This window comes from Arachis stenosperma, chromosome 10 (assembly GCF_014773155.1).
Source record: "Arachis stenosperma cultivar V10309 chromosome 10, arast.V10309.gnm1.PFL2, whole genome shotgun sequence".
Lineage (NCBI taxonomy): Eukaryota > Viridiplantae > Streptophyta > Magnoliopsida > Fabales > Fabaceae > Arachis > Arachis stenosperma.
The window spans coordinates 40,524,221-40,596,309 of NC_080386.1; the positions used below are offsets into that span (position 1 = coordinate 40,524,221).

Below are 72,089 nucleotides of genomic sequence, written 5' to 3' on the forward strand. Positions count from 1 at the left end.
CAGTAGGGAATCAGTCACATACAAGTGCTGACCTTTCTAAAAAGGCTTCCCAACCCACTTCTGTAGGTAATAAACCTGCAGCAACTAAGGTTGAGGAATACAAAGCCAAAATGCCTTATCCTCAGAAACTCCGCCAAGCGGAACAGGATAAGCAATTTGCTCGCTTTGCAGACTATCTCAGGACTCTTGAAATAAAGATTCCGTTTGCAGAAGCACTTGAGCAAATACCCTCTTATGCTAAGTTCATGAAAGAAATCTTAAGTCATAAGAAGGATTGGAGGGAAACTGAAAAAGTCTACCTCACTGAAGAATGCAGTGCAGTCATTCTGAAAAGCTTACCTGAGAAGCTTAAAGATCCTGGGAGCTTTATGATACCATGCACATTAGAGGGTAATTGTACCAAGCAAGCTTTATGTGATCTTGGGGCAAGTATCAACTTAATACCTGCATCTACTATCAGAAAGCTTGGTTTAACTGAAGAAATTAAACCAACCAGGATATGTCTTCAACTTGCTGATGGCTCCATTAAGTACCCATCAGGCGTGATTGAAGACATGATTGTCAAGGTTGGGCCATTTGCCTTTCCTACTGACTTTGTGGTGCTGGAAATGGAGGAGCACAAGAGTGCAACTCTCATTCTAGGAAGACCTTTCCTAGCAACTGGCCGAACCCTCATTGATGTCCAAAAAGGGGAAGTAACCTTGAGAGTCAATGAGAAGGAGTTCAAGTTAAATGTTGTCAAAGCAATGCAACATCCAAACACCCCAAATGACTGCATGAGTGTTGATATTATTGATTCTCTGGTAAGAGAGGTCAATATGGCTGAGAGTTTGGAATCAGAGCTAGAGAACATCTTTAAAGATGTTCAGCCTGATTTGGAGGAGTCAGAGAAGATAATAGAACCTCTGAAAATCCCTCAAGAAGAGGAGAAACCTCCAAAACCCGAACTCAAACCATTACCACCTTCCCTGAAATATGCATTTCTGGGAGAAGGTGATACCTTTCCTGTAATTATAAGCTCTACCTTAGAGCCACAGGAAGAGGAAGCACTAATTCAAGTGCTCAGGACGCACAAGTCAGCTCTTGGGTGGTCCATTAGTGATCTTAAGGGCATTAGCCCAGCCAGATGCATGCACAAAATCTTGCTGGAAGATGACGCCAAGCCAGTGGTTCAACCACAAAGGCGGCTGAATCCAGCTATGAAAGAAGTGGTGCAGAAAGAGGTCACTAAATTACTAGAGGCTGGGATTATTTATCCTATTTCTGACAGCCCCTGGGTGAGTCCTGTCCAAGTTGTCCCTAAGAAAGGCGGCATGACAGTGATTCATAATGAAAAAAATGAACTGGTTCCTACAAGAACAGTTACAGGGTGGCGTATGTGTATTGATTATAGAAGGCTCAATACAGCCACCAGAAAGGATCATTTTCCTTTACCATTCATAGACCAGATGCTAGAAAGACTAGCAGGTCATGAATACTACTGCTTCCTGGATGGATATTCAGGTTATAATCAAATTGCAGTAGATCCCCAGGATCAAGAGAAAACGGCATTCACATGCCCATCTGGAGTATTTGCATACAGAAGGATGCCATTTGGCCTGTGCAATGCACCTGCAACCTTTCAGAGGTGCATGCTCTCCATTTTCTCTGATATGGTGGAAAAATTTCTGGAAGTCTTCATGGATGACTTTTCAGTATTTGGAGACTCATTCAGCTCCTGCCTTAACCATTTAGCACTTGTTCTGAAAAGATGCCAAGAGACTAACCTGGTTTTAAACTGGGAAAAATGTCACTTTATGGTGACTGAAGGAATTGTCCTTGGGCACAAAATTTCGAACAAGGGAATAGAGGTGGACCAAGCTAAAGTTGAAGTAATTGAAAAATTACCACCACCCACCAATGTTAAGGCAATCAGAAGCTTTCTGGGGCATGCAGGATTTTATAGGAGGTTTATAAAGGATTTTTCAAAAATCACCAAACCTCTAAGCAACCTGCTAGCTGCTGACACGCCATTCATCTTTGATCAAGAGTGTCTGCAGGCATTTGAGACCCTGAAAGCTAAATTGGTCTCAGCACCAATCATCTCTGCACCAAACTGGGCATTACCGTTTGAACTAATGTGTGATGCCAGTGACCATGCCATTGGTGCAGTGTTGGGACAAAGGCATGACAAGCTTCTGCACGTCATTTACTATGCCAGCCGTGTCCTAAATGATGCACAGAAGAATTACACAACCACAGAAAAAGAGCTACTTGCAGTGGTTTACGCCATTGACAAATTCAGATCCTATTTAGTAGGATCAAAAGTGATTGTGTACACTGATCATGCTGCTCTTAAATATCTACTCACAAAGCAGGATTCAAAACCCAGACTCATCAGATGGGTGTTGCTTCTGCAAGAGTTTGATATAGAAATAAGAGACAGAAAAGGGACAGAAAATCAAGTAGCAGATCACCTGTCCCGAATAGAACCAGTAGAAGGGGCGTCCCTCCCTCTCACTGAGATCTCTGAAACCTTTCCGGATGAGCAACTATTTGCCATCCAGGAAGTGCCATGGTTTGCAGACATTGCAAACTACAAGGCAGTGAGATTCATACCCAAAGAGTACAGTAGGGTGCAATCAAAGAAATTAATCACAGATGCAAAGTACTATCTCTGGGATGAACCATATCTCTTCAAGAGATGTGCAGACGGAGTAATCCGTAGATGTGTGCCTAAAGAGGAAGCACAGAAGATCCTTTGGCATTGCCATGGATCACAGTATGGAGGACATTTTGGAAGTGAGCGAACAGCCACAAGAGTCCTCCAAAGTGGCTTCTACTGGCCTACTCTCTATAAAGATTCCCGAGCATTTGTGCTTAATTGTGACAGTTGCCAAAGATCAGGCAACCTACCTCACAGTTACGCCATGCCTCAACAAGGAATCTTGGAGATTGAGTTGTTTGATGTATGGGGAATTGACTTCATGGGACCTTTCCCACCATCATACTCAAACACTTATATTCTGGTGGCAGTGGATTATGTATCCAAATGGGTGGAGGCTATTGCAACACCCACTAATGACACTAAAACAGTGTTGAAATTCCTCCAGAAACATATATTCAGCAGATTTGGTATCCCTAGAGTGTTAATCAGTGATGGGGGCACTCATTTCTGTAATAAACAGCTTTACTCTGCTCTGGTACGTTATGGAGTCAACCACAGGGTGGCTACTCCATATCATCCACAAACTAATGGGCAAGCTGAAGTCTCAAATAGAGAACTCAAAAGAATCCTGGAACGGACTGTAATTAACCGTAGAAAGGATTGGGCAAGAAGCTTGGATGATGCTCTGTGGGCATACAGAACAGCATTTAAGACCCCTATAGGGACCTCTCCATACCAGCTTGTGTATGGAAAGGCGTGTCACTTGCCAGTAGAACTGGAACACAAGGCCTACTGGGCAACCAGATTCCTGAACCTTGATGCCAAGTTAGCTGGAGAAAGACGATTACTCCAGTTAAATGAGCTAGAGGAATTTAGACTCAATGCTTTCGAAAATGCAAAAATTTACAAAGAGAAAGCAAAAAGATGGCATGATAAGAAATTGTCATCCAGAGTCTTTGAGCCAGGACAGAAAGTTCTGTTATTTAATTCAAGGCTCAAATTATTCCCTGGGAAATTAAAATCCCGGTGGAGAGGTCCATATGTAATTACAAGTGTATCACCATATGGATACATAGAGCTTCAGGATAATGACTCTAACAAAAAGTTCATTGTTAATGGACAAAGAGTCAAACATTATCTTGAAGGCAATTTTGAGCAAGAATGCTCAAAACTGAGACTTGATTAAAACTCAGTAATAGTCCAGCTAATGACATTAAAGAAGCGCTTGCTGGGAGGCAACCCAGCCATTTACAAAGTTTATTTACTAATTAAATAAATTTTCTTTTTTACAGGTATAGGTCCAAATCTCTTCAAGGTAAAATAGCAATTGGTTGGATTCACAGAGTTATACAGGAAATTGGAAGCTTACTGGCGTGAAAAAGTCAGTAAGAAACACTTTTGGCGTCAAACGCCCAAAAGAAGCACCCACTGGGCGTTTAACGCCAGTAAGGGTAGCCATCTGGGCGTTAAACGCCAGAAAGGAGCATCTTCTGGGCGTTAAACGCCAGAAAGATGCACCTTCTGGGCGTTTAACGCCAGTCTGCTAGCATCCTGGGCGTTCAGAAAAAAATGCCCAGTGACAAAGGACTTTCTGGCGTTCAACGCCAGAAAGAAGCACCAGATGGGCGTTGAACGCCCAGGAGAAGCAACATTTGGGCGTTGAACGCCCAAAACATGCACCATGTGGGCGTTCAACGCCAGGATGATGGGAGGAGGTACAATTCGTTTTTCTTCATAATTTTTCTAAATTTTTATGTTTCAATTCATGATTTCTTGCATAAACATGTTTCAAAATGTCATCTTTCAATTCTAAAATTTTTAATCCTAATTTCTAGAAACACTAATTTCTAAAATCCCTTTTTCAAAAATATCAAATATATCTTAATTCATAAGCCCAAATCTTTGTCCAATCCAATTCTTTTTCAAATATTTTTAATTTCTTCTCATATCTTTTTCAACTCATCTTATCTTTATTTGAAAATGCCTTTCATCTACTCCTCTCCTTTCCTTTCTTTTGCTTGAGGACAAGCAAACCTCTAAGTTTGGTGTGATTTGCCATGATCACTGAGCTAAAACTCATTAAGATCATGGCACCTAAGAGAACAGGAAGAGCAAGGATGTGAACTTAAGGGAGCTGAAGCGTCAGAAATTAATTCTTGAAGGCACCCCACAGACTAGAGGAACATCCACTTCCCAAAATACAGGTTGTTAAGTTCTAATTCCAGCTTTAACTCTGTGATAGTATTATTTTAGAAATTTACCTTAGGAGATATATAGTAGTAGTAGTAATTAGTATGTCTATTTTGATTTTATTTCCAATTAAGCTGTAATTTATTTTTCTCATCATCATCAGGCATGAATAAAGTAGTAGAATTTTTTTTAGAATAAAGAAGTAATCTATTTATGAGTTCTTAGTAATAAAGACTATAATTAATTATATGTGGTGGCAATACTTTTTGTTCTCTGAATGAATGCTTGAACAGTGCATAAATTGTACTTTGAATTTGATGAATATTGGCTCCTGAAAGGATGAGGAACACGAAAAATATTATTGATGATCTGAAAAATCATGAAATTGATTCTTGAAGCAAGAAAAAGCAGTTCAAAAAAAAAAAAAAGAAAGAAAAACAAGCCATGAGCACTAGCCAAGAGTAAAAAAGGGATCCAAGGCTTTGAGCATCAATGGATAGGAGGGCCCAAGGAAATAAAATCCAGGCCTAAGTGGTTAAACCAAGCTGTCCCTAACCATATGCTTGTGGCATGCAGGTCCAAGTTACAAGCTTGAGACTGAGTGGTTAAAGTCGTGATCCAAAGCAAAAGAGTGTGCTTAAGAGCTCTGGACACCACTAACTGGAGACTTTAGCAAAGCGAAGTCACAATCTGAAAGGGTTCACCCAGTTATGTGTCTGTGGCATTTATGTATCTGGTGGTAATACTGGAAAACAAAGTGCTTAGGGCCACAGCCAAGACTCATAAAATAACTGTGTTCAAGAATCAACATACTACACTAGGAGAGTCAATAATACTATCTGAATTCTGAGTTCCTAAGGATGCCAATTATTCTGAAAATTTAAAGATACAGGGGGATGCCAAAACTGTTCAGAAACAAAAAGCTACAAGCCCCGCTCATCTAATAAGAATATGAGCTTCATGTTAAAACTCTAAAATATTATTACTTCTTAATTTCTGTTAAAACCTATTTTATTTATCTAGTTGCTTGAGGACAAGCAACAGTTTAAGTTTGGTGTTGTGATGAGCGGATATTTTATACGCTTTTTGGGGGTAATTTCATGTAGATTTTAGCATGTTTTAATTAGTTTTTAGTTAAATATTATTAGTTTTTAAGCAAAAATCATATTTCTGGACTTTACTATGAGTGTGTGTATTTTTCTGTGATTTCAGGTATTTTCTGGCTGAAATTGAGGGAGCTGAGCAAAAATCTGACTTAGGCTGAAAAAGGACTGCTGATGCTGTTGGATCCTGACCTCCCTGCACTCGAAATGGATTTTTTGGAGCTACAGGAGTCCAATTGGCGCGCTCTCAACGGCGTTGGAAAGAAGACATCCAGGGCTTTCCAGCAATATATAATAGTCCATACTTTGCGCGAGGATAGACGACGTAACTTGGCGTTAAACGCCAAGTTCATGCTGCTGTCTGAAGTTAAACACCAGAAAAACGTCATGATCCGGAGTTGAACGCCCAAAACACGTCATAATCTGAAGTTTGACGCCAAGAAAGGCCTTTACACGTGGAAAGCTTTAGTCTCAGCCCCAGCACACACCAAGTGGGCCCCAGAAGTGGATTTCTGCACCAATTATCTTAGTTTATTCATTTTTCTGTAAACCTAGGTTACTAGTTTACTATTTAAACAACTTTTACAGACATTCCTTGTACCTCATGACATTTTCAGATCTGAATTACATACTTTTGACGGCATGAGTCTCTAAACTCCATTGTTGGGGGTGAGGAGCTCTGCAGCGTCTCGATGATTTAATACAATTCCTTTGTTTTCCATTCAAACACGCTTGTTCTTGTCTAAGATGTTGATTCGCGCTTAATTGTGAAGAAGGTGATGATCCGTGACACTCATCACCTTCCTCAATCTATGAACGTGTGCCTGACAACCACCTCCGTTCTACATCAGACTGAATGAATATCTCTTAGATTCCCCAACAGAATCTTCGTGGTATAGGCCGGATTGATGGCGGCATTCATGAGAATCCGGAAAGTCTAAACCTTGTCTGTGGTATTCCGAGTAGGATTCTGGGATTGAATAACTGTGACGTGCTTCAAACTCCTGAGGGCTGGGCGTTAGTGACAGACGCAAAAGAATCAATGGATTCTATTCCAACCTGATTGAGAACCGACAGATGATTAGCCGTGCTGTGACAGAGCATAGGAACGTTTTCACTGAGAGGATGGGAAGTAGCCACTGACAACGATGACACCCTACATAGAGCTTGCCATGGAAGGAATCTGCGTGTGAGAAGAGGATTTCAAGGAAGAGTTGAAGTCAAAGGACAAAGCATCTCCAAAACTCCAACATATTCTCCATTACTGCACAACAAGTAACGCTAGTATTCTTTATTATTCCAACTTACAATTTTAAGTAGTTTGGCTTTTTACAAGTAAAATCCAATTAACCTCATTGGCATCCTGACTAAGACAAATAAAATAAGTATTGATTGCTTCAAGCCAATAATCTCCGTGGGATCGACCCTTACTCACGTAAGGTATTACTTGGACGACCCAGTGCACTTGCTGGTTAGTTGAACGAAGTTGTGAAGTTGATTTTGGACCAGGCTCTATTATCATATTCTATAAAGAGATACAATTTCGTCCACCAACGTCACTACCACCTTTACTCTCGCTGCCATCTGTATCATTTCTGATTTGAGCGTTGGAGTGTCATTACAGGTGCTCCTTCCCCCTCCTCCCCACCCTCACTCATCAGCAGCTCGGGAGGTCGTTTGTCCTCACATCTCGTTCACCAGACATAGATCCAGACCGATTCCCACCATATTACTCGGAGGACATCTCCGACCCGTCCGGCACACGAAATCCCGAACAAATCCAAACACGAAAAGCAAGAAAAATATGACGCTATGCTCGCTTAGCCATAACGTGTCCTTCAAGACTTCAACCATCACACAACACATAATTTTTGTATATGTTTAAGCACTTTCCTCTGTACAATAGAAGGATTCATCAAATTTTTATATAAAAAATTTTTATATAATAAAAATATTTTTTTATGTTTATATAATTTAATTAATAAATTAAATTAAATTATATATATATCATAATTAATTATAAAATTAATTTTTGATATATAAATAACATTTTTAATATTTTATATATTTTGTGTTTCAAAAACCAAATTGAAACACAACCTTGATTACCAAATCGAAATTCAATACCACTGGAGTTTTTGGTTGGCTGCAAGAATGGAAGAGGAGGACCAAGCATTATTCATCCAAGAACCACAACACAGGCCAAGTCTCTCCACCATGGAAGCACAAGGAATTCCAGTCATAGACCTCTCCCCTGTAACATCAAGCAACCCTTCTCTTTCTTCCATTGACGCGCTGGTGAAGGAGATCGGAAGCGCGTGCAAGGAATGGGGATTCTTCCAAGTAACAAACCATGGTGTGCCTCTCTCTCTGAGGCGGAACCTTCTGGAAGCATCCAAGAACTTCTTTTCTCAGAGCTTGCAAGAAAAGAAGAAGGTTAGCAGAGATGAAAGTTCTCCGAGCGGTTACTCTGACACTGAGCTCACAAGGAACGTTAGAGATTGGAAAGAAGTGTTTGATTTTCTTGCAAAAGAACCAACTTTCTTCCCTCTTACTACAGATGAACTTGATGATCGAGTCACGCAGTTGAGTAATAAATCTCCTCAACATCCTTCTCACTTCAGGTATTCATTCATTCATTCTTTTCCGTTTTTGGATAAGCTTTGCGATTTTTGTTCCCCTCTTTTGAGTCCATTGACTATTTGACTTGATGATTCAGTTTGACCTCCGTTTCTTTAATTCTGTTTTTCGTTTTTCTCTGATGTTTCTGGAACGTTTTCATTCTTAATTCGAGTAAATTACTATGAAATTTTAAAATTTTAATAAATTTAACAAATGATTTTTTTATTCAGGAAAGATCATTTTTGCGTCACAAAAGTAACAGAATGTTAATTTTGTTCTTGTAAAAATTCGTTAATATTTTAATTTTTTTATGATAGAAATAATAATTTTTTATTTTGAATGAGTATGAAGTTAATTTCATTTATTTTAAGTAAATTTCTCAATATTATGAACTTTAAGTAAATTAAATCCAAATTCAAGAAAGGAATTGAGTTTTGTTAAAAATGAATGTTAATCAGAGATATAATCCAAGAGTATATTGAAGAGATGGAGAAGCTAGCCTTCAAATTGATGGAACTTATAGCTATGAGTTTAGGCCTTCAACCAAAGAGGCTTGAGGAATTCTTTATGAGAGGTCAAACCAGTCTTATTCGTCTCAACTATTATCCTCCATGCCCCTTCCCTCACATAGCTCTTGGAGTTGGTCCACACAAGGATGAAAGTGCCTTAACCATTCTTGCTCAAGATGAGGTTGAAGGACTTGAAGTGAAACATAAGACACATCAAGAGTGGGTTAGAGTGAAACCAACCCCAAATGATTATATCATCAACGTTGGTGATATTATTCAGGTACAACTTCCGCAGAATTTTAACTTTGCAATGTGATGTCCTATATATGTAGCTACATTATTTCTACTAGGAAATTATTTAAGAGTCAACATTTTTGTCTAGAATTATACGAGAATCTCACTGTTCCGAGGTTTATTTGAAACAGATAAATTTGGTTCTGAACGTAAGGTTTAGATTTTGTTTGTAATAGCGTCCGATGTCTTTTTATGTCGAGGTGTTGTCGTCCGAATTCCTCGTGAGAAGGTGGGAGTAGTATTTATAAGGGACTCTAATATTTAAATTAGTATGAATTTTTAGCAAATTTTTAGTAGATTGGAATTCGAATTATATCTGAGGATGTCAGGATATTTATAAGTATAAATATAGTGTTAATAACCACATTTAAAGAAGTTTTACTTTTGATGGTGGTTTGATTACTCTCTTTTTATAGAGAATTTGCTAAGATCTCCTTTCTAGATGAATTGAAAAGATACTTAGAGTTAGTTATTTATTTAAATTAGAAGTGTATATTGTATTGATCTACATTTTTTAAAATCTAAATATAAATAAGTTATAATTTATTTTATTAATAGAAATTTTTTATTTTTAAAAATTATTTTATTAAAAATAATTAAATTAATTTTATAATTTGAATCGTTGATTCAGCAGCCTTAAAGCCGCGACACCCAACCTCCTTCATTTAGTATTCTTGACACCTCATTAGTATATCATTGATTACCATTCTCTTATCCTCATCGTCACTTGGCCGAAGCCTCTAAGGGAGCAAAAGAAAGAAAATTGGAAACATGGCTTAATATACAAAAAGGAGAAAGAAAGACCGAGAGAGAGAATGTGAGCTTCCAATGAACCATGACTTCCGACCTCAATCTTTTGAGAATCGTAGCTTCAATAAAAAATCTAATCCGATTAAAGTTTTCGTATCGTTCTCTTCACATTAACATCATTTTTATTCGGAAAAAATTGATGGTGGAGTTGTTGTCCCTCCATACAAAATTTGGCTGAGAGAGCTCCAGGAGTGGAGTAGTTGATTCTAACGTTTTCTTTTTTAGATGCTTGATTAAAAAACTTCTCCAGAGTTTCTATTGTTTTGATTTCTTACGAAGGTAGGGTTTGGTAATTTTATAATAATTAAATGTGAATTTGATAAGTGAATGTTGGTTTAATAGATTATTGTTTGAGTTTGATTATATGCTGAATTTTTGTTGTTTACTTGAGATTTTGGTTCGGTTATGTATGAACAGCCAATTGAGGTGTTTTGATTATTTTGAAGCTATTGTGATGTGGTATTTTGAGATAAATTTGACGAAGTTTGATGACCGTGAGATTAAATTAAAAGTTGTGAAAAATCGGTTATTGAAACCGTTGAAAAACTAGTTAAAAAAATCAAATAATTTTGATGAATTTTTTAGTTTGATTTGGTTCTTTGAAATATACAAAACCTTCATGTTTTGACTATTTTGTGGCCAATATAATTAAGAAAGAGTTTTAGGATTGGATGTTAAATAAAAGAAAGTTTGTGAGTTAAAATAGAATTTTTAGAAGTTTGGTGATTAAAGTATAATTTTTAAAAAATTTGGGAGTCAAAATGAATTTTTAGAAGTTTTAAGGATTATATTAGTTGATTTTGAATTATTAAAGAAATGATTATGTTTTGAGTTTTATCGAGAAAAGTATTATGTTTGAATTTGATTTATCAAGAAAAGAGTTTGAAAAACGATTTGGATGGGACTCGAAAAGGGTGGTAAAGTCCGACTTTTAGGGGAGGTGGTGTCAAAATTTTTAGAAGAATTCTAAGACGTTTTATTTTGGTTAATTTGGATTGAAAGAATTATTTGATTTGATTTGATTTATTTAAGAAAAGAATTAATTATATTTGAGTTTAAATGATTTGGCTTTGAAATGAGGTTGGTTGTCGCTCCACTAAAGTCTAGAGACCTTGTCAAGGGGTTTAACTAATAAATAGTTTTCCTCTGACTTAAGAAAAAAAGTTTAAATTCGAAAACGATTTTGAAGTTAGCTCGAGGAATATGAGAGTGAATGAGACATGAATATGGCAATGAGGATTTGTAAATGAACGAGATATGTGACCTCGGGTAAGAGGCAGTGGCGTTGTCCACTTGCTTCAGAAAAGAGATGAAGAAAAAGAATGATGAAAACTGAGTTTGAATTATGAAATTGAATGATGAGTATGTCTGTTTTTTCTCTAGGTGTAAGGCTGGCAGGGTACATATTCTCTCTAATGGTGACAGCGCACGTATTCTCTCTAATGATATGACAGTATCTGGATTAGCTATCGGACCTAAGTTTGGCTATATAACCGACAAATGAGCTCATTAGCCGTAGGACTAGACACGCGTCATACTTGTTTGTGCATACTTCTCTATGATATGTGTTTTTGTGATTTTGTGTGTATGCTTCTTAACTTGTGATTTTCTCTGTATCTCTGATTTGTTAAAGTTGTTTGTATTATAAGATTTGTTGCTTTTGGCCATCTGTTGAAGATTGTAAGTATTCTGTTATAGAATTTATATGTGACTTAGTGTCATTTCTTCTTTCATTATTTTCATTGGAATTCTTTGTTTTAATTCCCTCCTTAAAATGTGATTTAATTATTTCTTTCAACTATACTTTACCGTTCATGCATATCTTTGCCTGATTGTGATTCTATCTGTTCATTTGAATCTTTTTGAGTATTCATTTTTGACGTTGTTTGTATTTTTCTCATGAATCTAGTTTTTTTTGTAGAATTTAAATTTATTTTATTATATTAATTTTCGAGGACAAAAATTTTTGTAAAATAAATAAAATATAATAACCCACATTTTTGACCATCTAATTATAATTTATTTTATTAATTAAAATTTTTTATTTTTAAAAATTATTTTATTAAAAGTAATTAAATTATTTTTATAACTTAAATTGCTAATTCAGCCGTCTTAAGGCCGCGACACCCAACCTCTTTCATTTATTATTTTTGACACCTCATTAGTATATCATTAATTATTATTTTCTTATCATCATCACTTGGCTGAAGCCTCTAAGGGAGTAAGAGAAAGAAAAGTGGAAACGTGGCTTAATATATATATATAATATATATATATATATATATATATATATATATACTTTCTTTCATTAATTAGCCATGACACCTAATAAGGCTTTTACACCACAAATCCTCATTAATCATAATATTCACTTATCCCTTTTTATTCATTCATTCTTGTCACGGACAAGGAGAAAGAAAGACTAAGAGAGAGAAAGAGAGTATGTGAACTTTCATGTAACCATGACTTCCAACTTCAATTTCTTAAGAATCGTAACTCTAATAAAAAAATCTAATCCAATTAAAATGTTTGTATTTTTTTCTTTTTAATGTTAATGTCATTTTTGTTTGGGAAAAATTGATGGTGGAATTGTTGTCTCTCCATACAAAATTCGGTCGAAGGAGTTCCGGAGGTGTAATAATCGATTTTGACGTTTTTTTTTTCAGCAGCTCGATCAAAAAACTTTTCTAAAATTTTCATCGTTTTAATTTCATAGAGGTAGGATTTGGTAATTTTATAATAATTAAATATGAATTTGATAAGTAAATATTGGTTTGATTGATTATTATCTGAGATTGATTAAATTTATATTTAATTTTTGTTAAATTATCGTTGTTTGCTTGAAATTTTGGTTTGGCTATGTATGAACATCCAGCTCGGGTGTTTTGACTATTTTGGAGCTGTTATGATATGGTATTTTGAGAAAAATTTGACGAGATTTGATAGTCTCGAGATTATATTAAAAGCTGTCAAAAAATCGGTTACCGAAATAGCTGAAAAACTAGTTAAAAAAATCAAGTAATTTTGATGAACTTTTGATGAGTTTGACTTGGTTCTTTGAAAAACACAAACCCTCATGTTTTGACTATTTTGTGGCCAAAATATAATTAAGAAAGAGTTTTGGAGCTAGATGTTAAATAAAAGAAAGTTTGTGAGTTAAAATAAAATTTTTCGAAGTTTAGTGATTAAAGTGTAATTTCTAAAAAATTTGGACATTAAAATGAATTTTCAAAAGTTTTAAGGATTATATTAGCTGATTTTGAATTATTAATGAAATGATTATGTTTTTTTATCGAGAAAAGTATTATGTTTGAATTTGATTGATCAAGAAAAGAGTTTAAAAAACGATTTGAAAAGTATTATGCCTAGAGGCCTTATCGAGGGGTTTAACTAATAAATAGTTTTCTTTCTCTTTTAAAAAAAAATTAAATTCAAAAACGGTTTGTTAAAGTTTTTGTATTATAAGGTTTGTTGCTAATAGCCATTTGTTGAATATTGTAAGTATTCTGTTATGGAATTCTTGTGTACCAAAGAATAAAATGAACGTAACTATCCATGCCGACCCTACTAAGAACTCCCCAATTTTTACCCCTCTATTTCCACCCGTTTTAGTTATAGGTGCGAAGGTTTTATGCGTAGCTACAGGAGTATAGAAGATTATATTTACGAGTTGAGTTTATTCATAGAGGTAGGTTTTGTACTTACTTTTGTATGTAATACTATAATGTATTATTAATATTAAGTATGTGAGTATGTGTTGTTTGTTCTTGTTTGAAAAGTTTTAAGTTTTTAGTAAAATCATCGATAGATTTATGCGTAAAGGCTCATACCTTATTATTTAATATATGAGATTCGTCGTAATACCCCGGCTATCAGAGTGGCGCAGCCAGAAGCGTGACATTCTAATAATAAGGGTTTTACATACACGGTCCAGTTTGGCCCGAAGACCCAGCCCGTGCTCGAAGCGTTTTGGAAGATGATGGCCCGGACCCGAAGTGCCCCGGCGCTGACTCGGGGAGAAAAAATGAAACCTAGAAAAAGAGTGAAACTAGGACCGGGTCATAGCTCGTGTAAGACCCCAAATTTTTTGAAATTAGATAATAAAGTTATTTATAATTTATTTTATTTATTCAAGAATATATTTTCTGAGATATTTATACCAATTAGGTATTTTCTTATTTATGATTTAAAGTTTTAGTAATTTAAAAATAATGAGTATTTTATATGCTTTAATTTGAATAATTAGATTTTTAGTTCTATTTTATAATTTAAAGGAAATTAATTTGATTATTTCTAATTATTGAATTAGAGTAGAGTTGAAAATAAATTGAAAATTGATAATTAAATGATAATTTTATAGATGTTATTGGGTTCAAAATTAGTTTTCAATTACTCTATTATCCCTAAATTTTATTAAAATTACCAAACCATCCTTATACCCAAATTTTTTTTACCAAAACCCTAACCCCCCCAAATACACAACTTTAACCCTAGTTTTCCAAAATGTGCCGCCACTGACATCCCCCTTTCGCTTCTCAATGTCACAACACACACACACACGAGGGAAAGAGAGAGGGAATAAGAGAGAGGAAAAAAGGGAGAAAAGAGAAACAACGGAGAAGGGGGAAAGGAAGGAGAAAGCATTGCCGGCAGAAGGGGGGAGCTCGCCACCGTCGCATCGCCATCGTCCAGCCGCTAAGCCGGTGCTGCCATTCTGTCGAGCTACCACCGTCGCGTTGCTCAGGACCGCCGCCTCGCCACAGCCACCGTCCATCGTGCCACACCACGCCACGTCCCCGTTGGGAATAGAGTTGCAAGGAGAGAGAGCTCGCGAGTGAGGGAGAAGGTTGCGGGCTTGGAGACCGCCACTCCCAGTCGAATCCGTGAAGCCCGTCGCTGCCGCTGCTGTACCCGCACCGCCGTTGTCTTCATCGTGGAGTCAGAGTCACCGCCACCATGGAAGAGATCCTAGGAAACGAGTGGGAGAGCGTGCACAAGGGAGGGAAACCGCCGCGCCTTCATCGCCGTTCCTTGCTGCCTTTGCTGCCAAAAATCGCCACTGAAGTCCCATTTCCCTTGGTAAGCGTTATCGTCTCTGAAACTTTTGAAATCAATTTTCCGTCAAAGCCTGTTAGAGTAACTGAGATGATGGTAATGTAGGGCCGAGTTGTGGTTCTTACATGCTGAGTTTAGTAGTCTTGCATGCGACATCGAGCTGTCGTGTTGTCAATGGAGTCACCGCAATTCCGTTTTCTCGGCTATTCTTAAGTTCAATAAGCTGTTTCCTATTCCGAATTCTTTTAGTCACTGTTCTGTCATGTGTTTCTAAGGTCCTTGCAACATTAATGCTTTAAGTTTGAGTTTCGGTTCTTAAGTGTCGTGATTAGAGTTGCTGTAGTTGCGGCTGCCGTGGATTGTGCACTAAAAAAAGGTTTCCGTGATGCGTTTGGGTTACGAGTTCGTTTATCAAGGTAGAAGCTTTTTCAGAAAATTAAACTTTATAATTTGGAATTGTCATAAATGGATATTGATGTGAGAAATGTACCTTTAGTGATTGTATAAGTCTTATGTATTGTTTGGTTATCTTGGATGGATATGAATGTTTGTTTGAATGGATTATTATTTGGTTTTGCTACACGAATGATTCTTGAAGTGTTTCTTTAAAGTTTTGAAAATGAATTTAAAATTCATTGAAAATTGATTTGAGTTTGAATCGGTTTCCTTGAGTTATGAAAATGATGAATTGATGGAATCAGCTTGATTTTGAACTGATTTTGTTTTGAACCCATTGGTAAAGGTTGCAGAATAGTTTGGTTGGGACCCAAAAACGGTGGCAAAGTCCAAGTTTTAGAGGAAGTGCTGCCGAAATTTCTATAAAATCTAAGACTTTGTTTGTTTGAACTGTTATTTACAAAATTATGAATTTAAGAATTATATTATTTCACTTGAATTATTTAAGAAAATAATGAATTATTTTTTAAATTGAATTATTGAAAGGAGAATTACAATTGAGATTTATTTCCTAAGAAATGTATTATATGTTGAGTGCAAGTCATTTAGAAAAGATTTATGTTTTGAGGTTGATGTAAATACGAAAAGGGGTTTATATTTTGAATTTGAATATAGAATCACATTCGGAGGAATTTTAGTGGATTAAAAGGAAATTGGACTTTGATTGAGTAACTCTATTTGTGGCGTTTTGGAAGAAGTCGAGAATTGGTTTTAAAAGTAAACTTGAAGGTGGTTTTGATTTGAATGGATTGGTTTTGTTCTAAGTGATTCGGATTTGAAAATTGTTTAGGACTTCTGATTCTTATTAACTAATTTTGATTCAAATTAGGAAAACAATGATTTTTAAAGATCTTTAATGAATTTTAGAAATTAAAAGTTAGTAGATTCTTCCTCAAAATCTTAAGACTTTGTTGTGGTAATTAATTAATTACTCCTAATTTAAAGAGGATAAGCGGGTGGTTTAAGAATGAAATGATTTTTGAGCTTGGTTTGAAAAAATTAGATTGTGTGCAAAAGAATGTTATAAAGAGAAAGGATTTTGATTTCAAAATAAAGTGATTTGAAGAAAAAGTGATATACGGCATGAATGATGATTTACTTGATGTGGCTTATTCAGGAGGATGTGCGAAAATGATTATGAATGAATTGGAAGGATAATAAAAATGAGCTTGAATTTGATTGTAATATGCCTCCGGGTAAGATACAGTGGTGTTATCCAGTTGCTCTTGGTAAGAGGCGAGAATACCGGGTACGATGTAATAGTGTTATTCACTTGTTCCGGTTGAGAGTTTGAAACTCCGAATAAGATGCAAGGGTGGAATTCTATCGCCGCTTGCTCCGGATTGATAACTGTAACACCACTTGGGTAAGAGGCAGGGTGAAGTTGTCCCCTGCTCCAGGCATGCAGGTAAGATGCAAGGGTTGTGGCATTGTCCCACTTGCTCCGTGTTTGGTGTTCTGTCCAGGGTTAGCTACCGGACATGTCGGGTTTGACTTTATAACCGACAGATGAGACTCATCAGATATAGGACAGGCATTCATCATATGCATCTATGTGACATTGTTTTGGAGGTGCATATTGTAATTGGTTTGCCAATTATGTTTAACTGCTAATTGCTCTACTTGATATAACTGCTTTGATTGTGTTTGAACTTTCTTACTTGTGTTTGTGACTCAAATTGAGTGGAATGTGGTGAATTAGATGTTGATTGAGTTGTTTGGGCCTATGGCCGTGATTAGTTTGTATTTTTGGTTTAGTAAAATATGAAAAATTAAATTGGTTCAGCATAGACTTAATGAACCTATGCTTGGAACAGCTTAGTCATTCATATTGTTTAGGAAAACTTTTAATATTTGATACAAAAGAAAAAAATGTTTTGGATTTTTGAAGAATTAACGGATTTATCTTTTAAAAAGAATTTCGGATTTTTGAATGTAATTCCTTGGTTTTTGAATAGATGCATAAGGCGAGAAACGATCACTGTATAATTAAAATAGTTTCATTTTACATATCTTATTATAGCAATTCTCTAACCCTATAGTGAGAACCAGCAAGGACGATGTTCTCACTCCCCTACAGGTTTTTTTTAATTTTCAGGATATCGACGACGAAGTTCGGAAGAATATTACTTTTCCGTTTATTCTATGTATTGTGTTGTATTAGTTATGTTTTCTCTCGCCTTTAACTTTTCACATTTTGTGAGAGGGATATGATTTGTATTATGTAATGCTTGTAAGTTAATATTATGTATATGTATGTATATGGTTGTAAGTATGGATTTATGTTTTGTTATATATGGTCTTTGAAAAATACGGTTTTAAGTTTTAAACAGACTCCTATTTTAATATTAAATATGTTAAGAGTCGTCGTAATACCCGAGCTATCAGAGTGGCACAGCCTGAAACGTGACATTCAGGTAATTAGGGTGTTACAGGTTGGGTCACCCGGACCCGGCCTAGTCATCATACAAAATTAGGGCAAATAGTGCCTACTGCCCAGGCCATTCAACGCACTCAATTCAGCCTCAGCCCTCAAGCTCCCTCAGCCATTCAGCCTCCCTCCCGCAGTCCGTAATGCCCAGTGCCTAGTCCCCACGCTAACCCTGACCTCGTCTTCTCTCCCACTCCTAGTCTCCCAGCACGCATGACGCACTCCCAGCATGCACCACGCAGTTGGACCCTCCTCCCCTCACACATGCCGCCACCCTTTCTTTTTTAGCCTTCCCTGTCTCTAACCAGCCACCGGCGAAGCTCCTCGTTTGACTGACGACGGTGACGACCGATGATTGATGTCCGACGACTGATGGCCGATGGTGCTGCCCTGCTTCTTGGTGACGACTGACGCTTCTCTGCTCGGCCTGGTCATCTTCTTTTTCTCTGTTATTACCCTGCCACTGCTCTACTCTGCGAGTCCTGCCCCCTCTGCTCTACTCTTTTCTCCGGTCTTTTTCTTCTTCTCTTCTCTGTTAAATAATTAATTTTATTATTTAATTAATATTCTAATTAGGAACTAGGTATTTTGATTATCAGAATTTGTGAATTTAGGGGGGTGGGTGTTGATTTTGATTATTAGAATTCTGATTAGGTGCGGGTGTTATTTTTTATTATTAGAACTTCTGAATATTAGGGGTGTTGATTATTGTTCTATTTAGTTGATGTGTTTATTGTTTAGTTGATTATTATCTGTTTTTCATGTTTTAGTTGATGTGTTCTTCATGTTTTATTACAAGGAACAAGTTGACAACATTAATGGCTATTAATCGATGATGGCTATTCTTTTGTCGAATTTAAGTATTATGAACATTAATATTTTATGTTATTAGTCATCATAAGACTATAAGTTAATTTTTTATGTATAGGATGTATAAGACTTTAGACTAATGCATAATATTTTGTGTTATTTGTATTGACTTAAATATTTGGTGTTATTAGACAATATTAGTATTGATTGTGGTTATGCTTTAATTTTGGTGAATGGTTGGTTTTTGTTATATTTTTCTAAGTGAATTTTATCATGTCAAATAAAGGTTGAAGTCTTGAAAATTTGGAGATTTTCACATGTTAGCTTACAAGAAGATATCAAGGTAATATGTTGTCTTGAACGGGCCGATTTGCACCCGGTATAATTGTGGCCCGAAGGTGTGTAGGTTTTTTTGGGTATAGGCCCGGTATTTATTTTGGGTCGAGTTTGGGTCAAATCAAACTCATATTCATCCAGCGCATGTACACCCTTAATTTGAATAAAGAGGGCTGAGCCCATGTCGCCGTGTTTGACCTCTTATAAGGTCGGGTTGGTGTTGGTCTGATTTATATCTGTAGATTAGACTTTATTCATTTTGGGTCTGGCTAGGTAATGGGTTAGGGTATGAACAATGTCCCTTCTTGAGGCTGAGCTTTAATGGTTCGGACTCAAGTATTTTCAAGTTGGTCTTGATCTTTTGTGGCTTTTAGTTCATCATGTTGGGTATATTGCCTTTCTCGGAGTTAGGTTGAGTACTAGATGTGTTTTTTGAATCTGAAAACATTACGTCTTTTTGTAACCGTTCGCACGTCTTTTCTGTTACCTTGCTAACCGTGTGTGTCATTAAATGAAGGGTAAATTTATTGTTTTACCCCTAATGACTATATGACCATAATCATTTTTCTCTTTCCTCTTTTTCGCTTTCACTCCTACAACTTTGCCTCTTCTTTTATCGAGACTTTCGTTCTTCCTCACCGTGACTCCATTTTTGTTGATCTTTTTCCAAGATTTCTCTATCTTGGGATTTTGCTTCGAAGTTTCATTGTATGCTAGTTGAAGTCGGAAAAAAGAGTACAACAGGGAGCAAGGTTCGATTTCTAGCTATAGTATCTTTTCATGTTGCATGTGTGCCACGACCTAGAAAGCTCGTTTCCTTGTAGGTTGGACACTATATAGTAACCTTTTTTCCATGACTTCAAGGATATTGTATGGTCCTTTTCAGTTTACAGCCATCTTTCTTTCGCCTGATTTTTGTACTCTGATGTCATTCCTGATTAGTATGAGATCGTTTATGGTGAAATTTTGTCTAATGAATTTCTTGTTGTATCTCATGGACATCCTTTGTTTCAATGCTTCCTCCTTTAGCCGAACTTGCTCTTGGATTTTTGAGAGGAGGTCGAACTCTTCCTTTTAAATCATAGCAATCATTTTTATTGATTTGATGGTATCTTTAATTTAGGAACGGAATATTTGTTAATCTAAACATTTTTGTCACGGCAGGAATTTAATTAAAAATTTTAAAATAATTCAGGGACTTAATTAAAAAAAATATAAGGACTTAATTGAAAATTTGACGAAACTATAAAGACTAACAGATAATTAAAGCTTTAATTAACAAGTAAATTTTGAGAGGATATTTTAATCATTTACTCTTTGAAAAGGAGAAAATTTGTTAAATAAGCTTAAATTTTTTAGGTACTATAAGAAGTAACTTTACTATTTTATTTTATCCAAAAAAAGTGTTTATTTATGGTAATATATTCTAATAGAGTAGTATTATTAGTCTTGTTAATATTGTGTTTGTTATTACTTGGTATGTGATTGGAGTATTTTATGCATGTAGGTTTGGAGCAACGATGCCTATGAGAGTGTGGAACACAGAGCAATAGTTAATTCAGAGAAGGAAAGGTTTTCCATTCCATACTTCTTCTTCCCTGCACATGACACTGAAGTGAAGCCATTGGAGGAGCTAATAAATGAGAAAAGTCCTTCAAAATATAGGCCATATAAATCCGGAAAGTTTCTTCTAAGCAGAATGAACAGCAATTTCAAGAAGCAAACAGAGGAGAATCTACAGATTCATTATTATAAGCTAGTTTAAAGATTTTAATAAGATTTCATCACTTGGACATAACTCTAGTATTAATGCTTGTTATGAAAATTAGACTGATCAGTAAACTAGTCACCAGTAATGCCAAGTAGATAAAAAAATTTTAAATTTATATTATTTAATATTTATTAATAAAATAAATTTTGACTGTTTTGACTAATTTTTTTTTTATTTTTCAAACATTATTGATTATTCACAAGACTGGTTCAAAAGTTTAATTATCTAATAGTGGTTCAATCATAGTTAAATCGAATATAATTAAATATATAATGAAATACTAAAATTGTGTAAAATATTTCTATATATATAAAATTATAAAATTATAAAATTTTAATTTAAAAAAATCATAAATTTTTAGGGAGTTAAAATTATAAACAAGCAAATATCATAAACATCAACCATTAAACAGAATTAAAAATGATAGGTTTGTACAAAGCAAAAATTTTATAAACAACAACAATTAAATAGGCAAATAAGAGCACCAATAATAATAATAAAAAAAATCAGATTTCAACCAATATTGAGAGAGTCAAATTCTTGATTAAGATGTGCTAAAACTGGAGCTCCATACTGTTTTCTTGATTAAGACTGTACGTGATTGCGTTCGGAGAAAGCATTTAGATTCATAATTGTTGAGCCCGATTCAGTTTAGACTTCTTAGTAGGTGGTGGCTATTTTTTTAAGAACTCACATGAGCTAAATGAAATTGTCTATGATATAATTTATTAGTTTGGCTAATAATTAGTCAATAATATTTAAAAATATTGACTAAAAAAATTAATTTTTGGCTAGTTGACTAAAAATATTGTATTAAAAGTACTAATTTGTGCTAGGATGATTGTACTGATTTTTTGTTAGTAAATTAAAGATATTAGACTGCTAGCTAAAAATATTGTTCAATATAAATTAAAATTGTTGGTTTTTAAAATTTTTTTATTGTAATTTTTGTTGTCTAAAAAAAATTAGTTTTTCTATAAAATGTCAAAAGATGGTGCCAACCTATTACTTCAATGAAGATATTTTATTACTGTCATCATGTGAAGATATTTTATTTTGACATTTGGATGATAAATTATAGAACTTAATTTTCAAATATTATAAAAATGTTACTTTTATTTAAAGTGTGACCAAACAAATAAATTATACTTTTTAAACAAAAATCATCATAAAAAAATATTTTTAACATCTTCATTAAAGTAGTTGCCTAATTAAATAGCCATCAATAATTCAATATATTGACATGAGATAAAACACCGCCACAAGACAAAGACTTCCTCCCAAGTAAGTCCTGAGACACAAGGAATTTTTTCTCCTTTGGGGTTGGGCCTTTTTCGTTTGTCTTTAAAATAGATATTTTATAGGACAATTCACTCAACTAAGTCAATGAGGGAATAAAATTACACCAATCAGCCAAATGTAAAATCGGTTCATGAATCAACTAGAGTGGTATTTCTATGTAGTTTGAATTAGGATAATTTGAACTTCATACTCTATGTAATTTGAATCAGTCTGAATCGAATGACACACACGCACACACCCACTAATTCGAATCAACCTGATTCGAATTACACACACTAATTCGAATCAGGGTGATTCGAATTACACACGCGCAATTCAAAGTAATTCGAATTGAGGTGATTAAAATTACACACACACACACACTTTATCCACGATACCAACCTCTCCGCCTCCACTACAGTTGAGATCAACAGCGAACGATGACGAGGTGATAGATTTGTCCGGAAGTTTATTCACTGGGACGGATGAAGATGCACCAATAGGTCTGGAGCTAGAACCGGCTACCGTGCCTAAAGTGTGGGTATTCCGGTTCGAACCCCTCGAGCTAGATACCACATCAACCAACTTCGCCATCAACTTAGGTGTCTTAACTTCGGAAAACTGCCGACGACAATGAAATAGGACTTGCAAGTCCTCATCACTCCCTATCGTGAAACAATCATACTTCACGCCTTGCACTCCAAGTTTCTGTAGTATAGAATTCACAAAGTCATCATAGCTCGTCGTAGGCTTCATAAAAATACTAAGAGGATCCGTATCAGTAAACTTCACACCAGATCGTGTTTTCCTCTTAATCGATCCTCTGTGATGAATAAACACTACAAAACTCTCTTTACTAGCCATTTTCTGACTCTAATGAAATCAATTCATGTTCACACCATATTTATACATGTCTAACCCTGTATAATTCGAATCACCCCAATTCGAATTACATTGGATTGCGTGTGTGTAATTCGAATCAGATTGATTCAAATTAGTGGATGTGTGCGTGTATGTCTGATTCGAATTATATTGAGGAAGGAATTCGAATTACCCTAATTCGAACTACATAGAATTATGCCTCTAATTGATTTATGAATCAGTTTTGCTTTTGGCTAATTAGTGTAATTTTTTACACTTGTTGACTTATCAAGATAAATTGTCCTATTTTATATTTGACAATGTTAGAATATATTATAATCAATTAATTTTTATTAAAATTATTTAACATATCTAAATATTTATAGATATTTATTATAAGATATTATATTTTTATTATTTTAATTTTTTTTAATACTTATAAATATCATCTTATGTTATATTATTCTATTCAATTTAAATATACACAAATTTTTTTTTTCTAATGCTCTTTATCTTATCCTTTCCACAGACACTATTAATGCATTCAAATTAGCTTATAAATATATCACAACAATAATTCATTCTGTTTCATCAAATTGTGTCCAGATACGTTATGTCTGAATGTATCTACAAAGAGTATAAAATTGATCAGTTATTGTGATAAAGCATTCAAATAAATGAATGAATGAATCATCATCATCGTCATCACAAGCCATGGGGACAATTGACGTTGACCAAGCATTCATCCAAGAACCAGAACACAGGCCAAGTCTCTCCACCATTGAAGGACAAGGGATTCCAGTCATAGACCTCTCCCCTGTAACATCAAACAACCCTTCTCTTTCTTCCATCGACGCGCTGGTGAAGGAGATCGGAAGCGCGTGCAAGGAATGGGGATTCTTCCAAGTAACAAACCATGGTGTGCCCCTCTCTCTGAGGCGGAACCTTCTGGAAGCTTCCAAGAGCTTCTTTGCTCAGAGCTTGCAAGATAAGAAGAAAGTTAGCAGAGATGAAACGTCTGCCAGCGGTTACTATGACACTGAGCACACAAAGAACGTTAGGGATTGGAAGGAAGTCTTTGATTTTCTAGCCAAAGAACCGACTCTTTTTCCCCTCACTTCTGATGAACACGATGATCGAATCCTTCATTGGACTAATAAAAATCCTCAATACCCTCCACACTTCAGGTATATTCATTCATTCTCCTCGTATAAATTAGTGATTTACTTTTCTTTTTAACTTCTCTTGTTCGTTGTATAATGCATGCATATCCATAGACGGAAAAATTGTCACTAAATTAATGGATTAATGTTACAAAAATGTTACTGCGTCAACGACTTTTAGTTACAGTTGACCAACACTAAACTCTGCACATATGGCCATATGCACATGAAAGAGTTTAGACCACACAAAAGATTCATAAACCCTAAACCCTTACTATTAAACTACACTCGGAAGAATATTTTTTATGGATAAAAATATCAGAAATTATTTTTAATATAGAGATGAAGATAGTATTTTAGTTAAATATTGATATTTAAAATGTATTATAGTATTATAGATGTATACAAAAGATGTTCAATATGCATCTCGTGTGTTGTCAGGATGTTGCCACATGTTTAACACACACCTTATATATTACTAGGATAATGACACGTGTCTAACATATATTCTGCTTGTTGCCAATATGACAAATCTGTTTATTGACTTTTCCCTTGCAAAATTTGCTTACTTATAATTACACCAAATAATTTCATTTTTAACAAAATTACCAATATATTTTTCATATAAAAAATATTAACCTAAAAATGTCATAGTGTTAATAAAGTTGGTAAGAATTAAAGGTATATTTTAATATTTATAAATTTTGATGTATATTTTTGTTTATCTCAAATTTTTTTACGTATATTTTTGTCTATTTATTTTGTATAAATTAATATAATTTTATATTAATATTGCATAAAATTTGTATATATAAATTATAATTATGCTATGTATACACAAAAAATAAGTTATCAAATATATAGTGATTTTGGGGGTGTAAATAATATTTTAATAAGGAATATGGGTACACAAATTATTATATTTTGCATCATATTTACAAGTCTTAGCCACTTATAGATAAAGAAAAATCTAACTATAAAATTGAATTGAGATTTTTTTTTGTTATTTCAAAATGATATTTAGAGATATACTAAAGGAGTATATCAAGGAGATGGAAAAGCTGAGCTACAAATTGTTGGAGCTGATTGCTCTGAGCTTGGGACTTGAATCTAAGAGGTTCGAAGAATTCTTCGGAGACCAAACAAGTTTTGTTCGATTGAACTATTATCCTCCATGCCCTTACTCTCACCTAGCTCTTGGGGTGGGTCCACACAAGGACTCTGGTGCCTTAACCATTCTTGCCCAAGACGATGTTGGAGGTCTTCAAGTCAAACGCAAGACGCACGACCAAGAATGGATCAACGTTGAACCAATCCCACATGCTTATATCATCAATCTCGCTGATATTATTCAGGTGCCAATCTCACCATACTCTATACATATTTAGATTCCATATTTGATATGCTGATTCAAGATGACAGAGGGAGCATTTTGTTTTGTTTTCTATAGACTCTAACGTTGAAAATTTGTTTGTGGTTTAGGTTTGATTTGGTAAAATTTTTTAAAAAGGTGCTTGCAAGTAGGGACGGATTCAAAAATATTGTTATGGGGCTAATAACATATATAATATTAAAAATTTATGAAAAAAATTATATAATGTAAAATGTATTACAAAAATATATCTAGGGATTCAGAAATATTGTTATGGGGCCAATAACATATATAATATTAAAAATTTATGCAAAAAGTTATATAATGTAAAATGTATTACAAAAATATATCGATAGAGAATATATTTTAAAATACAAAAAATATGTATGTATTTTTTATTAACGAAGTGGCCGATTTTTCATATCATAAAATTCATCGATAATAGAATCTGTGTCAAATTTTTTAACAATTTTTTTAATATAATTAAAAGACAATTAGCAAGAAATTCATCTTTCATTTTGTTTCTGAGTTATTCTTCATAACATTCATAGCTGAAAAAGATCTCCCAGTTGTAGTAGTTGAAACATAGAAAATTAATACCAAATAAATCAAGAAGGACGCTCACAAGAAGAAAAAAATATATACTTTATGAGATTTGAAAAATTTTATTTAATTTAAAAATATTAGTAATAATATATTTTCAAATTTTTTAAATATTGTTACTTACTTTTTAGATATTAGAAATAATTGATATTTAAGTTAGATTGGACTTTTATTTATATTAAACTAAATACTAAATAAATTTTTAAAAAATTAAATCATATTTAATAACTTATTGCTATTAATCTTTTTTTTTTAAAGTTGGGGGGCCAAGACCTCCACTCGCCCCCCGTATGTCCGTCCCTGCTTGCAAGCACTTAATTTTGTATTTGGTAAATTAAAAAAAATTTGTGTACTTATTATTCGTGCAACTTTTAATAGATAAGAGTGTTTTTCAAAGCACTTAAGAAGAAACTTTTCAAAGTTGGTTTGTATTTATTAAAATTAAAAAGTTTAATATAACTTTGTATATTAATTAATGAGTAAATGGTTAAATTAGTCCTAAAAGATTATTCATTCTCTAACTTAACTCTCAAAAGATTTTTTTAATCAAATTTGTCATTCAAAGATTTCAAATTAGTCATGTTAGTTTTTCTGTGTTAAAATTTGCTAATGTAACACGTTAAGAAACATCCCAACATACACCTAGGAGTCTTAATTGACTATTAATATAATAAGTTTATGAAATTAGATTAAATCAAAACCTAATTGAAGAGAAAATTTGAAGTATTAAAATTCTTCAATTTAGGATTGATTTGATATAATTTTATAAACTTATTATGTTAATAATCAATTTAGACTCTTAGGTGTGTGTTGAGATGTCACTTAATGTGACATATTAATAAATTTTGACACCATCAATAAAGAAAGTAATGAAATGACTAACATGACTAGTTTAAAATCTTTAAATGATGAACTTGATTAAAAAAAAACTTTTAGGGGACTAATATTGTAAAACCCGGCCTAACCGAAATTGATTAAATAATAAGTTAAGTAGGAGCGAATATGGTTGGAAGATTTTGCAATTGGAATTTGATGATTTAAATATGATATTTGGATTCAGTGAATTTTTCCGAGTCGGAAAACATAGTTTTCTGCGTAAAAGCGCGCAGTGGAATTTTGACCGGAAGTACCGGCTGAGATTTGTCTGGTACTACAGCTGAGAAAATTGATTATGGGTAAATAAGATTAAAAAATGAGAAATTATAATTAGGAGAGGTAGAAATATTTGAAGTGCGATTTAGAGCGCTAATCTTAAGGGTTTTGGTCCAAAATTGGGCCAACGGACAAAAATAAGTGAACTGGGCCTAAGTGGGCCCAAGACCCAACATATATAAACATTAGTTATGAGCATTTCAGCTCATTTTACCCTAAAGAGAAGGGTTGGGGCGCTGAAATAGTGAAGAGAGGAGAGAAGAGAGAAAACCTAACTCTCTTTGATCTTCAAATCACCATAACTTGAGCTACGGAGCTCCGATTGACGAGCCGTTTGCGGCCACGCGTCGCTCTTCTCATCCTCTACAATTCTATCTAAGTTTTGTGGTGAGTATTCCATTCATCTCTGCCCAGTTTTCGAATTTCCCCACTGTTACACGTTTTTGGGAAGTTAGTGTTGAAATCTTGTGATTTTGGGTGTTTAGGGATACTCCAACATGGATTCTAAGTGGGTTCTATCCCTACTTCATATGGGCTGAGGTAAGAAGTGCTCAAACTCTTGTGATTTATCATCCTTATGAGCCCTAGGTTGATGTATGTATGTGATATTGGTTATGTTAGTGTATTTGGTGATTTTGATGCACAATTGGGAGGTTGGTATTGCTTGTGGAGCTTTGATGAGGCTTGGAGCTAAGGTTGGTGGAGACTTCCAAAGAAGAGGCTCAATTGATTTGGCTACAAGAGGTACGGTTTAAGTTCCATTTAAGTACCGTGTGGTGTGATGAGAATTCCTAGGCTAGATGCCCCTAGGATTAAGTTTGGATTGTGTAAATGGTTGATGCTAATATGCATAGTTGGTATGTAATGTGAATTGATGATTTGGGTTGAGAATTGTGTGGCCTTGTATGCTTGGTGTATTGAAAATTTGATGTTTTGGGTAATGAGTATTGATTTGTGATTTATGCATTTAAATTGTGAAATTGGGCCGGAGGCCGTAAATTTTGGGCCGGAGGCCGGAAAGAGGTAAGGAAGGTAAGTTGATGTGTGCATTGTATGATGACACAAGTGATTGGATGAATTTCATATAATGAATGTATGAATGATTGGGTTGGTTATTGGGTAATGAGGTTTGAGGAGTTGAAGTGTGGAAATTGGTAATTTTGGGTGAAATTGTATAGATGAGGTATGTTTGATTTTGGTTGAGATTTATTATGTGGTCATATATGTGAGTATGATTATTGACGCCTTGATGGTATGATAATGCATGAGAGGTATATATTGTGATATATGTTTGAGGAATGATTAAGGTTGATTTGTGGGTGGAACCACGTGATAGTGATTATGATATTGATTATGTATAATGATGGTTGATTGGAAATAGTATTGTTGGAAATTGAGATGAGGAAGGATGTAGGACATGTTGATATGCTTGGAATTTAGCCATTTGCTTGAAATGGGTAAAGATGGTTATATGATGGTCTTGTGATTTGTGGTAAAGTGTCAATGTGTGAGTTGAGGAGGCTTGATGTTGAAATTGATGTATTTTGATTGATTTCAAAGAAAAGGGATGAAAATGGCATGTTTTGATTGATTTTGAAAAGAGTTGAAAATGGCTTGTTTTGAAAATGGCACTTTGTGGTTTTATATGAAAAACATGGTTTTTGGGCATATCTTGACGGGACATAACTTGGACTACGGATCTTTGTTTTGTGCCAAATCTGTTTAGAAATGAAATTGGATCCGGGATGTCCATGCCGTTCGAAGAACGGGTGAAAAACGATTTAAAATGAGGAAGTTATGTCCGTCGGAAGATTGGGGGTTGAAGCTGTGAATTCTGCAGTTTTTAACTTAGTAAATTTTTAGCAGAATAACCCCTTGCGCGTGGGCGCACTTGGCGCGTATGCGCCGATCTTTCAGAAAACGCCATCCACGCGTGCGCGTGATGTGCGCGGGCGCGCCGATAGTGCTGCACCCAATGCCCAGCCATTTTTCAGAGAGTTGTGCCAGAACTGTGCCAGCTTTGTGCCTGGGGCACGAGAGTATCCACGCGTACGCGTGGTTGACGCGTGCGCGTCGATTTGGCAAATTTTTAATCCACGCGTTAGCGTGCACGACGCTTGCGCGTCGATGAGTTTTTAAGGACATCCACGCGTGCGCGTGGAGTACGCGTACGCGTGGCATTGTTTTCATGCCAAAGTTGATATTTGAGTTTTAAAAGCCAAATCTCATACTTCTAAGCCTCCGATCTCACCACTTATATCTTAAATCTTTATGATATGCCTAGCTATTAGAAAAGGGCTAGTGAATGAGGTAACTTGCGAGTGAAGCAAGGGGAACAATGAATAATCAATGAGGATCATTGAGGATTATGTGAGATGTGGAGGATGATGGTGGAAGTGCTTGTTATGCCATTGGCCGAAGGGCCGTAATTGTTTATGAATATTGGCTGGTTCTGGATTGAACCGTGAGCCGGAATAGCTGTGTATGCTATGAATATTGGCTGGTTTTGGATTGAACCGTGAGCCGGAATAGCTGTGTATGCTATGAATATTGGCTGGTTATGGATTTAACCGTGAGCCGGATGGCTGATATGGATGTTGATCCATGGATGAGAATTCATGCATGTTTATGCTGAATTATTGATAATTGTGAATTGCACTTCCACTATCTGAGATACGAGTTTACCTGGGTAGTAGCAAGGGTTGTGGTTCGTCCCGCTTGCTCCGGGTCAATACTTGTGTTTTCTCTCTGGTTGTAAGGGTGACAGGGCACCGATACCCTCTAATGGCGACAGGGCGCAGATACCCTCTAATGGCGACAGGGCGCAGATACCCTCTAATGGTGACAGGGCACATATTCCCTCTAATGATATTAATACGCAATAGAGAGACTGTGCCCGGGTTAGCTACCGGACACGTCGGGTTGGCTTGATAACCGACAGATGATATCATCAGCCATAGGGCAGGCATACATCATTTGCATATGTTTGAATTGTTTGGGTTTGCCTATTTGTTTTGAATTTCTATATCATATATGCTATGTTACCTAATTACCTGCTACTTGTTCTACTTGTACCTTATTTGTGTATTACTTGACTGTATTGCTTGTGTTTGTACAACTGAGAGATCCCTCATGATGGTGTTGGTGGATGTTGGGGGCTGTTCTTGATGAGATGAATTGATAATGCGATTGCATAATGATGATGATTTTTGAATGAGATCATTTGAGCCCCCTGGGTGGACGTAGTGATGTGATTTCACTGGCTCCAGGCGAGGGTATGATGTATTGATATAGAGCTGCTGAGGCAGAGCAACTGGTAATGGCTTTGCTTGTGGTTCTGAGTCCGATTCGTGAAAGAATCAGTGGATTGGGAAAACATGTGTAATATGAACTAGATTTAGCATCCCCTTACGTCAGATGCCTATTTATGGATTAGTAAGAATCTAGGCTGGATATTTGGTGAAAAGGAGTTTAGGATGCTTAGTGAGTTTTTATTGCAGTGCATTGGATTTATTTGGCACTTTTACCGTACTGGGAACCCATGGGCCCGGGGTTCTCATTCCGTATATATCTCTTGTTTTTCAGATACAGGTCCAGGTGCTCAGAAGCGAGCTGTGGTTCGTCTGAGAGACGGCGAAGATATTTATTTCCTCTACTTTGTGTTTTGCTTAGAATCTCTCCACTTTTGTTTTGAAAAGATTATATTATGTATTGAACTCTTTTGGAACTTGCCTATAGAGGCTCTTATGTTTCTTTTGGGAGAGATTAGGATGTACTGTTGTCAACTGCTTTCATACTGTACCCTAGCCGGCCTAAACTTCGCGGGTCGCGACTAGTGGCTATTTCCTTATGATTATATATATCTATCTGTTATCTATCTCTTGATCTCCTTTATGCCTTGTCCGTATATCGCTTTCGGCTTCACGTTTTATCTTTTCGTTGTCGAAACGTGAGTGATACGTCTTCGTGATTTTATTTCTACTCTTTTCAGGCTTCTTGATTAATACTCCTTTCGAAATTACATATATTTATATATTAAAAATCCACCTGAGAGTCGTACCACCGTAATTTCATTGACTTATGACTCGAGCATAAGGATTTGAATATTAGGGTGTTACATTATGGTATCAGAGCAGTTCGTCCTCGTGAGCCTGAGGGATGGAACTGCTTATGCTTCAATGCATACTCTGAGTCTGTGCCTGTGCTAGTTAGGGTATCTAACCGATACATCTAGCATGAAGTTCATGAGTGTACCTTTGGTACTTTGAAGCACTATACTTCCGATATTGAGACTGATCAACTTGATATCGATTGTTTGGTGTGTATAGGAACCAGATGGCGCCTCGTGGACCCGGTCGGGGACGTGAGAGAGATCGTACTAGTACTCAGGAACCGGAAATCAACCCGAATAACCCGGTAAACCTTATGGCGGCGTTGGAGAATATGGCTGCTGCTATGCAGGCCACTGCGGAGGCTTTTGGGCAACAGATAAACAATAATGGCAATGGTGGAAGAGGAGCTCAAGGCCCGATGACACTAGCAACTTTCTTAAAGGTTAATCCACCTAAGTTCAAGGGAACCACTAATCCGACTGAAGCTGACACTTGGTTTCAGGCCATGGAGCGAGCCCTGCAAGCGCAGTTGGTGCCTGAAGAGCAGTGTGTTGAATTTGCTACCTATCTGCTCACGGGGGAAGCATCGCATTGGTGGCAAGGGGCTCGACGCCTCCTGCAGCAGGGGAATGATCCTATCACCTGGGGTGCCTTCCAAGTGGAATTCTATAAGAAGTACTTTCCGAATTCCGCCAGAACAGCCAAGGAATTGGAGTTACTACAGCTGAAGCAAGGTGCTATGTCCGTATCTGAGTATACAGACAAATTTGAAGAGCTATTCAGGTTTTCCCGCATGTGTCAGGGAGCTCCAGGAGACTTTGAGGAATGGAAGTGTATTAAGTATGAGGGAGGACTTCGAAGTGAAATCCTGAACTCCGTTGGACCGATGGAGATTAGGGTCTTCTCCGAACTTGTGAACAAGAGCCGTATTGCTGAAGAATGTGTGAGGAAGGCTGTTGAGGCGAAGAATGACCGTCGGGAGTCCCACCGCAGGGAGCACAATCAAGAATACCCAACAAGGGGTCAAGAGTTTAAGAGAAGAGGATACCCACAACGTTTTCCTCAAAGGCGAAATGACTTTGCGACGAGTGAGGAGTCCCAAAGAAACGGTAAGGGAAAACGGGCAGCGGCTGCTTCTGATGTTTCGAGCTGTCAGAGATGTGGAGGTCATCACCCAAATAGACCGTGTCGTTATGGTTCGGGTTTGTGTTACAATTGCGGAAAGCTAGGACATGTGGTCAGAGATTGCCCACACCGGAAGGATCGGGAGACTGCCAGGTCCGATTTTCGTACCTAAGGTAATAAGAAAACTGATAACTTAATTCTTTACCACTTTACATAATGCTGAAGGCTGGTATTCACTCGTAATACATGGTCGAATGAAAAATTATGATCTGTTCTAGATAACCCTAAGTTATCTTAATAAAAGGTTTGGTGATCATAAATGATTAGGTAGGCCTTTAACGGAAAGCAACCTCAGAATGGAATGACTGGTGGGTGATGTCAAAGCCATCATTCGGGAACTCCGTGTCGAGGTAGATTGGGACTTTGCCATGGTTGCAGAGGAGTTGGACATGTGTCCTAGAAATGTCTTAAGAAGGTCAACCGGAATACTACCAAGAGCCAACAACAAGGTCGTGTGTTCACTACAACAACGGGGGATACCGTTAGATCTGACGGTTTGGGAATTGGTAACAACGTGCTAAAGGCACGATTAAGTTAGTATGTGATTTTGGCTATCATAGATAGAACTCTAATGAATGCCAGTCATGCTAAGTTGTGGTTGAGTACTTGAGGAAGTAAGTGATAAAGCTCGTACTAGACGAGAGGTCAGAATAAAGCAACGGAAACTTGTGGAAGCAGTAACACAGGATAGCTACGAATAAGAGTTGTAAAAGTTTAATATAGTATCTTATGTTTGAATACTAGAAGGGTTAAGAGGGTTACTGCAAGTAATGATCCCCAAATAGTTGGGAATGATTGCGGCTGCGAGCTTTGATGGTTCTAAAGCGGATGAGGAAAATTTCATTAATGCACAATTAGATTTAGGTGATGATTGAGTGCCAGTTGTTGTGTTCGAGAGATGAGTGCTATGATGTTTGGTCATGGTGACCTTGGATTTAGATTGAGGTTTATAATGATCGGTTTTGAAAGAAGAATGTGAAAACCATTAGATTGAAATGTTGATGCGGTACTGAGATTGGTTTGAGGGAACCCGTGACGGGTGGTAAACTCCAATTTTTGGAGAGGTACTGTTGAAAATTTTTCCCCAAGAATTTGAAAGAGTGTTGGTTTTGGTTTTGAAGATGATTTTTGATATGAGTAATTTTAACAAAAGAGATGTGTCTCAAATGCTTTTATAGATTATTAAAGGAAATGCGAACTCTTATGATTTTGTTAACTCGCTATTCCGAACTCATTTGGTTTCTAGAAATGAAAGGAGTTTTTGATTGATAAGCCAGAGGCTTTATATCAGCAAGTCATGAAGAAATTTGAGGGTTTGAGAATAAGAAAGTAAGTTTGGAGATTATGCTTGGAGTTGAGCTGTGATTAGAGGAATTGGCTTGGCAGAGAGAGAGAGAGGATAGTGATGGAGTATGATTAAGGTGTGGTGATGATCATTGATTGATTATAGTGATGTGAAAAAAAAATGGCTATGATTAACGATGATGGCAATCTTATTGATGACATGATTCGAGATTTAATAGGGTGTGAGTTGATGAGCCGGTAAAAGTAGGGGACGAGGCTGTTGGTCGGCGTTGAACGAACGACCGAGACCCTCAGGGATAGAGAGATCAGAGTGCGGCAACAGAAGCGTGCAGAGTAAAAAGGACCTTGGAACTGTTATACGTTGATATAAAGGCAGACTATGCTCGCGTACTCGTAGTGATGGATGGAATTTTCGAGGGCGAAAATTTCTGTTAGGGGGGTAGAATGTAAAACCCGGCCTAACCGAAATTGATTAAATAATAAGTTAAGTAGGAGCGAATATGTTTGGAAGATTTTGCAATTGGAATTTGATGATTTAAATATGATATTTGGATTCAGTGAATTTTTCCGAGTCGGAAAACATAGTTTTCTGCGTAAAAGCGCGCAGTGGAATTTTGACCGGAAGTACCGGCTGAGATTTGTCTGGTACTACAGCTGAGAAAATTGATTATGGGTAAATAAGATTAAGAAATGAGGAATTATAATTAGGAGAGGTAGAAATATTTGAAGTGCGATTTAGAGCGCTAATCTTAAGGGTTTTGGTCCAAAATTGGGCCAACGGACAAAAATAAGTGAACTGGGCCTAAGTGGGCCCAAGACCCAACATATATAAACATTAGTTATGAGCATTTCAGCTCATTTTACCCTAAAGAGAAGGGTTGGGGCGCTGAAATAGTGAAGAGAGGAGAGAAGAGAGAAAACCTAACTCTCTTTGATCTTCAAATCACCATAACTTGAGCTACGGAGCTCCGATTGACGAGCCGTTTGCGGCCACGCGTCGCTCTTCTCATCCTCTACAATTCTATCTAAGTTTTGTGGTGAGTATTCCATTCATCTTTGCCCAGTTTTCGAATTTCCCCACTGTTACACGTTTTTGGGAAGTTAGTGTTGAAATCTTGTGATTTTGGGTGTTTAGGGATACTCCAACATGGATTCTAAGTGGGTTCTATCCCTACTTCATATGGGCTGAGGTAAGAAGTGCTCAAACTCTTGTGATTTATCATCCTTATGAGCCCTAGGTTGATGTATGTATGTGATATTGGTTATGTTAGTGTATTTGGTGATTTTGATGCACAATTGGGAGGTTGGTATTGCTTGTGGAGCTTTGGTGAGGCTTGGAGCTAAGGTTGGTGGAGACTTCCAAAGAAGAGGCTCAATTGATTTGGCTACAAGAGGTACGGTTTAAGTTCCATTTAAGTACCGTGTGGTGTGATGAGAATTCCTAGGCTAGATGCCCCTAGGATTAAGTTTGGATTGTGTAAATGGTTGATGCTAATATGCATAGTTGGTATGTAATGTGAATTGATGATTTGGGTTGAGAATTGTGTGGCCTTGTATGCTTGGTGTATTGAAAATTTGATGTTTTGGGTAATGAGTATTGATTTGTGATTTATGCATTTAAATTGTGAAATTGGGCCGGAGGCCGTAAATTTTGGGCCGGAGGCCGGAAAGAGGTAAGGAAGGTAAGTTGATGTGTGCATTGTATGATGACACAAGTGATTGGATGAATTTCATATAATGAATGTATGAATGATTGGGTTGGTTATTGGGTAATGAGGTTTGAGGAGTTGAAGTGTGGAAATTGGTAATTTTGGGTGAAATTGTATAGATGAGGTATGTTTGATTTTGGTTGAGATTTATTATGTGGTCATATATGTGAGTATGATTATTGACGCCTTGATGGTATGATAATGCATGAGAGGTATATATTGTGATATATGTTTGAGGAATGATTAAGGTTGATTTGTGGGTGAAACCACGTGATAGTGATTATGATATTGATTATGTATAATGATGGTTGATTGGAAATAGTATTGTTGGAAATTGAGATGAGGAAGGATGTAGGACATGTTGATATGCTTGGAATTTAGCCATTTGCTTGAAATGGGTAAAGATGGTTATATGATGGTCTTGTGATTTGTGGTAAAGTGTCAATGTGTGAGTTGAGGAGGCTTGATGTTGAAATTGATGTATTTTGATTGATTTCAAAGAAAAGGGATGAAAATGGCATGTTTTGATTGATTTTGAAAAGAGTTGAAAATGGCTTGTTTTGAAAATGGCACTTTGTGGTTTTATATGAAAACATGGTTTTTGGGCATATCTTGACGGGACATAACTTGGACTACGGATCTTTGTTTTGTGCCAAATCTGTTTAGAAATGAAATTGGATCCGGGATGTCCATGCCGTTCGAAGAACGGGTGAAAAACGATTTAAAATGAGGAAGTTATGTCCGTCGGAAGATTGGGGGTTGAAGCTGTGAATTCTGCAGTTTTTAACTTAGTAAATTTTTAGCAGAATAACCCCTTGCGCGTGGGCGCACTTGGCGCGTATGCGCCGATCTTTCAGAAAACGCCATCCACGCGTGCGCGTGATGTGCGCGGGCGCGCCGATAGTGCTGCACCCAATGCCCAGCCATTTTTCAGAGAGTTGTGCCAGAACTGTGCCAGCTTTGTGCCTGGGGCACGAGAGTATCCACGCGTACGCGTGGTTGACGCGTGCGCGTCGATTTGGCAAATTTTTAATCCACGCGTTAGCGTGCACGACGCTTGCGCGTCGATGAGTTTTTAAGGACATCCACGCGTGCGCGTGGAGTACGCGTACGCGTGGCATTGTTTTCATGCCAAAGTTGATATTTGAGTTTTAAAAGCCAAATCTCATACTTCTAAGCCTCCGATCTCACCACTTATATCTTAAATCTTTATGATATGCCTAGCTATTAGAAAAGGGCTAGTGAATGAGGTAACTTGCGAGTGAAGCAAGGGGAACAATGAATAATCAATGAGGATCATTGAGGATTATGTGAGATGTGGAGGATGATGGTGGAAGTGCTTGTTATGCCATTGGCCGAAGGGCCGTAATTGTTTATGAATATTGGCTGGTTCTGGATTGAACCGTGAGCCGGAATAGCTGTGTATGCTATGAATATTGGCTGGTTCTGGATTGAACCGTGAGCCGGAATAGCTGTGTATGCTATGAATATTGGCTGGTTATGGATTTAACCGTGAGCCAGATGGCTGATATGGATGTTGATCCATGGATGAGAATTCATGCATGTTTATGCTGAATTATTGATAATTGTGAATTGCACTTCCACTATCTGAGATACGAGTTTACCTGGGTAGTAGCAAGGGTTGTGGTTCGTCCCGCTTGCTCCGGGTCAATACTTGTGTTTTCTCTCTGGTTGTAAGGGTGACAGGGCACCGATACCCTCTAATGGCGACAGGACGCAGATACCCTCTAATGGCGACAGGGCACATATTCCCTCTAATGATATTAATACGCAACAGAGAGACTGTGCCCGGGTTAGCTACCGAACACGTCGGGTTGGCTTGATAACCGACAGATGATATCATCAGCCATAGGGCAGGCATACATCATTTGCATATGTTTGAATTGTTTGGGTTTGCCTATTTGTTTTGGATTTCTATATCATATATGCTATGTTACCTGATTACCTGCTACTTGTTCTACTTGTACCTTATTTGTGTATTACTTGGCTGTATTGCTTGTGTTTGTACAACTGAGAGATCCCTCATGATGGTGTTGGTGGATGTTGGGGGCTGTTCTTGATGAGATGAATTGATAATGCGATTGCATAATGATGATGATTTTTGAATGAGATCATTTGAGCCCCCTGGGTGGACGTAGTGATGTGATTTTACTGGCTCCAGGCGAGGGTATGATGTATTGATATAGAGCTGCTGAGGCAGAGCAACTGGTAATGGCTTTGCTTGTGGTTCTGAGTCCGATTCGTGAAAGAATCAGTGGATTGGGAAAACATGTGTAATATGAACTAGATTTAGCATCCCCTTACGTCAGATGCCTATTTATGGATTAGTAAGAATCTAGGCTGGATATTTGGTGAAAAGGAGTTTAGGATGCTTAGTGAGTTTTTATTGCAGTGCATTGGATTTATTTGGCACTTTTACCGTACTGGGAACCCATGGGCCCGGGGTTCTCATTCCGTATATATCTCTTGTTTTTCAGATACAGGTCCAGGTGCTCAGAAGCGAGCTGTGGTTCGTCTGAGAGACGGCGAAGATATTTATTTCCTCTACTTTGTGTTTTGCTTAGAATCTCTCCACTTTTGTTTTGAAAAGATTATATTATGTATTGAACTCTTTTGGAACTTGCCTATAGAGGCTCTTATGTTTCTTTTGGGAGAGATTAGGATGTACTGTTGTCAACTGCTTTCATACTGTACCCTAGCCGGCCTAAACTTCGCGGGTCGCGACTAGTGGCTATTTACTTATGATTATATATATCTATCTGTTATCTATCTCTTGATCTCCTTTATGCCTTGTCCGTATATCGCTTTCGGCTTCACGTTTTATCTTTTCGTTGTCGAAACGTGAGTGATACGTCTTCGCGATTTTATTTCTACTCTTTTCAGGCTTCTTGATTAATACTCCTTTCGAAATTACATATATTTATATATTAAAAATCCACCTGAGAGTCGTACCACCGTAATTTCATTGACTTATGACTCGAGCATAAGGATTTGAATATTAGGGTGTTACAAATATGGAGAACGAGTAATTTTTATTGACTAATTTGACTATTTATTCATTAATTAATATTTAAATTTAATTTTTACATTAATGTTTATTATAGTATTTTTAAAATTTAAAAGATATTTTATCAAACACATTTGTTGTTACTTATGCTTATTAAAAGCCATTTTTAATTTAAGTTACCGAACATAAATGCTAGAATTTTTAAAAATTTAACTTTTAAAAATTAACTTTTATAAGTTACTTTTGAAAAGTAAAAGTTTTACCAAACCAAATCTTAGTCTGATTAATATTAATATATAGAGCGTATATCCAAATTAGTCCCTAATAAATTTTAGATCTATTTTGTAATAAATTTTTATTATTTTAAAATTTCTGATAATTATATTTGTTGGACAGATTAATCCATTTATTACTTTCAATAAAATTTTTAATATGCTCATTGGATAAATAAGTTCATTATCAATTTTATTATAAGACAATTAGATTCCGACAAATATTTTTATAAGACAAATTTTACAAAAGGATCAATCCGTCTCAGAGACATTTAAAATAATAAAAATTTATTAAGAATTAAAATGTCTTATTACAAAATTTTTGTAGACTAATTTGAGTGTTTATTCTAATATTTTTGTCATAGCACCGTTATTTCTTAGTATGTATATTGAGTATTGTGTTCTTTTGTTCGGGATATGTAGGTTTGGAGCAATGGTGCATATGAGAGTGTGGAACACAGAGTAATAGTTAACTCGGAGAAGGAAAGGTTTTCCATTCCATACTTCTTGTTCCCTGCACATGACACTAAAGTGAAGCCATTGAAGGAGCTGATACATGAAGACAACCCTCCAAAATATAGGCCTTACAGGTCAGGGAAGTTTCTTCTCAAAAGATTTGAAGGCAATTTCCAGAAACATAGAGAGGAGAACCTTCAAATTCATCACTTTAAGATAGCCTAAAGTTATTATTCACAGCAGAGACTATGATTTGTACTACAAATCTACAATGGCTATGCTGTTGATTGGCTAATAAGTGATAAGTGGTAAAATCTTACTAGATTAATTTTCTGTGTTAAGTTAATAAATGCGTTAATAAAAGGTAAGACACAATAATTTGCTCAAGATTTATTGTCAGAATAAGTACTACAAAAAAATGTTGAGTATTATCGGATATATTGACAGAATAATAAAAAGAAGTTGTTAGTAATATATTTAGTGGCAAATTTTCTGTCAGTATAACTCTCGTCGATAACTAACTATCGTCGGATTTTTTAATCTGTCGATAATTACCGTCAGATTCTGTAACGGATTCATTTTTACTCCGTTAGTAATTACTGACAGAAAAGTTTCGTTGGTAATTTTGGCACTTCACTATTTTCTTTCCTACTTAATTACTGTCGGATGTTGCTCCCGGTAAATCCGATGGTAAATCCATTTTTTTCAACACAATAGGTGGTCAAATTCTTTTTTTATTTAATTTTTTTGCACAATTAGTAGTCGAATTTTAAATAATAGAAATCAATAATTGTAAATCCGATATCAAGGGTACCAAATACAACTAAAAATAAAAAATAAGAGATACAAAGAGTCTAGAACAAAAACTCTAATCACCAAAAATTCTGGTAGTCGTTGTCGTTGTCATCCTCCTAGTCCTGTTGAGGCGACTGGTGCACGAATTTGTAATCCGCACAACTAACCAGCAAGTGCACTGGGTCGCCCAAGTAATACCTTATGTGAGTAAGGGTCGATCCCACGGAGACTATTGGTTTGAAGCAAGCTATATTTATTTTATTATTCTTAGTCAGGAGGCCAATAGGATTATAAGTGAAATTACTAGATTTGATTATAAAAGTAAAAGAGAGTAACAGTGTTACTTGTTGTGCAGTAATGAGAAATATGTTGGAGTTTTGGAGATGCTTTGTCCTTCGAACTTCAACTCTTCCTTGAAATCCTTCAACACACGAAAAGTCCCTTCCATGGCAAGCTCTATGTAGGGTGTCACCGTTGTCAATGGCTACCTCCCATCCTCTCAGTGAAAACGTTCCTATGCTCTGTCACAGCACGGCTAATCATCTGTCGGTTCTCAATCAGGTTGGAATAGAATCCATTGATTCTTTTGCGTCTGTCACTAACGCCCAGCCTTCAGGAGTTTGAAGCTCGTCACAGTCATTCAATCCCAGAATCCTACTCGGAATACCACAGACAAGGTTTAGACTTTCCGGATTCTCATGAATGCCGCCATCAATCCGGCTTATACCACGAAGATTCTGATTAAGGAATCTAAGAGATACTCATTCAATCTGATGTAGAACGGAGGTGGTTGTCAGGCACACGTTCATGGATTGAGGAAGGTGATGAGTGTCACGGATCATCACCTTCTCCATAATTAAGCGCGAATGAACATCTTAGATAAGAACAAGCGTGTTTGAATGGAGAATAAAGGAATTGTATTAATTCATCGAGACGCTGCAGAGCTCCTCACCCCCAACAATGGAGTTTAGAGACTCATGCCGTCAAAAAGTATGTAATTCAGATCTGAAAATGTCATGAGGTACAGAATAATTCTCTAAAAGTTGTTTAAATAGTAAACTAGTAACATAGGTTTACAGAATATGAGTAAACTAAGATAATTGGTGCAGAAATCCACTTCTGGGGCCCACTTGGTGTGTGCTGGGGCTGAGACTAAAGCTATCCACGAGTAGAGGCTTTTCTTGGAGTTAAACTCCAAGTTATGACGTGTTTTGGGCGTTCAACTCCGGATCATGACGTGTTTCTGGCGTTTAACTCCAGACAGCAGCATGTACTTGGCGTTCAACGCCAAGTTACGTCGTCTATCTTCGCGCAAAGTATGGACTATTATATATTGCTGGAAAGCCCTGGATGTCTACTTTCCAACGCCGTTGAGAGCGCGCCAATTGGACTCCTGTAGCTCCAGAAAATTCATTTCGAGTGCAGGGAGGTCAGGATCCAACAACATCAGCAGTCCTTTTTCAGCCTAAGTCAGATTTTTGCTCAGCTTCCTCAATTTCAGCCAGAAAATACCTGAAATCACAGAAAAATACACACACTCATAGTAAAGTCCAGAAATATGATTTTTGCCTAAAAACTAATAAAATTTAACTAAAAACTAATTAAAACATACTAAAATCCACATGAAATTATCCCCAAAAAGCGTATAAAATATCCGCTCATCACAACACCAAACTTAAACTGTTGCTTGTCCTCAAGCAACTAGATAAATAAAATAGGATGAAAAGAAATTAAGAAACAATAATATCTCAGAGTTTCAAGTGAAGCTCAGATTCTAATTAGATGAGGGGGGCTAGTAGCTTTTTGCTTCTGAACAGTTTTGGCATCTCACTTTATCCTTTGAAATTCAGAATGGTTGGCATCCATAGGAACTCAGAATTCAGATAGTATTATTGATTCTCCTAGTTTAGTATGTTGATTCTTGAACACAGCTACTTTATGAGTCTTGGCCGTGGCCCTAAGCACTTTATTTTCCAGTATTACCACCGGATACATAAATGCCACAGACACATAATTGGGTGAACCTTTTCAGATTGTGACTCAGCTTTGCTAGAGTTCCCAATTAGAGGTGTCCAGAGTTCTTAAGCACACTCTTTTGCTTTGGATCACGACTTTAACCACTCAGTCTCAAGCTCTTCACTTGGACCTGCATGCCACAAGCACATGGTTAGGGACAGCTTGATTTAGCCGCTTAGGCCTGGATTTATTTCCTTGGGCCCTCCTATCCATTAATGCTCAAAGCCTTGGATCCTTTTCACCCTTGCCTTTTGGTTTTAAGGGCTGTTTGGCTTTTATTCCTTTTGATCCAAATATTTTTTTTTTCGCAAAAAAATTTTTTTTTTTCACTGCTTTTTCTTGCTTCAAGAATCAATTTCATGATTTTTCAGATCATCAATAACATTTCTCTTGTTCATCATTCTTTCAGGAGCCAACAATTTTAACATTCATAAATTTCAATATAAAAAATATGCACTGTTCAAGCATTCATTCAGAAGACAAAAAGTATTGCCACCACATATAAATAATTAGAATTTTCCTTATTAAGAACTCGAATGAAAAATTAAATTGCCTCTTTATTCTACAAATCTACTATTTTATTCATGTTTGATGATGATGAGAAAAATAAGTTATAACTTAATTGGAAATAAAGCCAAAATAGATATGCTAATTACTACTACTCCTATATAACTTCTAAGGTAAAATCCTAAAATAATACTATCACAGAGTTAAAGCTAGAATTAGAACTTAACAACCTGTATTTTGGGAAGTGGATGTTCCTCTAGTCTGTGGGGTGCCTTCAAGAATTAATTTCTGACGCTTCAGCTCCCTTAAGTTCACATCCTTGCTCTTCCTGTTCTCTTAGGTGCCATGATCTTAATGAGTTTTAACTCAGTGATCATGGCAAATCACACCAAACTTAGAGGTTTGCTTGTCCTCAAGCAAAAGAAAGGAAAGGAGAGGAGTAGAAGGAGAGGCAGTTTCGAAAAAAGATAAGATGAGTTGAAAAAGATATGAGAAGAAATTAAAAATATTTGAAAAAGAATTGGATTGGAAAAAGATTTGTGTTTATGAATTAAGATACATTTGATATTTTTGAAAAAGGGATTTTAGAAATTAGGGTTCTTAGAAAACTAATTTGATTTTTAAGAATGACATTTTGAAACATGTTTATGCAAGAAATCATGAATTGAAACATAAAAATTTAGAAAAATTGTAAAGAAAAACGAATTTTACCTCCTCCCCACCATCCTGGCGTTAAACGCCCAAACGATGCATGTTTTGGGCGTTTAACGCCCAAATGCTGCTTCTCCTGGGCGTTCAACGCCCAGCTGATGCTTCTTTCTGGCGTTGAACGCCAGGAAGTCCTTTGTCACTGGGCGTTTTTCTGAACGCCCAGGATGCTAACACTCTGGCGTTAAACGCCCATAAGGTGCTTCTTTCTGGCGTTCAACGCCCAGAAGATGCTCCTTTCTGGCGTTTAACGCCCAGATGGCTACCGTTACTGGCGTTGAACGCCCAGTGGGTGCTTCTTTTGGGCGTTCAACGCCCAAAATCTTTCTTACTGGCTTTTTCACGCCAGTGAGCTTCCAAATTTCCCTGTAACTCTGTAAATTCAATCAATTTCTATTTTTACCCTTTGAAGATACTTGGACACATACCTGTAAAAAAAGAAAATTTATTTAATTAGTAAATAAGCTTTGTAAATGGCTGGGTTGCCTCCCAGCAAGCGCTTCTTTATTGTCTTTAGCTGGACTACCACTGAGTTCTAATCAAGTCTCAGTTTCGAGCATTCTTGCTCGAAGTTACTTTCAAGATAATGTTTAATTCTCTGTCCATTAACAATGAACTTTTTGTTGGATTCATTATCCTGAAGCTCTACGTATCCATATGGTGATACGCTTGTAATCACATATGGACCTCTCCACCGGGATTTTAATTTCCCGGGGAATATTTTGAGCCTGGAATTAAATAGCAGAACTTTCTGCCCTGGCTCAAAGACTCTGGATGACAATTTCTTATCATGCCATCTTTTCGCTTTCTCTTTGTAAATCTTTGCATTTTCGAAAGCATTGAGTCTAAATTCCTCTAGCTCATTTAACTGGAGCAATCGTTTTTCTCCGGCTAGCTTGGCATCAAGGTTCAGGAATCTGGTTGCCCAATAGGCCTTGTGTTCCAGTTCCACTGGCAAGTGACATGCCTTTCCATACACAAGCTGGTATGGAGAGGTCCCTATAGGGGTCTTGAATGCTGTTCTGTATGCCCACAGAGCATCATCCAAGCTTCTTGCCCAATCCCTTCTACGGTTAATTACAGTCCGTTCCAGGATTCTTTTGAGTTCTCTATTTGAGACTTCAGCTTGCCCATTAGTTTGTGGATGATATGGGGTAGCTACCCTGTGGCTAACTCCATAACGAACCAGAGCAGCATAAAGCTGTTTATTGCAGAAATGAGTGCCCCCATCACTGATTAACACTCTAGGGATACCAAATCTGCTGAAGATGTGTTTCTGGAGGAATTTTAACACTGTTTTAGTGTCATTGGTGGGTGTTGCAATAGCCTCCACCCATTTGGATACATAATCCACCGCCACCAGAATATAAGTGTTTGAGTATGATGGTGGGAAAGGTCCCATGAAGTCAATGCCCCATACATCAAACAACTCAATCTCCAAGATCCCTTGCTGAGGCATGGCGTAACTGTGAGGTAGATTGCCAGATCTTTGGCAACTGTCACAATTAAGTACATACACTCGGGAGTCTTTATAGAGAGTAGGCCAGTAGAAGCCACATTGGAGGACTCTTGTGGCTGTTCGCTCACTTCCAAAATGTCCTCCATACTGTGATCCATGGCAGTGCCATAGGATCTTCTGTGTTTCTTCCTTAGGCACACATCTACGGAGTACTCCGTCTGCACATCTCTTAAAGAGATACGGCTCATCCCAAAGATAATACTTTGCATCCGTGATCAGCTTCTTTATTTGCTGTCTACTGTACTCTTTGGGTATAAATCTCACTGCCTTGTAGTTTGCAATGTCTGCAAACCATGGCACTTCCTGGATGGCAAAGAGTTGCTCATCCGGAAAGGTTTCAGAGATCTCAGTGAGAGGGAGGGACGCCCCTTCTACTGGTTCTATTCGGGACAGGTGATCTGCTACTTGATTCTCTGTTCCTTTTCTGTCTCTTATTTCTATATCAAACTCTTGCAGAAGCAGCACCCATCTTATAAGTCTGGGTTTTGAATCCTGCTTTGTGAGTAGATATTTAAGAGCAGCATGATCTGTATACACAATCACTTTTGATCCTACTAAATAGGATCTGAATTTGTCAATGGCGTAAACCACTGCAAGTAGCTTTTTCTGTGGTTGTGTAATTCTTCTGTGCGTCATTTAAAACACGGCTGGCATAGTAAATGACGTGCAGAAGCTTGTCATGCCTTTGTCCCAACACTGCACCAATGGCATGGTCACTGGCATCACACATTAATTCAAATGGTAATGTCCAGTCTGGTGCAGAGATGATTGGTGCTGTAACCAATCTAGCTTTCAGAGTCTCAAATGCCTGCAGACACTCTTTATCAAAGATAAATGGCGTGTCAGCAGCTAGCAGGTTGCTCAGAGGTTTGGCAATTTTTGAAAAATCTTTTATAAACCTCCTATAGAATCCTGCATGCCCCAGAAAGCTTCTGATTGCCTTAACATTGGCAGGTGGTGGTAATTTTTCAATTACCTCTACCTTAGCTTGATCCACCTCTATTCCCTTGTTCGAGATTTTGTGCCCAAGGACAATTCCTTCAGTCACCATAAAGTGACACTTCTCCCAGTTTAAAACCAGGTTAGTCTCTTGGCATCTTTTTAGAACAAGTGCTAAATGGTTAAGGCAGGAGCTGAATGAGTCTCCAAATACTGAAAAGTCATCCATGAAGACTTCCAGGAATTTTTCCACCATATCAGAGAAAATTGAGAGCATGCACCTCTGAAAGGTTGCAGGTGCATTGCACAGGCCAAATGGCATCCTTCTGTATGCAAATACTCCAGATGGGCATGTGAACGCCGTTTTCTCCTGATCCTGGGGGTATACTGCAATTTGATTATAACCTGAATATCCATCCAGGAAGCAGTAGTATTCATGACCTGCTAGTCTTTCTAACATCTGGTCTATGAATGGTAAAGGAAAATGATCCTTTCTGGTGGCTGTATTGAGCCTTCTGTAATCAATACACATACGCCACCCAGTAACTGTTCTTGTAGGAACCAGTTCATTTTTTTCATTATGAACCACCGTCATGCCACCTTTCTTAGGGACGACTTGGACAGGGCTCACCCAGGGGCTGTCAGAAATAGGATAAATAATCCCAGCCTCTAGTAATTTAGTAACCTCTTTCTGCACTACTTCCTTCATGGCTGGGTTCAGCCGCCTTTGTGGTTGAACCACTGGCTTGGCGTCACCCTCCAGTAAGATTTTGTGCATGCATCTAGCTGGGCTAATGCCCTTGAGATCACTGATGGACCACCCAAGAGCTGTCTTGTGTGTCCTTAGCACTTGAATTAGTGCTTCCTCTTCCTGTGGCTCTAAGGTAGAGCTTATGATTACAGGAAAGGTATCACCTTCTCCCAAAAATGCATATTTCAGGGATGGTGGTAATGGTTTGAGCTCGGGTTTAGGAGGTTTCTCCTCCTCCTGAGGGATTTTCAGAGGTTCTACTATTCTCTCTGATTCCTCCAGGTCAGGCTGAACATCTTTAAATATGTCCTCTAGCTCTGAGTCGAGACTCTCAGCCATATTGATCTCTCTTACCAGAGAGTCAATAATATCAACACTCATGCAGTCATTTGGGGTGTCTGGATGTTGCATGGCTTTGACAACATTCAACTTGAACTCCTCCTCATTGACTCTCAAGGTTACTTCCCCTTTTTGGACATCAATGAGGGTTCGGCCAGTTGCTAGGAAAGGTCTTCCTAGAATGAGAGTTGCACTCTTGTGCTCCTCCATTTCCAGCACCACAAAGTCAGTAGGAAAGGCGAATGGCCCAACCTTGACAATCATGTCTTCAATCACGCCTGATGGGTATTTAATGGAGCCATCAGCAAGTTGAAGACATATCCTGGTTGGTTTGATTTCTTCAGTTAAGCCAAGCTTTTTGATAGTAGATGCAGGTATTAGGTTGATACTTGCCCCAAGATCACATAAAGCTTGCTTGGTGCAAGTGCCCTCTAATGTGCATGGTATCATAAAGCTCCCAGGATCTTTAAGCTTCTCAGGTAAGCTTTTCAGAATGACTGCACTGCATTCTTCAGTGAGGTAAACTTTTTCAGTTTCCCTCCAATCCTTCTTATGACTTAAGATCTCTTTCATGAACTTAGCATAAGAGGGTATTTGCTCCAGTGCTTCTGCAAACGGAATCTTTATTTCAAGAGTCCTGAGATAGTCTGTAAAGCGGGCAAATTGCTTATCCTGTTCCGCTTGGCGGAGTTTTTGAGGATAAGGCATTTTGGCTTTGTATTCCTCAACCTTAGTTGCTGTAGGTTTATTACCTACAGAAGTGGGTTGGGAAGCCTTTTTAGAAGGATTGTTATCAGCACTTGTATGTGACTGATCCCCCACTGGCATTTGAATGCCAGAGGTGGAAGCTGGAGTGGCGTTAGACGCCACTTCCTTGTTTGTTACTGGCGTTTGAACGCCAGAACCATGCTCCCTTTGGGCGTTCAACGCCGGATTCATGCTTGTTTCAGGCGTTGAACGCCAGGAATGAGCATGGTCTGGGCGTTCAGCGCCAGCTTTATTCCTCTCTGGGCTCTGACTGTCCTCAGAGGGATTTTGATTAGCCATTTGTTCATTTCTTGGTTTCCTGCTGCTTTGAAGTGAGGTATTTAATGTTTTCCCACTTCTTAATTGAACTGCTTGACATTCTTCTGCTATTTGTTTTGACAGTTGCTTTTCTGTCTGCTTTAATTGTACTTCCATATTCCTGTTAGCTATTCTTGTTTCCTGTAATATTTCCTTGAATTCGGCTAGCTGCTGAGTTAGAAAGTCTAATTGCTGATTGAATTCATTAGCCTGATCCACCAAACTGAGCTCAGCAGTTACTGTTTTAGCTTCTTCTTTCATGGAAGATTCACTGCTTAGGTACAGATGTTGATTCCTGGCAACTGTATCAATAAGCTCTTGAGCTTCTTCAATTGTTTTTCTCATATGTATAGATCCACCAGCTGAGTGGTCTAGAGAAATCTGAGCTTTTTCTGTAAGCCCATAGTAGAAGATGTCTAATAGCACCCATTCTGAAAACATTTCAGAGGGGCATTTTCTTAGCATCTCTCTGTATCTCTCCCAGGCATCATAAAGAGATTCATTATCTCCTTGTTTGAAGCCTTGGATGCTTAGCCTTAGCTGTGTCATCCGTTTTGGAGGGAAATAGTGATTTAGGAATTTTTCTGACAGCTGCTTCCATGTTTTTATGCTGTTCTTAGGCTGGTTATTTAACCACCTCTTAGCTTGATCTTTTACAGCAAATGGAAATAGTAATAATCTGTAGACATCCTGATCCACTTCCTTATCATGTACTGTGTCAGCAATTTGCAAAAATTGTGCCAAAAATTCTGTAGGTTCTTCATGTGGAAGACCAGAATACTGACAGTTTTGCTGCACCATGATAATGAGCTGAGGATTCAACTCAAAGCTACTAACTCCAATGGAGGGTATACAGATACTACTCCCATATGAAGCAGTAGTGGGGTTAGCATATGACCCCAGAGTCCTCTTGGACTGTTCATTCCTACTTGCTTCCATGATGGAATACAAGGGATAATTTATATGTTGATTATTTTATTTTATTTTATTTTATTTTTTTATTTTTTTTATTATATTTTTTTTGAATTAATTTTTATAAAATAAAATAAAAAAATGAAATAAATAAAAGAAATTGGAAATATTTTGAAATTGAAATTTGAATTTTTATATAAAATTTTCGAAAAGAGAAGTTCAAAATTAGTTAGAAAATATAAATTTTTTTTGAATTTTGAATTTTGTGATGAGAGAGAAAAACACACAAAAGACACAAGACTAAAAATTTTTAGATCTAATGCTCCTTATTTTCGAAAATTTTTGGAGGGAAAACACCAAGGAACACCAAACTTAAAAATTTTAAGATCAAGACACAAGAAAAACTCAAGAACACCTTGAAGATTCACAAGAACACCAAGAACAAAAGGAAGAACACCAAACTTAAAATTTTTAGAAAACTTTAATACAATTTTCGAAAATTATGAAAGATTAACAAGAAAACACCAAACTTGAAGTTTGGCACAAGATTAAATCAAGAAAAATTATTTTTGAAAAAGGTTCCAAAGCGTATACCCAATTATCAAGAATATAAACCAATACTCTAGCCAATTGGGAATAAATGTAACACTTGTTCTAGATATTCCAATTAATGCTTTAAAAAGAACACAAATGAAACAAGAAAAGACACAAAGCATGAAAAACTCAAGATCAAACAAGAAAAATAAGCAAGAACAACTTGAAGATCAATGAAGAACAAAGAACACAAGTCGAAAATTTTAAAGAAAAATATGAGATATGCAATTGACACCAAACTTAGAACAAGACTCTAAACTCACGAAAATTAGCAATTAATTAAAAGAAAAATAATAAATTTTGAAAAGAAATTTTTGAAAAGAAACTATCCTATCAAGATTTAATGACTCTATAATAATAAAAATAAAAATAAATTATTCCTAATCTAAGAAATAAAATAAACTTTTAGTTGTTCAAACTCGAATAATCCCCGGCAACGGCGCCAAAAACTTGGTGCACGAATTTGTAATCCGCACAACTAACCAGCAAGTGCACTGGGTCGCCCAAGTAATACCTTATGTGAGTAAGGGTCGATCCCACGGAGACTATTGGTTTGAAGCAAGCTATATTTATTTTATTATTCTTAGTCAGGAGGCCAATAGGATTATAAGTGAAATTACTAGATTTGATTATAAAAGTAAAAGAGAGTAACAGTGTTACTTGTTGTGCAGTAATGAGAAATATGTTGGAGTTTTGGAGATGCTTTGTCCTTCGAACTTCAACTCTTCCTTGAAATCCTTCAACACACGAAAAGTCCCTTCCATGGCAAGCTCTATGTAGGGTGTCACCGTTGTCAATGGCTACCTCCCATCCTCTCAGTGAAAACGTTCCTATGCTCTGTCACAGCACGGCTAATCATCTGTCGGTTCTCAATCAGGTTGGAATAGAATCCATTGATTCTTTTGCGTCTGTCACTAACGCCCAGCCTTCAGGAGTTTGAAGCTCGTCACAGTCATTCAATCCCAGAATCCTACTCGGAATACCACAGACAAGGTTTAGACTTTCCGGATTCTCATGAATGCCGCCATCAATCCGGCTTATACCACGAAGATTCTGATTAAGGAATCTAAGAGATACTCATTCAATCTGATGTAGAACGGAGGTGGTTGTCAGGCACACGTTCATGGATTGAGGAAGGTGATGAGTGTCACGGATCATCACCTTCTCCATAATTAAGCGCGAATGAACATCTTAGATAAGAACAAGCGTGTTTGAATGGAGAATAAAGGAATTGTATTAATTCATCGAGACGCTGCAGAGCTCCTCACCCCCAACAATGGAGTTTAGAGACTCATGCCGTCAAAAAGTATGTAATTCAGATCTGAAAATGTCATGAGGTACAGAATAATTCTCTAAAAGTTGTTTAAATAGTAAACTAGTAACATAGGTTTACAGAATATGAGTAAACTAAGATAATTGGTGCAGAAATCCACTTCTGGGGCCCACTTGGTGTGTGCTGGGGCTGAGACTAAAGCTATCCACGAGTAGAGGCTTTTCTTGGAGTTAAACTCCAAGTTATGACGTGTTTTGGGCGTTCAACTCCGGATCATGACGTGTTTCTGGCGTTTAACTCCAGACAGCAGCATGTACTTGGCGTTCAACGCCAAGTTACGTCGTCTATCTTCGCGCAAAGTATGGACTATTATATATTGCTGGAAAGCCCTGGATGTCTACTTTCCAACGCCGTTGAGAGCGCGCCAATTGGACTCCTGTAGCTCCAGAAAATCCATTTCGAGTGAAGGGAGGTCAGGATCCAACAACATCAGCAGTCCTTTTTCAGCCTAAGTCAGATTTTTGCTCAGCTTCCTCAATTTCAGCCAGAAAATACCTGAAATCACAGAAAAATACACACACTCATAGTAAAGTCCAAAAATATGATTTTTGCCTAAAAACTAATAAAATTTAACTAAAAACTAATTAAAACATACTAAAATCCACATGAAATTATCCCCAAAAAGCGTATAAAATATCCGCTCATCAGCGACGGACTAAGCGGTGATGTCGGTGCCCCTCTAGCTAGCAGTGGCGCTGCCGATAGCAGTGTTGTGGCCACTAATCTGCATCTGATCTTGGTACACCACCATCTGTTGCTCCATTCGCTGAAGCCTCTCCAACTTTCGCCTCTACTCCAGCTTGAGGAAATCTGTGTCTGCCACGCGTGTGAGGATCTCCTGATATCTCTCCTCAGACTACTGTAGCTGCTAAGCCTGTTTGTGAAGGCTCCGAGTGAGCTTTAGCACCTGCTCCCTCAAATCGATGCCTCGAGATCGACAGGCCGACTGGTGGCAGAGGCGGATGAAGGTCTCAATGTGGAGGTGCGGAGGTTTTCTTGAAGAATGATCTCAGTCTATATACGCGGTTCTTGTACGGTTCAGATGCAATCTCACACCAAACCGTATGTAAGGATCGACTTTTGATGTAGCAGAGTTGTTACTGTCGTCTCCAGTCTGCTGAGATTGCTGGGTTGCATCCTCCAATCTCTGTGTGTAGGACTCCTATGTAACACATGTTATGATTAATACTGCAGTTAATTGAAAACTTTATACTACATGATATTTACTTACATAATGATCCGTAGACCGCTGATAAGCAAATCTCTCATTGTTCTCCTTCAAGGTGTGAGTGTACTTGAAGGTCTTCGTTATCGTCACCTCACGACTCGACAACTTAGACTACGCAGGTTGAAACAATATGTTAAATCAAGTAAGACATTATATTTCAAAGACAAAACGAACTTAATAATAAATTGGGGTCCAAGTTACACACCAGCCTGGCCTTTATCTTCATGAAAGTCGCTGACCCACCAGTATGCTTCAACGATCTGGCGATGTCCTATTAGCTTTGTTCGTGAGATGGTGATATTTGTACCCATCATCAGTCCCCCAATGGACGTACAGTGCCTTTTTAAGGTCCGGATGAAGCCAAATAGTGAGCTGGTCGCGCCGCTCACGTGCATCCTCCATCATCTGCTGTAGCCGCCGCAATTAATCGAACCAATTAATTAAGTGTTTATATTGCCAAATTTGATTTTGAAAAGTTAGAGTGATGATTCGAGGTTTTAAATATCATTTTTGGACTCAGAAGGTCTTTCCGAGTCAGAAAATGTGTTATGTGTATCCTGCGAAAAATCGTGAAAGGCCGCGAACCGGCAGTTGAACCGATGCCCGGTGCTGCGGGAGAAAAAGTAGAAACAGTCAAAAACCTTAGAAAAATAGTAGGAATGAAAAACCGGGCATTAATTTTAAAGGTTTAGCCCGAAGTTGTGCCAAAAACGGGCTAAAAACGCTAACGGGTTGAACCGGGCCCAAGTTGGGCCCAAGTCTAACATATATAAAGGTTCATTTAATGAACCCTAACCTCATAAACACACACACTTCAGAAATTGAGAAGGGAGGAGAGGAAGAAGAAAACCCTATTCACCTCAATCTTCCCAAGCTCATATCTTGAGCTATAGAGTTCCGATTTGCGTGCCATCAGCGGCTACGTATTCCTTGTGAAGAGCTCTACAAAACCCATCCAAGAAACTCTAGAGGTAAGCTCTAAATCTTCCCAGTTCTTCTCTTCAAAATTTTGGGTATCTAAGGCTTGGGATTAAGTGAGTTTTTGTGATTCTTGGTGTTTAGGTTCACTTTAATCGTTGCTTAGCTTTGGATTTTGACATCCAAATCTGTGGAAAAGGTAAGAGGTTTTGAACTCTTGTAAAATTTTGATTTATGTTGAGCCCTAGGTTGATTATGTGGTTATTTATATGTATATAGCTTGATTATTGTGAGTTTGGAGCTTGTTGGTGCTTGTTGGAGCTACATTGGTGGTTGGATTTTGGTTGAAAGCTCATTTGGTTCATATTGGAAATCGGTCAAGGTATGGTTTTAGTTTTCTCTATGTAGTATATAATATTCATGGACACTTAGGCTAGTGACCCATAAGATATGATTGGATTTGAAAGGTTGATGAATTGTTGGATGTAATTGTATGATGATGCTTGATAATATGATGATTTTTGAGTCTGATATCGATGATTAAAAGTGATATGATGAGGATGATTGATTGGTGACATTGAGGAGTGAATTATGTTGATAAATGTGATATTGGTGTTGATTGATTGGTAATGTAGTTGGAAAATTGTTAATGAAGTTTGATATATGAGATATATTGATGTTGATGTGACGGGCGAGGAAAGATGAAGGAAAAATGTGGTAAGTTTGCTGTAATACGATATAGGGGGTTGATTTTGATGAAAAGTGGAGTTTGGAATGGTTTGGTTTGGGTTTGGTTAAGTTTTATAAAGAAATTGTGGAAATTATGATTACGGGTAAAAGTTGAATTTTGGTGAACTTTGTCTGATCATAACTTTTACCTTGATTTTCAAAATTAGTTGAAATTTATTTAGAATTAAAGATCTTTGAAAACCCTTTAAATCGGTATAAAGTTTGTGAAATTTGGAATTTTGTAGAAGAAGTTATGATCATTCAAAAATTGGTGTTGAAAATCTGAAAATTCTGTAGAGTTACAGAATTTTATGTTTTCTGGTAGGTGCGCACACACAGCCTTGTGCGCACGCACACTCTGCATAAATGGTGACCTGTGCACACGCACAGACCTGTGGGTCTACACATGCAGAGGCAGACAGTCTGCTTGCAGCGCTGGCACAGCCTGTGCGCGCGCACGCCAATGGAAAAATTGCAACATGTGCATACGCACAGACCTGTATGCATGCACACATTGGGGAGGCCAGTCTGTTGGGGGCGCTGGCACAGGTTGTGCGAGTGAACAAACCTTTTTATGTTTTGACACCTGTGCTTACGCACACTTTTAAAAATTTTCCTGGGCGTGCGCACGCACAAGCCCTGTTTCTCAAATTTTACTTTGTTTTCAACTATTTCACCTTCTCGACGAGGTTGTAAGCTTCTGTAACACCTTTTTAAGACTTTTAGGCAAATTCTTGGGTGCTCAAACATGAGAAATGGTTTAAGGGTTTTAGATACTGTTATTTGGAAAAAAGTTAGCAAACGGAGTACTAGGTTTCTGTTGTACTGGGGAAGGTTTGAGGACGTGTGATGAATGGTTGATGAATGAGATGCGAAATCAAGGAACTAAAATATGAATAAACAGTGGTTGAAAAGAGTCTAGGACTCTTAATGAAGTGTTGGATCCATCTTGTACTAAAAATCTTTTGAAAACCACTGTACCACTTTTTCATTGAGATTATGAAACGCTATGCGCCCGGCAGGGGCCGAGGTTGGATCCTGCCTGTCGAGGTAGCGGCGGTGGCGTAAGGGCGGTGGTTCATCCCGCTTGCACTTAGATGTGAAGTTGAAGGCAATTGATCTCGCTCGTATCCCTTCGAATCATCAGAGTGTGCAGGCGCCAAATCCTGGACAGTGATTCGAGCACTATATCTCGGGGGTTCCCACACCATGAATCCGAAGGGCAACATCTCCATGGAGATGTATCGAGTTGGCAGTTGAACCGACAATGTGATATCACAGCCAGTGGGGCAGGAATTCATCATGTGCATCTTCTACCTGTTTGTATGCTTTGATGACTTGGTATTGTTTTCCCTATCTGTTTAACATGTCTAATTGCTACTTGTATTAATTGTTGTATATGCCTCTTCTTGTGTTTTACTTGTATTGTATAGACTTGTGCTTTTACTGGGGTTGAGGAGGTTCGGAAGGCGGTGGCGATTGGATCGCATGGCGGATTGGTTGGTGAAGGCTATGGGACAGTGGTGTTTGATTAGAATAGAAATCCCCTAAGATAGAATACTCTTATATGGTGCTACGGCTTAAGTTTGGTTGAGGTTTTTCATATTATGCTTAATTGTTTTAGAATGCTTTAAACTTGAATCTTGTGATGAATATGGAGTCTAGGATTGCCTTTGGCGTCCCGGGGTCTTATATCCTACATCACTGGGCACTGTTACCATACTGAGAACCTCTGGTTCTCATGCCATATTTCTATTGTGTTTTTCAGATGCAGGTCGTAACCCAACTCGGTGAGTTGTCTGGTTGGTGACAGAAGCGGAGGATCCGGATACTTTTTTTGAGTCTTTGATGTATTTTGAATATGTCTCTCACTTTTGTATTTTGTTTCGCCTAGAGGCTTGTGTTTGAGAGAACAAAACTTGTATAAGCTGTTTTTACTGTCTGATTTCATATATGGTCTGTACATGGCTAGCCGGCTTAAACTCCGCAAGTCGTGGCTAGCATCTTATGATATTATAGTATTATACTATGATGTTTTGTTGTTCTATATTTGTTCTTATGCGTTAAGTCAGTAGCTTCGTTAGTATGTTTTGAGCTTTTGAAATCCTATTTTTGAGCTATATTCTTCATCGGGCTTCTAGATATTATTAATTCCTTCTATATAATATATGTAAAAGCTTAGAACTATCGTAACCTTTGATTAACTTTTGCTTTATGACCCAAGGTAAGGCTAAGGCTAATTAGGGTGTTATATTTAGTGGTATCAGGGCCTGGTTCGTCCTCGTGAGCCTGAGAGATGGACAGATTGTGCTTCATTGCATGCTCTGTGTGTCTTTTCTTTGATGATATTAGGTTATCTGTTTGATATGTGCATAGCATGCTTGTTTGTGAGTGTCTGTTTGGGATAAATTGAAGCACTAGACTTTGGATTTTGAGACGGATCACCTTGATATCGATTGTTTGGTGTAGACAAAAATCCTACATGGCCACTCGTGAACGAGGTCGAGCACGTTCACGTGAGAGTTGGAATGAGCAACCAGCGGACAATCATGCCAAATTCATGGCGACAATGGCGAATCTGGCCAACACTATGGAGGCGAATGCTACTGTGACTCTGCAAGCTGTGCAAAGGCTAGGTCAACCGGCCGGGAACAGCAACGGAAATGGGAACGGCAACGGAAATGTTAACGGCAAAGGGAATGCTCATGCTAACGCTAAAGAAAACAGAGATAACATGAGAGGCATTCCGATGACTTTGGCAACCTTCCTCAAGGTTCATCCACCAACATTCCGAGGATCAACTAATCCTACTAAAGCGGACCACTGGTTCTAGGCCATGGAGCGTGCTTTACAGGCTCAACATGTTCCATACAAGGAGTTTGCCACTTATCAGCTTGCGGGAGAGGCCCAGCCCTAGTGGCAAGCAGAGTGTCGCTTGCTACAGCTACAAAATGCTGATGTTCCATGGGAAGTGTTCCGAACGGCCTTTTACAAGAAGTACTTCCCTGAGTCTGCAAGGGAAGCGAAGGAGATAGAGCTAATGCAGCTGAAGCAAGGTTCCATGTCTATGGCAGAGTACACCAACAAGTTTGAAGATCTTTGTAGGTTTTCTCGGGTGTGTCAGGGTGACCCGGAGACTTTCGAGAGCTAGAGGTGTATTAAGTACCAGAGGGATTTGAAGGACAGCATTATGACTGCTGTGGCTCCTTCGTGTCTTCCTCGACTTGGTGAACAAAACAAGGGTGGTGGAAAAATATGCCAAGACAGTAGCTGTGTCCAAGGACACTCATGGAGGAAGCAGTAGCAAAGGACGTGGCAAGTATTACCATTCGAGGGGTCAAAACTTTAAGAGAGGAGGATATGCGCATCAACGTCAAGGAGGTTTCAGGAAGAACATTCATGATCAGTTTCAGCGTGGCAAGGGAAGAGGAAGTCAGAGTGAGTGCTTCAACTGTGGCTTGCCTGGTCATATCGCGAGGGATTACACTCGTGGGAAGAACCCGAATGCGGGCCAGAGTCAGCACCAGGGGCAAGTTTTTGCTGTGAATGCCAAGGATGCTTCCAAGGCGGATCCGTTGATGAGAGGTATTTGTTTATTTGGTGAAAAGACTTTAATTGCATTATATGATACTGGAGCATCGCATTCGTTTATCTCGTTTGCTAAAGTTGAGGAATTAGGCTTGAAAGTGTCAGAGTTACCTTTTGATCTGCATGTACATACCCCGCATCAGATAGTTACGACTAGATTAGGTTGTAGACAAGTAGGTTTCAAGATTGAGGGTAGAGATTTTGTACATGATTTGATCTATTTACCTATGGTTAGGTTGGAGATGATTTTGGGGTTTGATTATTTGTCAAAAATTGAGTTTTGTTGGATTTCTTTGAACGGACAATTCGATTTATGCTGGAAGGAGAGAGTGGAGCAGTGATAACCGCGGGATATTACCTGAACTCTGTTGTGGTGCACTATAGTGGGAAAGAGTGTCAGGGTTACATCTTGTTAACTATTAATGCTTCAGGTGATACCCAAGGCTTAGATCAGATCCCAATAGTTAGGGATTTTCAGGAGGTATTTCCGGAAGATATTCCTGAGTTCCATCCTCAAAGAGAGATTGAGTTTGCGATTGAATTGGTGCCGGAAGCCGGACCAGTGTCGGTTGCACCGTATAGGATAGCTCCGAAAGAGCTAACCAAGTTGAAGGTTCGGTTGGAGGAGCTTTTGAACAAGAGGTTCATTCGACCGAGTGTGTTGCCATGGGGGCACTAGTTTTATTGGTGAAGAAGAGGGATGGAGGAATGCGACTGTGTGTGGATTACCGTCAGTTGAATAAAGTGACTGTGAAGAATAAATACTCGCTGCGAAAGATAGATGACTTGATGGATCAACTGCAAGGAGCTGGAGTGTTTTCCAAGATTGATTTGAGATTTGTTTACCATCAGATAAGGGTGAAGGAGGATGACATCCCTAAGATCGCGTTTAGAACACGTTATGGACACTACGAGTTTACGGTGATGTCTTTTGGGTTAACGAATGCACCTGTTGTCTTTATGGATTATATGAACAGAGTCTTTCGTCCCTTTCTTGACAAGTTCGTGGTGGTTTTCATAGACGACATCCTAGCTTACTCTAAGACGGCGAAGTAACATGAGGAGCACTTGAGGATTGTGTTGCAAATCCTAAAAGAGCGAAAGTTGTATGCTAAGTTGTCGAAGTGCGAGTTCTGAAAGGAGGAAGTAAAGTTCCTGGGTCACGTGGTGAGCAAAGGAGGAATAATGGTGGATCCTTCAAAGGTAGAAGCGGTGATGGAATGGGAAAGACCGACGATGATTACGGAAGTTAGGAGCTTCTTGGGGTTAGCCGGATATTATCAGAGATTTATCAAAGGATTTTCCCGAATTGCGCTACTGATGAGCGGATAATTTATACGCTTTTTGGCATTATTTTTAGTATGTTTTTAGTATGTTTTAGTTAGTTTTTATTATATTTTTATTAGTTTTTAGTTAAAATTCACTTTTCTGGACTTTACTATGAGTTTGTGTGTTTTTCTGTGATTTCAGGTATTTTCTGGCTGAAATTGAGGGACCTAAGCAAAAATCTGATTCAGAGGCTGAAAAGGACTGCAGATGCTGTTGGATTCTGACCTCCCTGCAGAGCCACTCTGACTTAGCAACCATGGTCTCTGATCTAATCAAAACCACTCAAAGTTTCATGACCGAAACAAGGTCCTCCATTAGAAACTTGGAGGCACAAGTGGGTCAGCTGAGTAAGAAAGTTACTGAACTCCCTCCTAGTACTCTTCCAAGCAATACAGAAGAGAATCCAAAAGGAGAGTGCAAGGCCATCAACATGGCCGAATTTGGAGAGGAGGAAGAGGCAGTGATCACCAATGAGGAAGACCTCAATGGACGTCCACTGGCCTCCAATGAGTTCCATAATGAGGAACCATGGGAATCTGAGGCTCACACTGAGACCATAGAGATTCCATTGGAATTACTTCTGCCATTCATGAGCTCTTATGAGTATTCTTCCTCTGAAGAGGACGAATATGTCACTGAAGAGCAAGTTGCTAAGTACCTTGGAGCAATCATGAAGCTAAATGACAAGTTATTTGGTAATGATACTTGGGAGGATGAACCCCCTTCTGCTCACCAAAGAATTGGATAACTTGACTAGGCAGAGATTACCTCAAAAGAGACAGGACCCTGGGAAGTTCTCAATACCTTGTACCATAGGCACCATGACCTTTGAGAAGGCTCTGTGTGACCTAGGGTCAAGCATAAACCTCATGCCTTTCTCTGTAATGGAGAAGCTAGGGATCTTTGAGGTACAAGCTGCAAGAATCTCACTAGAGATGGCAGACAATTCAAGAAAACAAGCTTATGGACTTGTAGAGGATGTTCTGGTAAAGGTTGAAGACCATTACATCCCTGCTAATTTCATAGTCCTAGAGACTGGGAAGTTCATGGATGAATCCATCATCCTTGGCAGACCCTTCCTAGCCACAACAAAGGCTGTGATTGATGTTGACAGAGGAGAATTGATCATTCAAGTGAATGAAGAATCTTTTGTGTTTAAGGCTCAAGGATACCCCTCTGTAACCATGGAGAGGAAGCATGAAGAGCTTCCCTCAAAACAGAGTCAAATAGAGCCTCCACAGTCAAACTCCAAATTTGGTGTTGGGAGGACACAACCAACTTCTAAGTTTGGTGTTGAACCCCCACATTCAAACTCTAAGTTTGGTGTTGGGTGATGCAATTGCATATTTGATATATTAGCTAGTTAGTTTAGTTGATTTTAGCTTGATTTCACTCATTTTCTCTAAATAAACAAGTCCTTTTATGAGTTTGTTTTCATGCATGAGAATACTAAGGAACATGTTGATTCTAGCCAAATTCATGCAATGATTTAAGGAATATATACATGAATGAGTATGAATGAATCTCATGGAATTTATTGCATGAATTGGTAAGACTTTGAAGCTATTTCTTTTGTTGATGATAGGTGATGAAACAAGGAAGCATGGAGGCAAGAAGTTGGCGTTGCCAACTTGGGAAAAGGGGGCGTTTTTATGGACAACGCCAGGCAACCAAGAAGCAAAGTTGGCGTTGCCAACTTGAGGAATGTGGTGCGTTGTTGAGCATAACGCCAGGCAGCCTTGGAAGCAAAGTTGGCGTTGCCAACTTGAAGAAGAGGTTGAGTTGTTGAAGGCAACGCCCACACAAGCAAGGAACTTGGTCCTGGAGGAAGAGAAGCACGTTGCCAACTCTAGAACCACGTTGCCAACGCCCACACAAGCAAACTTGGCCCAAGAGAAGGAGAAGCTGGCGTTGCCAACGCCAAGAACCATAGGCGTTATTCAAGGCAACGCCAAGCAATCTTGGGGAGTTAATTTGGAGCCTCGAGCACATTGCCAACCTAGAGATGAGGGGCGTGTTTGAGGACAACGCAGGCTAACAACGCCACACAATCAAGCTTGGCCCTGGAAGAAAAGGAGCTGGCGTTGCCAACTCAAGATGGGCGTTGCCAACGCCACACAACCAAGCAACTTTGGCACCATAGGAAGCAAGCTCGAGCACGTTGCCAACGTGCTACTTCACTGGCGTTATTCAAGGCAACGCCAGAAATGGGTGCTTGGCTAGGCACCAAGTCTTGGCTGCCAGCCAGGTTGCCAACGCCAGAATGTGCTGCCAGCCAGGTTGCCAACGCCAGAATGTGCTGCCAGCCAAGTTGCCAACGCCAAAATCAGGTTGCCAACGCCAAGCCTTGCCAACCACGTTGCCAACGCCCATAAGCTGTGCCATGCAAGTGCCAACGCCCATAAGCTGTGCCAACCACGTTGCCAATGCCAGGAAGCCTTGCCAGCCACGTTGCCAACGTGGGAAGCAAGTGTTAGAGCCTTGAAGAAGGCTCGAGCACGTTGCCAACGCCAGCTTCTATGGGCGTGTTCAATGGCAACGTGGGAAGCAATCTCTGGAGCTAGGAAAGAGCATCGAGCACGTTGCCAACTCAAGGAAGCATTGGCGTGTTTGGCAATAACGCTAGGAAGCTTTGAATGATGAAAAGAGGCACCACGTTGCTAACTTGGAATATAGGGGCGTTATCCACAACAACTCCAACAAGGCAGCTTGACCATGTCCACTTCAATGGATGATATCTTGAGCTACAGAGATCCAAATTGAGTGCTTCCAGTTGCGTTGGAAAGCTAACATTCAGAGCTTTCCAACCATATATAATAGTCTATAGTGGAGCACAAGATTGAAGCCAAACCAGAGTCATCTTTAGGCCCTAAAAATAAGAACATGAAGTTGAATTCAAGAAGGCTAGAGATGAGCCTTGGAGGGGGGCACGAGCACGTTGCCAACGTGCCAGAAAGGGGGCGTGTTTTGCAACAACGCCAGCCCCAAGTCCCTGCCTTGGAAGGTGAAGCACGGGCACGTTGCCAACTTGGGATTGAAGGTGCGTTTTTGGCAACAACTTGGCAGCTTTACCTTACCTTCTTTGAGGAAGCATAACTTGAGCTAGGAAAGTCCAAATGAGGTGATTCCAGTGGCAATAGAAAGAAGACATCAAGAGCTTTCCAATGATGTATAATAGTCCATATTGAGACAGAAGGTTGACACTCAAATTCTGGGCTACAATTAGCATGAAAGTAGAGCCAAGAAGAGGAAAAGCAAGTTGTTAGCAACAACTTGGGCTAGCAACGCCCAAGTCTCATACTTCACTTCCAGGAAAATGTCATGCACGTTGCCAACGTGCATTAAACCTGGAGTTATTGCCAATAACGCCCCTCAATGGGCCAGAATGGTTACCAACTTGCTCTGCTTCCCCTATTCATCACAAAGGCCAACAACTTCTTCAATTGAACCAAGAATGCAACAATGAGAAAGCCCACATTGCTAACCCAAATTGAAGATCTCTGAAGGAGTTTTAGAGTAGTATAAATAGAAGAGATTGATGTACTTGTAGAGGACTTTTGGACTTAGACTTTTTACACTTTTGACACTTAGAACTTTTTCATACTTTTAGCACTTTTATTTTGAGAGCTCTTTGGTACTTCCGGGAGGATACCCAGAGAGCTATTTTTGGTGTTTCTTGGAACTCTTCTTCTTCAATTTCTTAAGCTTTAAGCATTTCCTTCTTCTTCTTCATCTTTCTTTTACACTTTGTTTAATTTTGGTTTATGGCAATTGTTGTTGAAATTGGAGCAATGACTCACTAAACCCCATTCATTAGGGGGATGAGCTCTGCTTGTTGAAATGAGTTGGTGAATTCATCTTTTCCTCCTCAATTTTAGTGGTTGATCTAAAGAGGGAACTCTTGTTCTTCAAAGATTCAACCACCATCGAGAGAGGGGTTAATCTATATGAATTATGTGGTGAATTTGAGGAATGAGCCACATAATTCAGTTTAGAGTTCATCCTTTCATGATTTCCTTAATCAATACACCTTGGTTAGTATGTGAGATGTAACTCTCCTTGGTTGAGATTATGGGAATTGTGTGGCTGGATTAGAAAGGAGCTTCATCTCTTCTCATGAACAAATAGATCACGAGAGTGGCATTTGGTTATGTTGAGAGAAATTGAATCACCAAGAGATTGGGATTCAATTACCCACTTGCCATGGATCTACACCATGATTGAGAAGGATTTGACTAACATCAATTCATGAACACTTGCATCTCTGATCCCTAATGATCCTCTCTACCATCAATTCTTATTTCTTTTGCTTCTAAGTTGTTTGATTACCCATAACCCAATTCCCTTTTTACATTCGGTCAATTTATTATTCTTGTCATCTACATTTTGCTCTTTCAATTCTTGCTATTTACTCTTATGTTCTTTAAATTTCTGCACCCTTTAATTCCTTGCCCTTTATCTTTGATGTCATTTAAGTTTCTTGCAATTTAAGTTTCAGTTATTTACTTTCATTTAATTTTTCTTTTCTAGTTCTTTACATTCTTTGCCATTTAAATTCTTGCAATTATATACAAAAATCAAAATGCTCATGAAATCAAAATTATGTTCGCTTAACTAGATCTACCATTTAACTAAAGTTGCTTAATCTACCAATCCTCGTGGGATCGACCTCACTCTTAGTGAGTCTTACTACTTGATACGATCCGGTATACTTGCCGGTTGTACGTGAAATCTAATTTTTACGTATCAAGTTTTTGGCGCCGTTGCCGGGGATTGGAAAAGATTGACAATGATTAAGTGAAAGGTGGTTTAGATTAAGCATTTTTTTAGTACTTTTGTTAAGCCCACTAACTGTTTGATACTTTGTTTCACTAACTCTAATCCCACTCTAGTTCTAGAGTATTTCACTTGTGATCTTGGTTTTGTTTGTGTATGTCAGGAGCTAATAGACTTAATACTGAGGACGAGAGAACCCTCCGAAGGAGAAGAAGAGCAGAAAGAGGAAAGGGAATAGTTGGTGAAGAGGATTCAGAGGGAGAAGATCAAGTCATGGAGGATGAGATGCACAATCTTGGAGGGGTCAACAACAATGATAGACCACCTAGAAGGGTGCTTTCTTCTTACACCATCCCTGATCCAAGACATTGTGGGAGCAGCATTGCCACTCCTCCAGTTCAGGCCAATAATTTTGAGTTAAAACCCCAACTCATCACGTTGGTACAAAACAACTGCTCCTATGGAGGGGGACCTCTTGAAGACCCAAATCAACACTTGTCTATTTTTCTGAGGATATGCAACACAGTGAAGACAAATGGAGTGCATCCAGATGTATACAAATTGTTGCTATTCTCATTCTCTTTGAGGGATAAAGCCACTCAATGGCTAGAATCATTCCCTAAGGAAAGCCTCAATGATTGGAATGAAGTGATGAGAAGATTTCTAGCAAAGTTCTACCCACCTCAAAAGATCATCAAGTTGAAGACAGAGGTTCAGACTTTTAGGCAAATGGATGGGGAATCGTTATATGAAGCCTGGGAAAGGTACAAGGCACTAATGAGAAGATGCCCACCTGACATGTTTAGTGATTGGGTCAAACTCCAAAACTTCTATGAAGGCCTAAGTCCAGAAGCAAGAAAGGGACTAGACTACTCATCAGGGGGATCACTTAACATGATGAAAACTGCCGAGGAGGCTCAAGACCTCATTGAGATTGTGGCAAACAATCAATATTATTACTCATCAGAGAGGCAGCATAATCCGACCCCAAAGAAAGGTGTAATGGAGCTTGAAGGTGTTGATGCTATCTTGGCACAAAACAAGTTAATGCACCAACAAATCCAACAACAAATGGAGATGATAACAAAGAAAATGGATGGTATGCAACTTGCATCAGTGAACACAACAAATCAACCATCACTTGAATGGGGCCAAGGTGAAGGGATCACTGTTGAACAACCACAAGAACAAGTCCAATACATGCAGAATACTTCAAATTCTCAGGATGAATTTCATGGTGATACATACAACTCATCTTGGAAAAATCATCCCAATCTAAGGTGGGGTGAAAACCATTGGCAAAAGAACAATAACCACAACCACAACCGTAACACAAACAACCAAAATCATCATGCCACCAACACTAACCAATATAGAAAAACACAAAACACATATCAACACCCCCATAATAATTCACAAACTCACCAAAACAATTTCCCTGCACCAACGTCCAACATACAGAACTACCACACTAATCCACCCAACAACTTCCAACAACAATCAACCCCATCATACCCCCAATTGACCATCATGAGACCAGAATTGCAAGTCTTGAAGCAACCTTGCAAGCACTTGCTCAAACCACTCAAGCCTTAGCTAAGGGACACAAGGAACATGAGGTCATCATGAAGAATATTGAGAGACAAGTGGGGCAATTAGCCAAACAAGCTGAGCGACCAACCAATGTTCTCCCAAGTGACACAATACCCAACCCAAGAGAAGAATGTAAGGCTCTGCAGTTAAGGAGTGGCAAGGTAGTTGGTGAAAGTTCAAATAAAGAAGCAACAAAACCCAAAGAGCAAGACACAGTGGAGAGGCAGAATGAAGAAAAAGATTCAACAGCTAACAAAGGCAAAGAGGCTACCAAGCCACAAGGCAATCCACCAAGTCAAGGAGGCAACCGTGATGGCAAGGAGAGTGTGAATCCACAACAAGAAAACAAAAATGAAGGAGTAAAAGCTTATGTACCCAAGCTTCCATACCCAACTAGGATACACAAAGGAGCAAAGGACCAACAATTCCCAAGGTTCTTAGAAATCTTCAAGAAACTTGAAATCAACATCCCATTGGCAGAAGCTCTGGAACAGATGCCATTATATGCAAAGTTTCTTAAGGAATTGATCACCAAGAAGAGAAGTTGGCAAGAAAAAGAAACAGTGATTCTCAATCAAGAGTGTAGTGCCATCATTCAAAAAGGGCTACCTCCAAAACTCAAAGATCCTGGCAGCTTCCTCATACCCTGCACGATTGGGAGCATGGCCGTGGACAAATCACTTTGTGACCTGGGAGCAAGCATTAACCTCATGCCCCTTACCATGATGAAGAAAATGATGATTGAAGAGCTTAAACCCACAAGGATGTCACTCCAACTTGCTGACAGATCCATCAAGATACCAAATGGAGTAGTTGAGAACCTCTTGGTGAAGGTGGGAAACTTCATATTTCCAGCTGATTTTGTGGTCTTAGACATGGATGAAGAGGGAAACAATTCAGTCATTCTTGGTAGACCCTTCTTGGCTACAGCTAAAACAATCATTGATGTGGAAAAAGGAGAGATGATTTTCAGAGTGCATGATGAACAAATGACCATAAATGTCTTCAAAGCAATGCAACACCCCGTTGAAAAAGAAAGTTGCATGAGGATTGATGTAGTGGATTCATTGGTTGAAGAAGTACTTGACACAAACCATCAAGTGAAACAAGAAGAAGTCCATAACATCAAGGGACAAGAAGAGAACAAATTGGAAGCATCAGAGGAACCAAGTGAAGCTACAAAAGAAGAGGCACCACAACAAGAGTTGAAACCACTACCCCCTCATCTTAAATATGCATTCCTTGGTGAGAAAGACAGCTTCCCAGTGATTATCAATTCCACATTGAGTACAGAGGAAGAAGAAAAGCTCCTTGTAGTATTGAAAGCTCACAAAGAGGCATTGGGATGGACCATTGACGACTTGAAAGGCATAAGCCCTGCCGTATGCATGCACAAAATACTCTTAGAGGAGGGCTCCAAACCGGTGGTCCAACCCCAAAGAAGATTGAATCCTACAATGAAGGAAGTTGTTCAAAAGGAAGTCTTGAAGTTGTGTAAAGCTGGGATCATCTACCCCATATCTGACAGCCCATGGGTCAGTCCAGTGCAAGTGGTTCCCAAGAAAGGGGGGATGACTGTCATTGTTAATGAGAAGAATGAGCTTATCCCAACACGAACAGTGACAGGGTGGAGAATGTGCATAGACTATAGAAGGCTGAATGATGCTACATGAAAAGACCACTTTCCTCTCCCTTTCATTGATCAGATGCTTGAAAGGTTGGCTGGCCATGCCTACTACTGTTTTCTTGATGGATATTCAGGATATAACCAGATAGTGGTTGACCCCATGGATCAAGAGAAGACCTCCTTCACTTGTCCCTTTGGAGTCTTTGCATATAGGAGAATGCCATTTGGACTTTGTAATGCCCCAGCTACCTTTCAAAGATGCATGCTATCAATCTTCTCAGACATGGTAGAAAAATTCATTGAAGTATTCATGGATGATTTCTTTGTTTTTGGTGATTCCTTCAATACTTGCTTGCACCATCTTACCTTAGTCTTGAAAAGGTGCCAAGAAACCAATTTAGTTTTGAATTGGGAGAAATGCCATTTTATGGTACCCGAAGGCATTGTTCTTGGTCACAAAATTTCAAGAAAGGGTATAGAAGTTGACAAGGCAAAAGTAGAAATCATAGAAAAACTTCCTTTGCCAACTAGTGTGAAAGCCGTTAGAAGTTTCTTAGGGCATGCTGGATTTTATAGGAGATTCATCAAAGATTTTTCCAAAATAGCAAAGCCACTAAGCAATTTGCTGGTGGTAGACAATCCTTTTATCTTTGATGATGAATGCAAACATGCTTTTGAAACTCTAAAGGCTAAGCTCACCACAGCACCAATCATCACACCCCCAAGTTGGGGACTACCTTTTGAACTCATGTGTGATGCAAGCAACTTTGCAATTGGTGCTGTGTTGGGGCAGAGGAAGGAAAAGAAGCTTCATGTTATCTACTATGCAAGTAAGGTGTTGAATGAAGCTCAAAGAAACTACACCACAACAGAGAAAGAGCTATTAGCTGTGGTATATGCTTTTGATAAGTTTAGACAATATTTGATTGGATCTAAAGTCTTAGTGTATACTGACCATGCTGCTCTTAAGTATCTTATGTCAAAACAGGATGCAAAACCAAGGCTAATCAGATGGGTGCTACTCTTACAAGAGTTTGACATTGAGATCAAGGATAGAAAGGGCAATGAAAATCAAGTTGCTGATCACTTATCAAGGGTGCCACAAGATGCATGCCAAGACAACTTTCCATCAATAAATGAAGAATTTCCAGATGAACATCTCTTGCACATTCAACATGTCCCTTGGTTTGCAGACATGGCCAACTACAAGGCGGGGAGAATCATTCCACAAGAGTACACAAAACAACAAGTCAAGAAGCTGCTACATGAGGCTAAGTTCTTCTTCTGGGATGACCCATTCTTGTTCAAAAGATGCCCAGATGGGATGATAAGAAGATGTGTGTCAGAGGATGAGATGAAGGACATACTATGGCATTGTCACAACTCTAACTATGGTGGTCATTTTGGGGCTGAAAGAACGGCTGCAAAGGTCCTTCAAAGTGGTTTCTATTGGCCTTCAATCTTCAAGGATGCTAGGGAGTTTGTGAGCCAGTGCAATGAATGTCAAAGAACAGGGGGTTTGTCAAAGAAAAATGAGATGCCTCAAAAGTTCATTTTGGAAGTGGAACTCTTTGATCTGTGGGGAATAGACTTCATGGGACCCTTTCCTCCATCTTACACATTCAAATACATTTTGGTAGCAGTGGAGTATGTCTCCAAATGGGTAGAAGCAATAGCCACCACCACATGTGATACCAACGTGGTCTTGCAATTCCTCAAGAAGAACATCTTCACTAGATTTGGAGTGCCCAAAGGACTCATAAGTGATGGGGGAAGCCACTTCTGCAACAAGCAACTAAATTCCTTACTCCACAAGTATGGTGTCACACACAAAGTAGCTACCCCATATCACCCACAAACCAATGGACAAGCTGAACTTGCCAACAGAGAGCTAAAAAGGATCCTGGAGAAAACTGTGGGAACAACAAGAAAGGATTGGGTTAGGAAGCTGGATGATGCACTTTGGGCATATAGGACAGCCTTCAAAACACCCATAGGAAAATCTCCATTTCAGTTAGTGTATGGAAAGGCATGCCACCTCCCTGTGGAGCTTGAACATAAGGCCTTTTGGGCCACCAAACTTCTGAATTTAGATGCTCAAGCAGCAGGAGAGAAGAGGTTGCTACAACTCAATGAACTTGAGGAGTTCAGATTGGAGGCATATGACAATGCCAAAATATACAAAGAGAGAGCAAAGAGATGGCATGATAAGAGGATCTCTCAAAGAACATTTGAACCAGGCCAAAAGGTGTTGTTATTCAACTCAAGATTGAAGATCTTCCCTGGGAAGCTGAGGTCTAGATGGACTGGTCCATACACTATCACCAAAGTCTCACCTCATGGCTATGTCGAATTACTTGATGAAGCCTCAAAACAAACCTTCACAGCTAATGGACATAGGGTGAAGCACTATTTTGGTGGCCCTTGGAGCAAGGAAGAGAGTGTGCAACTCTTAACATGAACAAAGAAGTTGCAGTGTCGAGCTAAGGACAATAAACAAAGCGCTTCATGGGAGGCAACCCATGCACAGGGAGTCTTTTATTTGCATACTTTAGTAGTCAATAATGATTGAGTAGACTAGTACATGGTGTATGCAAGGCACTAAGTTTGGTGTGGCCAACCTTGAAGTAATGGCAAAAGTGTGTTCTACAACACTTAGCCACAAACTAAGTTTGGTGTTCATACATACACGAAAAGGCTAGACTATGAAAGTATAGTCATTTATTTTAGTTAAAAAAAAAAACGTGAAATAGCATATAATGAAGGTAAAATACTAAATTTGATGTGGCTATCTTTGGAATTAATTCCATAGAACACTGGGTCACAAACTAAGTTTGGTGTCTTTACTTGCATTATTAATGCTAGAAAAAATAGATTAGGGAATCAATTCATAAAATTCAATTTTAGTTTGGTCAATTTTGCATAGGAATATCATCATAAGTTTTTAGCTATTAATGTCACTTTAAGAATCTCAAGCTTTTGGAATTTTGTTGCAGGAAAGAAAGAAAGAAGTGATGGGGAATCTTGGAAGCATATAATGAAAGAAAGAAAGAAGTGATGGGGAATCTTGGTGAGTGAAGTCACGGATACACAAGGAAGGAAAATCACATGAGTTTTGAACTTTGTGCATGGGAAAAACAACTCAACATGCATTGGGCAAAGGAAAGCAAGGGGAATCAAGCAAAGGAAAAGGGACATGAAGACTAAAGGTGGTGAAGTTCCTTTGTTTTTCTTTATGTTTCTTTATGTTTTATCAAATAAAGAAGATGTATGTCTGAAATATGGTATACCTTCTAGGATGCATTGTCTTTTGCATTTTCTTTTTGAAGCATTTTCCTTTATGTTGCCCATTCCATGCATCACCACTTACAGATTTGGAATGGTTGCTTGTCTTGAGTACTTTTACTTGTCAATGGAATAAAAGATGTAGTTTGAGCAAGAACAGAGAGAATTCTAGCTTAAAAAGACTCATGTTGTCCCATAAGAAAAGTGCTAGCGTACATGCATTTATTGTGAAAGAACCAAGGCTCAAGAAATTCAAAAGAATGCTTGTTTATACAAGACTAGTTTGGTTGAGGATCACAAAGACCTTATAAGTAAAAGCACAAATAACCTTGACAATAAAGAAAACAGAAAACAAAGAATGAAAGGCTAGGCATCAATGACAAATTTGGATATGTGTCTGTGGTGATTGATGTTAAGAGACATACTTGGGCTAGTAAATCCGAGGGGTGCTTCATCACCCGGTAACTTGAGTTAACTAACTCGGGATTATCGATTGAAAACTCACAATCAAGAGTAGCTCTATAACAGAACATTTAGCAACCCAAAGAGGTGCTGGACACCACTATCCAAATAAAATTTCAATGTTATATGCCTGTGATTGAATGTGTTAAGGAGAGAGGCTTGAGTTAGTAAATCTTTAAGAGTGTCTCAACACTTAACAACTTGAACCAACTGGTTTGGGATTGTTGATTGAAAACTTATGCTAAAGAGCCGCCTTAAGACAAGATTTCGAGCCTGTTTGAAATAAGAAAGAATATAAAAAAAGGAGGAGAAAAGCATCAAGTAAAGAATGGTTCAAGGATCATGTGCTGTGATAATAGAAAAGGTCTAGTGAAGTTAACCAATTTAGTATTGAAGCAAGCATTTTAATTGAGAAAGTTGAGTAGCTGTGTTCAATTACAATAAATTAATGACCACACAAGTGAGGATGACATGCTCAATGAAAAATTACTCTCTGGTAGAACATTCAAGTCTTACATCTTAGATTCTTATGACAAAGCTTTTATATTTTGCTTGAGGACAAGCAACACTTTAAGTTTGGTGTTGTGATGCAATTGCATATTTGATATATTAGCTAGTTAGTTTAGTTGATTTTAGCTTGATTTCACTCATTTTCTCTAAATAAACAAGTCCTTTTATGAGTTTGTTTTCATGCATGAGAATACTAAGGAACATGTTGATTCTAGCCAAATTCATGCAATGATTTAAGGAATATATACATGAATGAGTATGAATGAATCTCATGGAATTTATTGCATGAATTGGTAAGACTTTGAAGCTATTTCCTTTGTTGATGATAGGTGATGAAACAAGGAAGCATGGAGGCAAGAAGTTGGCGTTGCCAACTTGGGAAAAGGGGGCGTTTTTATGGACAACGCCAGGCAACCAAGAAGCAAAGTTGGCGTTGCCAACTTGAGGAATGTGGTGCGTTGTTGAGCATAACGCCAGGCAGCCTTGGAAGCAAAGTTGGCGTTGCCAACTTGAAGAAGAGGTTGAGTTGTTGAAGGCAACGCCCACACAAGCAAGGAACTTGGTCCTGGAGGAAGAGAAGCACGTTGCCAACTCTAGAACCACGTTGCCAACGCCCACACAAGCAAACTTGGCCCAAGAGAAGGAGAAGCTGGCGTTGCCAACGCCAAGAACCATAGGCGTTATTCAAGGCAACGCCAAGCAATCTTGGGGAGTTAATTTGGAGCCTCGAGCACTGATGAGCGGATAATTTGTATGCTTTTTGGCATTGTTTTTAGTATGTTTTTAGTATCTTTTAGTTAGTTTTTAGTATATTTTTATTAGTTTTTAATTAAAATTCACTTTTCTGGACTTTACTATGAGTTTGTGTGTTTTTCTGTGATTTCAGGTATTTTCTGACTGAAATTGAGGGTCCTGAGCAAAAATCTGATCCAGAGACTGAAAAGGACTGCAGATGCTGTTGGATTCTGACCTCCCTGCACTCAAAGTGGATTTTCTGGAGCTACCGAAGCCCAATTGGCGCGCTCTCAACGGC

The 72,089-nt window shown here is 38.2% G+C and overlaps 2 protein-coding genes across 6 annotated transcripts; both read left to right on the forward strand.

The window, feature by feature from the left end:
• The first annotated feature begins 8,016 nt into the window (after positions 1-8,016).
• Positions 8,017-21,197, forward strand: LOC130955320 (probable 2-oxoglutarate/Fe(II)-dependent dioxygenase). Of its 3 annotated transcripts, none has more exons than XM_057882159.1 (3): positions 8,017-8,564; positions 9,021-9,351; positions 20,771-21,197. In XM_057882159.1, exons 1-3 carry the CDS (start codon positions 8,095-8,097, stop codon positions 21,026-21,028), a joined length of 1,059 nt encoding a protein of 352 aa, XP_057738142.1. In that variant the 5' UTR covers positions 8,017-8,094; the 3' UTR covers positions 21,029-21,197. The 3 variants fall into 3 exon arrangements, with proteins under 3 accessions (XP_057738142.1, XP_057738143.1, XP_057738144.1); XM_057882160.1 differs by lacking the exon at positions 20,771-21,197 and adding an exon at positions 17,767-18,088; XM_057882161.1 differs by lacking the exon at positions 20,771-21,197 and adding an exon at positions 11,559-11,908.
• A 2,594-nt stretch (positions 21,198-23,791) lies between these two features.
• Positions 23,792-39,816, forward strand: LOC130954422 (jasmonate-induced oxygenase 2-like). 3 transcript variants are annotated; one of them, XR_009076303.1, is made up of 5 exons: positions 23,792-24,363; positions 25,364-25,694; positions 27,952-28,006; positions 28,088-28,210; positions 31,052-31,102. XR_009076303.1 is itself a non-coding variant. In XM_057881159.1 (3 exons), exons 1-3 carry the CDS (start codon positions 23,858-23,860, stop codon positions 39,756-39,758), a joined length of 1,095 nt encoding a protein of 364 aa, XP_057737142.1. In that variant the 5' UTR covers positions 23,792-23,857; the 3' UTR covers positions 39,759-39,816. The 3 variants fall into 3 exon arrangements, 2 of the variants coding, with proteins under 2 accessions (XP_057737142.1, XP_057737143.1); XM_057881159.1 differs by lacking the exons at positions 27,952-28,006; positions 28,088-28,210; positions 31,052-31,102 and adding an exon at positions 39,501-39,816; XM_057881160.1 differs by lacking the exons at positions 27,952-28,006; positions 28,088-28,210 and having other exon boundaries at positions 31,052-31,426.
• Positions 39,817-72,089: the final 32,273 nt, after the last annotated feature.

What these genes read in the sequence shown, in the direction of transcription:
- LOC130955320 (XM_057882159.1), top strand. Translation starts at nt 8,095, where the DNA reads ATGGAAGAGGAGGACCAAGCATTATTCATCCAAGAACCACAACACAGG. An exon ending in CAACATCCTTCTCACTTCAG is followed by an intron (nt 8,565 to 9,020) that starts GTATTCATTCAT and finishes AATGTTAATCAG; the next exon opens with AGATATAATCCAAGAGTATA. An exon ending in ACGTTGGTGATATTATTCAG is followed by an intron (nt 9,352 to 20,770) that starts GTACAACTTCCG and finishes TTATGCATGTAG; the next exon opens with GTTTGGAGCAACGATGCCTA.
- LOC130954422 (XM_057881159.1), top strand. Translation starts at nt 23,858, where the DNA reads ATGAATGAATCATCATCATCGTCATCACAAGCCATGGGGACAATTGAC. An exon ending in CAATACCCTCCACACTTCAG is followed by an intron (nt 24,364 to 25,363) that starts GTATATTCATTC and finishes AATGATATTTAG; the next exon opens with AGATATACTAAAGGAGTATA. An exon ending in ATCTCGCTGATATTATTCAG is followed by an intron (nt 25,695 to 39,500) that starts GTGCCAATCTCA and finishes CGGGATATGTAG; the next exon opens with GTTTGGAGCAATGGTGCATA.